Source organism: Ziziphus jujuba, chromosome 1, assembly GCF_031755915.1.
Source record: "Ziziphus jujuba cultivar Dongzao chromosome 1, ASM3175591v1".
NCBI classification, from domain to species: Eukaryota; Viridiplantae; Streptophyta; class Magnoliopsida; order Rosales; family Rhamnaceae; genus Ziziphus; species Ziziphus jujuba.
The window spans coordinates 15,176,808-15,247,106 of NC_083379.1; the positions used below are offsets into that span (position 1 = coordinate 15,176,808).

The 70,299-nt window shown below is 31.4% G+C and overlaps 8 protein-coding genes and 1 long non-coding RNA gene across 13 annotated transcripts in view; 6 read left to right on the forward strand and 3 right to left on the reverse strand.

Moving 5' to 3' along the window:
* Window positions 1-5,973: 5,973 nt before the first annotated feature.
* LOC107420170 (EG45-like domain containing protein) lies at window positions 5,974-7,102 on the reverse strand. The gene is made up of 3 exons (XM_016029070.3): window positions 6,929-7,102; window positions 6,379-6,661; window positions 5,974-6,198 (listed from the first exon to the last, which is right to left on the reverse strand). The coding sequence occupies exons 1-3, from the start codon at window positions 7,095-7,097 to the stop codon at window positions 6,189-6,191; spliced, it is 462 nt and encodes a 153-aa protein (XP_015884556.3). The 5' UTR covers window positions 7,098-7,102; the 3' UTR covers window positions 5,974-6,188.
* Window positions 7,103-12,290: 5,188 nt separating this feature from the next.
* Window positions 12,291-15,921, forward strand: LOC107419923 (chromatin remodeling protein EBS). The gene is made up of 5 exons (XM_016028766.4): window positions 12,291-12,610; window positions 12,803-13,145; window positions 13,284-13,352; window positions 14,570-14,708; window positions 15,526-15,921. Exons 1-5 carry the CDS (start codon window positions 12,538-12,540, stop codon window positions 15,550-15,552), a joined length of 651 nt encoding a protein of 216 aa, XP_015884252.1. The 5' UTR covers window positions 12,291-12,537; the 3' UTR covers window positions 15,553-15,921.
* Window positions 15,922-23,043: 7,122 nt separating this feature from the next.
* Window positions 23,044-27,701, forward strand: LOC107419196 (subtilisin-like protease SBT2.4). The gene is made up of 9 exons (XM_048481407.2): window positions 23,044-23,340; window positions 23,435-24,070; window positions 24,185-24,280; window positions 24,424-24,493; window positions 24,758-25,040; window positions 25,147-25,487; window positions 25,583-25,850; window positions 25,937-26,209; window positions 26,318-27,701. The coding sequence occupies exons 1-9, from the start codon at window positions 23,162-23,164 to the stop codon at window positions 26,728-26,730; spliced, it is 2,559 nt and encodes an 852-aa protein (XP_048337364.2). The 5' UTR covers window positions 23,044-23,161; the 3' UTR covers window positions 26,731-27,701.
* LOC107419026 (O-fucosyltransferase 15) lies at window positions 27,683-33,726 on the reverse strand. Of its 3 annotated transcripts, none has more exons than XM_016027746.4 (10): window positions 32,996-33,724; window positions 32,020-32,109; window positions 31,801-31,900; window positions 31,546-31,607; window positions 31,302-31,390; window positions 30,422-30,542; window positions 30,181-30,324; window positions 29,709-30,043; window positions 29,040-29,280; window positions 27,683-28,131 (listed from the first exon to the last, which is right to left on the reverse strand). In XM_016027746.4, the coding sequence occupies exons 1-10, from the start codon at window positions 33,473-33,475 to the stop codon at window positions 27,823-27,825; spliced, it is 1,971 nt and encodes a 656-aa protein (XP_015883232.3). In that variant the 5' UTR covers window positions 33,476-33,724; the 3' UTR covers window positions 27,683-27,822. The 3 variants fall into 3 exon arrangements, with proteins under 3 accessions (XP_015883232.3, XP_015883240.3, XP_024923370.3); XM_016027754.4 differs by having other exon boundaries at window positions 31,801-31,910; window positions 32,996-33,213; XM_025067602.3 differs by having other exon boundaries at window positions 28,079-28,217; window positions 32,996-33,726.
* Window positions 33,727-34,744: 1,018 nt separating this feature from the next.
* Window positions 34,745-37,628, forward strand: LOC107420069 (pentatricopeptide repeat-containing protein At1g06143). 2 transcript variants are annotated; one of them, XM_016028937.4, is made up of 3 exons: window positions 34,745-36,606; window positions 37,027-37,146; window positions 37,267-37,628. In XM_016028937.4, exon 1 carries the CDS (start codon window positions 34,762-34,764, stop codon window positions 36,412-36,414), a length of 1,653 nt encoding a protein of 550 aa, XP_015884423.3. In that variant the 5' UTR covers window positions 34,745-34,761; the 3' UTR covers window positions 36,415-36,606; window positions 37,027-37,146; window positions 37,267-37,628. The 2 variants fall into 2 exon arrangements, with proteins under 2 accessions (XP_015884423.3, XP_048319232.2); XM_048463275.2 differs by having other exon boundaries at window positions 34,745-36,601.
* A 126-nt stretch (window positions 37,629-37,754) lies between these two features.
* LOC107420943 (protein STRUBBELIG-RECEPTOR FAMILY 8) lies at window positions 37,755-44,272 on the reverse strand. The gene is made up of 16 exons (XM_016030040.4): window positions 43,849-44,272; window positions 43,183-43,315; window positions 43,008-43,079; window positions 42,795-42,860; window positions 42,633-42,704; window positions 42,447-42,518; window positions 41,844-41,915; window positions 41,691-41,756; window positions 41,548-41,613; window positions 41,153-41,460; window positions 40,552-40,808; window positions 40,053-40,324; window positions 39,795-39,930; window positions 39,550-39,689; window positions 39,267-39,423; window positions 37,755-38,177 (listed from the first exon to the last, which is right to left on the reverse strand). The coding sequence occupies exons 1-16, from the start codon at window positions 43,967-43,969 to the stop codon at window positions 38,025-38,027; spliced, it is 2,163 nt and encodes a 720-aa protein (XP_015885526.2). The 5' UTR covers window positions 43,970-44,272; the 3' UTR covers window positions 37,755-38,024.
* Window positions 44,273-48,161: 3,889 nt separating this feature from the next.
* On the forward strand, window positions 48,162-48,744 carry LOC132803591 (uncharacterized). Its single transcript, XR_009638811.1, has 3 exons — window positions 48,162-48,296; window positions 48,373-48,448; window positions 48,544-48,744. It is a non-coding gene; the product is annotated as an uncharacterized LOC132803591 (long non-coding RNA).
* Window positions 48,745-49,714: 970 nt separating this feature from the next.
* Window positions 49,715-51,722, forward strand: LOC132805410 (uncharacterized). The gene is made up of 2 exons (XM_060820345.1): window positions 49,715-50,562; window positions 50,789-51,722. The coding sequence occupies exons 1-2, from the start codon at window positions 49,715-49,717 to the stop codon at window positions 51,720-51,722; spliced, it is 1,782 nt and encodes a 593-aa protein (XP_060676328.1).
* A 12,062-nt stretch (window positions 51,723-63,784) lies between these two features.
* The window catches only part of LOC107420719 (uncharacterized), a 7,086-nt gene continuing 571 nt past the window's right edge, over window positions 63,785-70,299 (forward strand). The window contains exons 1-16 of one of the 2 annotated variants that reach the window (XM_016029756.4): window positions 63,785-64,002; window positions 64,100-64,191; window positions 64,320-64,438; window positions 64,589-64,679; window positions 64,878-65,001; window positions 65,130-65,313; window positions 65,942-66,086; window positions 66,165-66,255; window positions 66,972-67,030; window positions 67,140-67,217; window positions 67,698-67,781; window positions 68,280-68,461; window positions 69,067-69,195; window positions 69,457-69,529; window positions 69,719-69,804; window positions 70,248-70,299. The exon at window positions 70,248-70,299 is cut by the window's right edge and continues 33 nt beyond it. In XM_016029756.4, coding sequence (XP_015885242.3) covers window positions 64,108-64,191; window positions 64,320-64,438; window positions 64,589-64,679; window positions 64,878-65,001; window positions 65,130-65,313; window positions 65,942-66,086; window positions 66,165-66,255; window positions 66,972-67,030; window positions 67,140-67,217; window positions 67,698-67,781; window positions 68,280-68,461; window positions 69,067-69,195; window positions 69,457-69,529; window positions 69,719-69,804; window positions 70,248-70,299 — 1,581 coding nt within the window. In that variant the 5' untranslated portion in view covers window positions 63,785-64,002; window positions 64,100-64,107. Of the gene's footprint in view, window positions 64,192-64,319; window positions 64,439-64,588; window positions 64,680-64,877; window positions 65,002-65,129; window positions 65,314-65,941; window positions 66,087-66,164; window positions 66,256-66,971; window positions 67,031-67,139; window positions 67,218-67,697; window positions 67,782-68,279; window positions 68,462-69,066; window positions 69,196-69,456; window positions 69,530-69,718; window positions 69,805-70,247 lie in introns of both variants that reach the window. The other variant, XM_016029753.4, reaches the window with a different exon arrangement.

The following is a 70,299-nucleotide window of genomic DNA, read 5'->3' on the forward strand; positions in this document are numbered from 1 at the left end:
TGAAGTGGATTAGGTGAGCATTCCAAGGAACTTTTTAAAAATAAAAAACATCTTTCATATAATAAAAAGCAGCTTTAAATATAAAAAATTAAACTTTTAAAACTTCTTCAACAATGCTCTTTGTATCATACTTATTATTTTTAATTTTTCAATAAACATTTATTTATTATTTTTATTTCCTTCTTTTTTTGTTTTTTGATTTTAATAATAAATATTTTAAAAATATATTAATCTTATATAATGATCTTAAAATTTGATAAGCATTAAATAATATTAAAAATAAAAAGTACTTCTAGCTCTTCAAATTTGGAGAGCCAAATTTACTCTATATTTTAAAAAGTTAAAATACAAAATGTATTGAAGTTTATTTTTAAACATTAACTCTTTAAAATAAAAAACATAAAATGGATGAAAAACCCTTTGAAGATACTCTAAGACTTGTATATCCATTGAGAACAAACCCTTTAATAAAAAAGGCTAATTTTAATTAGACCCCTGAAGTTTAATATAATTATAAATTGCATTAGTATAATTTTATTTACGTCATTGTCATTATCAATTTAAATTTAACCAAAAAATTTTATATTTTATTTTTTAAAAAGTTAATTGCATAATATTTAATATATTAATAATTATATGACTTTTAACAATGAAATAGACTAGGTTCAGTGATTGAACAGTCTTATATATGACGATGAGAACTTGACACAAGTTCAAATTATATAATTTGTTAAAAAAAATTTAAATTATATGACATTTAATATATTGAAACACGGGGGTAAATCTCTATTTTTCATTAAAAGAATATGTGGACCCTTCATCTCTTTCTCGCTCTCCCTCTTACTTTCTCTCACACAAATTTATATTTTCAAATTCATTTTACATTTAATATATATCTATTTAAAATTTTCTTTTTCATTTAAATTCATTTTATTTTTAATTAATTTTTATCCCTTATTTATACATATTTGATATTCATTTTTCATTTATATACAAAATTATTTACAGATATAAATTATTTAGTAAAATTAATTGATATGAAAAATAAATGTTATTCTAATTTTTGTTTCAGTAAGAGTGAAAAGTTGAGCTGTATCTTTTTTAAGTTACACTTTATCTTTTTCTAATTTTAATCTGATTTATTTTTAGTTTAACTTATTATAAAATTTTAACCAAATCAAAATTTAAAATTTTCCCTTGGCTTTATAAAAATTCAATTTTTTTACTATACATTTGTAAATAGATTTATTGTGAAATTGTCAAATTATTTTTGCCAAATCATTTTTATCCAAAAAAATTGGAGATAAAAATTTAGCTCTTCTTAATTTAATGAATTTCATAATGAATCGACTCCAAAATTTTTCTATTAGCTCTATTTAAAATGATTATTCTAAATTATTATTAACAAAAAATTGACATATTTTTCCATAATTTATAGGCTACTCATGGGAATAAATGGCCATTTGTGCTAGGCTATTTTGTATAAGTGTCATATTTTCTTTAGTATAAGTATCATATTTTCTTTAGTGTTGCATTTTAATATACTATTTTATTCTTTATAGTTTTAGGTATTGTAATATTATCTTCTTATTATTGTTTATATTAATAGTAATAGATAGTGATATATTAAAATACAAATAAAAATAAAATAATGATTGATAATCATATTATACTTATATTTTTATTTAAATTGTGTTAATATTTAATTATTAATATTTACTATTTCCATTAATGTTTTTTTATTAGTAATAATTATAATAATAGTTTCCTATTAAAACAAAAAAATTAATTATACTATTATTATTTGATTTTTTATTTTATTCAATTATTATGTGCTATCAATAAAATTTCTAATGTTATTGATTATTATTTGCTATTTATATGTTTTATAGATTATTATTATTATTATTATTATTGCAAAGTAGTTTCATAAAATTATTATATAAAAATATAAAAGAATTTTTATTTATAAGAATATATTTTTTGATTCTAGTTATTAATTTTATATTAGTTTATAACTTTTAAAATTTTAATCTAATAATGACTTATTTTGTTTAAAATTGATTTACGAGGGATGTGAATGAAATTAATTTATGTTTAAAAGTTGAAGATGATAATTTTGTCATTTAAGATATTATGTAGGAAAGAGAAAATGGTTTGGTGGATAGGTTTTATCCGTAAGATTGCTGAATATAATATTTAAAATATGAAAGATTACATCGGATTTATGACAAATTTCAGAGGAGATATGTGGAATTTTAACTTTCTTAAAATCTCTTTGTATATTTTTGCAAAATAAATAAAATATAAATATCTTAAAATATAACCCACCCAAAAGAAACCTTTAGAGAGGAAAAACAATATTAATTTCCCTACTTTTTAACTAGAGAAGTGTGTAATCAGTAGTAAAAAGGTGTAGAATATAAAGAAAAAAAACAAAAAAAAAATAATAATAAATGAAAGTTTTGAAAACAGGTAAAAAGTATCAAGTTCGGGACTGGAGATTTCGGGGACCTAAGAGACTGCATTATATATATATATATATATATATATATAGCGACTAAATTATGACATGTAAAAGTAAATTGATGGTTTTTGAAAATTTACACTTTTTTTTTTTTAAATTTCCATATGGTAAAATCTCAAAAGACCTAGAACAACAACTAAGAATTGTACATCCACTGAGAGCAAGCCCTTCTCTTAAAATCTCTTCATATATATTTGCAAAAGAAATAAAACATAAATATTTTTAAATATAACCCACCCCAAAAAAAAAAAAAAAAAAAAAATCTAGAGAAAAAAAACACATTATTAGTTTCCCTACTTTTTAACTAGGGAAGTGTGTAATCAGTAGTAAAACAAGGCTTAGAAATATAAGAAAAAACAAAAGATAAATAATAATAATAATAAATGAAAGTTTTTAAAACAGGGGAAAAAAAAAAATATCAAGTTCAGAACTGAGGATTTTGGGGACCTAAAATGAACGGGCCAGGTGTATATATAACCTCTTTTAGCTTTTTTTCCTCATTGTATATAGAACTTCCCATATAGAAAATGTAATAGCCGCGTAGTTTATTTGAAAGCACATTTAGCATGCCAAATTATTTTGGTCTATCATCTATTAATTTATATTATATTCAACGTACTGTATTATTATCATTATTATTATTATATGGTGTCTTTGATGTACAATCGTGTTGTATTGTATTAATTTTTTTAATTAAAACTAAAAAAATTGATAATATTTTATTCATATGCTCATCCACTATTTTTAATATGTAAACAAGTAAAAATAATAAAATATAAAAAAATTTATAATAAATAAAATTTAAAATTTCGATATCAATAAAAATATCAAAAATTTTAAATATAAAAATTTACATAAAAATATCGAAAATTATCGAATATCGATAAAAATTTACAAAAAATATAAAAATTAACAAAAATTTATTTTAAAAAATAATTTTTTTTCTTGAAATTTTAGGATTAACTTATTTAATTAATCAATTATCAAACTGTATAAAAATTGTGAAAATATTAAATAGATATTATATCTCTTTTAATCAATTTAATTTATCGTAAACTGTAATAATCATAAATAAACTATTCTTAATAAAATATGCAAAAAAAATATATATTTGATAAGATTGTTTATTAATTATGATAAAAAAATCATTACAATTACATTATATTTCATAAATATCATCTTAATAATCATAAAATTCTTATGTAGTTGAAAATTGTTAATCTTTGTTCTCATTTTAAGATATGAAATATGAACAACAATTATTAAAAAATTTATCTTTTTGATAATTTTTCATATAATTATTAATATATCAACTATAAATATCTCATATTAAATGTAGTTATTCTTGATGTTTAGTATAATATATTCTATCATCTTTTTATTTTTATTTCATAAATATTATTAATTTAAATGCTATCAATACCAATTCTATATAATATTGTATTTCCATGTTATTATTTTATTTTATTATTTTATATTCTTATATAATTAACTATTAATTTATAATTATGGGATTCTAATAAATCTATCTTATACAAAATATATAGCAAGTATATATATACCTTATCAATAAATAGAACTTATAAACGTTTTTTAAAAAATTCATAGATATTTTCAAAATTTTCAAGAAATTTTGGACACCTTAAAAAAAGGAAAAATTTGACTAAATTTTGGCAAAAAATTTTATATTAAAATCTTGATAAATAATTTGTTCAAATGAAAATTGACTCCATTAAATACTAATTTCTCTAGGTATTCTAATTTAACAATTAAGTCATTATCCTCTTAATATTGCACGCACATACACATATACATTTCAATATTTTATCAATGAATAATATTAATTAATTTCTTGTAAATTGAAGTTTATATTGCCAATTGGTCAAGTAGGTTCTATGATAGGAAGTAGTAGAAGAACTACTTTTTTAATTTATAAATTTAAATAAAGTTAAAATCTTTGAATTACTTAGGATCCGTTTGGTATAGCTAATAAAAGTAGAGCTTTAGTCTGTAGAGTTTTAATAAATATTTGATTGTAAATAAAAAGGCTGCATTAAATGCTCAACGAATTTCCATATAAGCTAAAAAATTATATTAAATGCTCATTGAATTTTCATATATGCTAAAAAGAATAGTTTTCTAGAGAAATATGGAATTTGGGCTTCTGTAAATTAACTTTAAAAAGCTGTTTTTTTGTCAACAAATGCTTGTTGATTTTTGTCAAACATCTTTAGTTTTTAACAAAAGAGCTTTTGACCTAAAAAAAGCTCTATCAAACAGCTTTTTAACAAAGTTTTTAGGTCAAAAGCTCTGTTTGAACGCCAAAAGTTATTTTGTTAAAAAATAAAGGTGTTTGGCCAAAATCAAGAAGTACTTGTTGATAAAAAAAACAGTTTTTTTTAGCTGTTTTAGATAAGCCTAAATTTTATGCTTTTTTAGAAAAGTTTTTTTTTTTTAACTTATATGGAAACTTAATGAGCATCTAATATAGCTATTTTAGTTTATATGGAAACTCATTAAGTATTTAATATAGTTTTTTAATTTACAGCCAAACACTTATTAACTTTTTAATAATAGCTCAATTTCAAAACGTTCTATTATATAAAGCTCTATTTTCATTAGTTATACTAAACAGACCTTTAATATGGAGCATGCAGCTTTGATTTGAGTAGAGTCGTTAGCAAGGAAAGGTTGGGGTTTGGCTTAATTGATATATGTTTTTTCCATCTATATTTATGAGGTTGTGGATTTGAAATATGTTAAAAAAAAAAATTGTTGTAAACGGCTTAAACGAAGGAAAAAAAAGAAAAAAGAAAAAAAAGAAAGAAAGAAAAAAAGAGGAAGGGTGTGATTAAAGAGTTCGCGTGGGTTTTGGCTATGGCAACTAAAAATTATGTGTCAAATAGCTAAGTTGTTTATTTAAAAAGATTTGAGACGGATTATTAGTGATTTTAGCACCAGAACAAGTCTACAAATACAACATTTTTTACTAATTAATTAAACAAAATTAATTATCATTATTTTATTGCCTAGTATCAAGTTCAGTTATTTCTTTAAAATAAAAAAAAAACCCATTTTGCGGCGTTGATTGGTTGGTAATTAAATATTATTAGCCAAAAAATGGAAAAATAACTATTTTTATGTATATCTTTATTTAATACAATAAATATATATATATATATATATATATATATATATATATAACGAAAATTGCAAAATAAATGATAAATTTGATACCGTCTTCTATCTAATTTGCCAAGTTGTTGCATTTGAAGACAAATTATCAGCTTTATTTCCCTTTTTTTTTTTTTTTTTTTTTTTGGGTTGGCAATGTCTGATTCTAATTACTGAGTTAATAACATCCTATATAAGGGCATATAAAAATAAATAAATAAAAAGGAAAAAAATTTACTTCGAGGAACACTAATTAAGAGGTAAAGCGCTTTTTTATTCATAATACATATTACATAATATCAGCTTATGATCATATCTTGAATATATCACATATGAAACATGCATGTAAATACAAGTTCCAGTGATGTATATCAATTTGCTGCTTATTTTCACACATATAATATATATATATATATATATATATATAATATTTATCGATGTAGTTTGCCCTTTTCTATATTATAGGTATGCTTCTTAACTTCAGCTCTCAACTGACCCTGCATACCACATAATGCATATATACATGTAAGCAGAAGCAGGGAAAAAAAAAAAAAAAAAAAAGTCAACAACAACTCATACGTAGGTACGTAGTGAGGCATATCATAGTGTGTATATTGAAATATTGAAGGTGGAAATTATATATAATATTGTTTAATTAGGTATATATAGAGACTTACAAAGTATACTGGATCTTGATTTTGCCAGCATCAGGATTGGCAATCTTAGAGAAAGCTTCTTTGGAAAGATCAATGGTTCCTTGGCAACCAGGAGGACAATAATCAACAATCTTAACCACAACGCCATTACCGTCACCTCTGCAAGGCTGTGGCACACCCTGATTGGTTGCCCCAATGCATCTCACCCTGTACCTTCTTCCACATGCCGCTCTGTTGTTCCATATCGCATCGCTCGCTGCTGCTATCATTACTCCATTATCTTGATATCCATAGCATGAAGATGCTGCATATGCAATTTTATTTTTACTTCATTTCAATTCAATAAAGTTTTGCATATATAACTAATTAATTATACTTCAACAATCAACATCTTCTTTTAAGTAACATACAATTATGTTTCAATTAATTAATTACCCAAATTAAAGTGTCACTTTTTTTAGAAGCTTAAAACTTTTAATAGAACATATATAGATCGAGAATGATTTATATATATATATATATATATAGATTACATAATTCATATGATTATGTCGACTTGTCGAGTACTTACGGACATAAGGAGCTGTATAGAAAGTGGCGGTTCCCTCGGCGGCGTGTGCAGCAGAGGCAAGGCATATGAGCATGCCAACCACCATTAGAAGCCGCAATGCGATTCCCATTCTTTGTTGTAAAATATTGCCAAATTTTGTTAATAAAAATGAAAAATGTGGTACGTGCATGCAGGGAAATTTGGACATGGAACAAAGTAGATGGACTTTTGTGGGCTTTTATAGAGGGAGTTTCTGATTTTTTTAGGTTTGGTGTATGCTATACTCTTTGCTTTAATTGGTCTCCTATGGAGTTCTATCGATGCTTCCACATCATCTCCGTCTTAATAAATGAATGGTGGACTAAAGGGTTGTGAAATCTTCATTCTCAGCTACGTACCGAAGACTTAATTAATCACCAGTGCTAACTCGTTTGACAACTTTTTTTTAAATTCTTTTGGTTACGTATTCATTTTGTTTTCTTTGCTTGGAAATATTCAAAATTTTTCTGGGAGCTCAAAGGTATAACCAAAACAAGCACTGTGATTGAGGTATGTTTGGGATAATTTTCGGTTCTCTTCCTTTAAAAGAGCTTTTTTAAGAAGCTATATTTTATTTGGTTTTTGCTAAAAGTTTTTTTAGAGGTTGGAAACCAAAAAAACCTATCCAAACACTCTTAAAACAGCTGTATTTTTTTTTAACTCTTTAGAGCCAATTTCAAAAGCCATCCAAATAGGGTCTGAATAAATTTGTTGTTGCAGCAAATTAAAAACTCGGCTAGGGATAATTTGGTTTTATTATTTTGATTCCAATAAGTTCCATGAAATTGAATGCAGCTTATTATAAGCAAGTGAATGAAATGAAGCAGAGCAAGATTCGTTTTGGCCGCAGGCAGAGCTTTACAAATAAAAATTGGGAATGACGTCAATCACCTATCATATAATGTGACATCATCTGGATTACAACTTGGTAATATGAAAAAAGAATAATTGTACTTAGTATCCTTTAAAATCACCTAATTTTATTTTAGAAGTTTTAAAATTAATTATTACATTGATGCCTTATGTTTTCAAAATTATTACAAATTAATCAAATTTGGTTAAAATTGATAGAAAACGTTAGAGAGGGGTAAGTGCTGTGCTTGTAACTCCTAAATAAGATTTGTTAATTTATTTTTAGATTTTCCCATTTAAAAAATTCAAAAAAAATTTCAAGAGCTCCAAAAAAGTAATGGATGTTTAGAAAAAATCTAAGTGCCCAAAAAATTACCATATGGTAAAAAAATAATCCAAATGCGCAATAAAAGATACCAGATGTTGAAATTTTTTTTTTTTGGAAAACTTGAAAAAAATAGATAATTAAAAAAATTAAGAGCTTAAAAAAATACAAGATGTTTACAAAACTTTTGAAAGCTAAAAAACATACTAAATGCTCAATAAAAAAATCAGAAAGTCCAAAAATATCAGATATTTGAAAAAAATTTGAGAGCCCAAATAAATATCAGATAATTAAAAAAATTTCGAATGCTTCAAAAAAATACCAGATGATGAAAAAAGTTCTTAAAGTTCAAAAAAAATACAAAATGTTCACTAAGAGCCAAAAATAATACCAAATAGTTAAAAAAGTTCCAAGCTCACAAAATGTCATATTGGTAAAAAGTAATTTTGAAAGTTAGAAAAGAATACCAAAAATTGAAAGGAAAAAAAAATCGGAGAGCTTTCAAAAATATCATATGGTTAAAAAAAAATTTGAATGCAAGAAAAAATACCAAATAGTAAAAAAAAATAAAATTTGAGAGCTATATATATATTAGATGTTTAAAAATAATTATAAGATTCCAAAAAAATTTGGTATTTTTATCGAGCTCTAGGAATTTTTTCCACTATTTGTTATTTGTTTGGGCATTCAAATTTTTATTAACCGTCTATTATTTTTTTAGACCCTCATAATTTTGTTATAATATGGTATTTTTATTGTGCTCTCAATTTTTTTTACCATCTAATTTTTTTTTTGAATTTTTGATATTTTTTTAATCATATTGTATTTTTGTTTGTATTTTTGGAATTGTTTGAATATATCATACTTTTACCAGACTTTCATAATTCTTTTTGAACATATGATATTTTTAATCATGCTCTTGGAATTTCTTTTTATTGTTTGGAATTTTTTGGACTCTTAATTTGTAATTTTTTTTTTTTGAATATCTGGTTTTTTTTTTGGAGTATCAGAATTTTTTTACGATATGATATTTTATATCGTGCTCTAAAAATTTTTTACTATCTTTTTTTTTCTTTTTTTTTTTTGGCTCTCTGATTTTTATTTTTTTTTTAACAATCTAATATTTTTTTGGATTTTCAAAATTCTTTCGAACATCTGATTTTTTTAAGCATTCAAGATTTTTTTTAACCATCTGGTAGTTTTTATGTAATCTTTGAATTTTTTTAAACATTTGATATTTTTTATCGTGCCCTCAAAAATTTTTTTACCACCTGATATTTTTTTTTGAACATTTTGTATTTTCTGCACTTTCAAAAATATTTTTTAACTTTTTTAAATGAAAAAATCAACAAAAATAAATTTAAAAAAATCAGATTTTGGGTTCACATGCGCAGCATATTACCCATGTTTAACGATTTCCTCAATTTTGACCAAATTAGATCAATTTGTAAGAATTTTTTGAAACCAAGGATATTAATGTGACAAAATTAATTTTAGAACTCCCAAAACAAAATTAGATGGTACCAAAATGTAATTATTCTTTAAAGAAAATGCCATGCTCTCTATTTCTCAAGGCAATTGATGATATTGATTACAAAAAATTAAAAATAAAATAAGATCACCTATATATTTACTATTGGGTTGATTATGAACAGTTTTAATTAGAGACTTTCTTTTATAGAGTTGTGATGCAAAAGAGGCCCTTGCCTATGCTTAGCTATTCATTCTACTTAAGACTTTTTGGCTTCTTTTTTTGTGTACCATCTCCTTCCTCTACGAACTATTATCTCAAGCTCAATAATTGCACCATTCCAGCATAAATATTGAAAACTATATTTTGCTTAAAAAACAAGATTCATCATTTGTTTCTTATTTACAACTTCATTTTAACAAAATATTCTGCTTTTAAGAACAGCATAGATTGCAATGACACAGGGTGATAATTTCAATCCTGTATTCTATCAAGCTTGTTGCTGAAATCCAAATACATATATATATATATATATATATATAGATATTTCCTTTTCCTTTTCCTAAAAGATCATTCTTAAACTTTAATTGGGATAGTTATAAATTAGAAAATGACTATAAGAACTAGTATAAAATTGAGGGTCTACTAAAAGTAATGTACACCACCCTCGATCCTTTGAAGCTATAGCTAGCTAGTGTATACTCAATATTAGATCAAAAGGGTGTGAATAAAAAATTCATAAGATCTACGAATTTAACAGGTCGGTCCCTTGACTATGGTTAAAAACGTATGCTAGTTCAAAGCACATTTTTTAGCATTAATCTTAACCGCCGCCACCCCAACTCCAACCCCACCTCCAAAAAAATTGAATAATATATAGGAAGCAAATTAACCAACTCAAAAGCTTATTACTTTGGTCAAAAGTGATCATTGGATCGGATACTCTTACGGTTATCAAAGCTCTAAATACAAGACACCCAAAGGGGTGAATTAGGAAGCCTGTTCAACCTCTCACACCTACTTAGAATTGCGGATTTGAGTCTTGGCAAACTCCACTTGAGCTTTGGTGTAGATTCCACGTGTTGCACACTGTGGAACAGGGTGGTAAGGACAGCCGTGTGGAAGAGGGTGGCAAGGACAGCCGTGTCGTGATGGGCTGGGTGGTGTGGGGACTCTTTCTTGAATTATCTATCTTGGGCAAGGACAAATCACCAGGAAACCCTTTTTTTATTCACAAAAAAAAAAAAGCTCTAAATACAAAAGGGAAGAGTCTTCTTCATTGGCGTCTGATGCTCTTTTTGATGATATAGTTCGCTGTATTTCTAGTTTTACTTTTATTAGTTTTGTTTGGGTCTCTAGATTAGCTAATAAATTGGCTCATAACGTTTGTCAATGGGCAGCAACCCAAAATGTACGTGGACTTGTGCTTCAAAGCTGGTGGTCTGCCTCTTGTTTATCTTGTATGACTCACAATAGTGTATCTGTAGAAGCCTTCTGAATTTAGATATTTTTTTGTGCTAACCTTTTTTTAGTTTTCAATGAATTCCCAGTTTTAAGCAAAAAAAAAAAAAAAAAAAGCTTATTACTTTGCTAATTCATATAAATTTTGACCAATGTGTTTCTATGATACGTGAGGCTTATATATATATATATATATATATATATATTAATTGTTCTACATTGTGCATAAATTTCAATATGTAGACACATTAGAGATGAAACCCGTCAAAGACTTTGGATGCGTCATAGAAACACTATTATATATACTTTCAACTATTTCGTTTAGTCATAAAAATTAATGTTTTGTTATGACTAGGGAAGAAACCTTGAACTTGATCAAATCCAAAATTTAGAAATTATTATCAAGAAAGTTGCTATTATATATTATTTTGCAATTTAAATAACTGTTTAAAGACATTTATTTTTTTTCAATTAAGATTTTAGCTTTTAATTAATAATTATTTTAATTTTGATGTATTGATAATTGTCATATCAATAAAGATTTTAATAATGACATTATTTGTTGATAAATAATAAAATTTTAAAATCAATACTTATTTTGATGGGGACTATATTCTTAAGGGAAAGAGTAACTTTTAAAATACAACATAATATAAAATTTAATAACAAAAAAACCCATATGTACAAGATTTTTTCGAAAAAATAAATTTAATAGTCTGCTCAATTTGATTTAATTATTTATCTTGTAAGTTTACAATTGATCAAATCAATCGGTATGCTGTTTATCGACGACTTTTTAATCATCCAAATAAATTCTCACTTAAGTTGGTGGGGGCCGGACCATCAGATGAATCTGTTTGGGGAGGGATAAGGTGGGGCCCACAAGCCGCGGCCGACCGTTGAGTAGGATTTTCTAATTTTCTATTAATTTTTTTCACTTTCATTTTACTGCTGAATTACATCATTAACCATTGACATTTTTAAAATACCATAACAGTCCCATAATTAAAGATGATTAAACTGCTAACAGCATTTGAAAATAAGCATGAAAAACATTACCCATTTTCAAATCATTTCTCAAAAACAGCAAATTCAGAAACAAAATTGGGAACTTGACAAATAAACAGATTGTAACATTAAATTAACAAGTAATTACAAATTAATGCATCTATGTGTATATATATATATATACGTGTGTGTGTGTGTGTGTGTGTATTATTATAAAAAGAAAATATTTGTATGTGTGAGGATAAGAAAAAGTCACAGTAATTCAGGGCCAGTGTCACGGTCACCTTTTGATGCCTCTGTCTCTGTCCCTCCCTCCACAGAGGCTTTAGGGTTTCTGTTTTTTCCCCCCAACCCAAATTAGGTTTTGAAATATTGACATTTTCCCACCATTAAAGCACCCTTACACCTTGCTGCAATTTTTTTTCCTCTCTGTGAAAGAAAAAAAAAAAAAAAAAGAACAAAAAGAAAAACTCCATGGCCAAAACTAGACCAGGAAAAAAGGACATAGACTCCTACACTATCAGAGGCACCAACAAGGTCGTCAGAGGTATGACATTTTTCAATCTCTCTTTCTCAAAAAAAAAAAAAAAAAAAATTAAAACTTTGAAGTAAATGTTTAGAAAGTAGCTTTTTTTTTTTTTTTTTTTTTTTGATGGGCAAATTTCAAAAATGCAAAATGAGAGAAAAATGTTGAAAAACAAAATGTGGGTTATTTATTTATTTATTTTTTTTGTTGCAGCTGGAGATTGTGTGCTTATGCGACCATCGGACACTGGTAAGCCTCCTTACGTGGCTCGGATCGAGAAGATCGAAGCTGACAACCGGAACAACGTTAAAGTTCGGGTGAGGTGGTATTATCGGCCGGAGGAGTCCATAGGAGGTCGGAGGCAATTCCATGGAGCCAAAGAGCTCTTCTTGTCCGACCATTACGACGTTCAGAGTGCTCACACCATTGAAGGCAAGTGTACGGTTCACTCTTTCAAGAACTACACCAAGCTCGAGAATGTAGCTGCTGAGGATTACTATTGCAGGTTCGAGTATAAGGCTGCTACTGGAGGGTTCACGCCGGACCGAGTCGCTGTGTGAGTTTTTCTGGTTTTGCGCTTTTTTTTTTCTTTTTTTTTCCTTCCTTTTTTGGATGATTCGGAAAAAAAAGATTTTTTATTTTATTTTTTCATTAATGGGTTTTTGAATTTTTGAATATTTTTGGGTTTTGGAAGGTACTGCAAATGCGAGATGCCATATAACCCAGATGACCTCATGGTGCAGTGTGAAGGATGCAAGGACTGGTAAAGTCATTCTCTTCCCTTTCTTTTTCAAAGTTTTTGTCATCTTTGAAGATTGCTGATTATGATTTTGTTATTTTAATTTATTCACACACGCGATGAAAAGTTTATTACATTGAAAAAATAAATAACAATAAATAAAAAATGTTCTATCAAATTTGAAGTGTAAGGAAGGTCAAATATTTGAACCCAAAAAATTGAGGGGAAGAGGTAAAGTGAAGTAAAAGGTAGTTTATTTATTGATGTAAACAGCGACTTTTTTGAAAGTGAGCTTGCTTAAGTGCCAAGTGTTTGAGGGTCTGTGAAATTCAAATTTTAATTCGTAAAGCAGAAACTCTTGTCTGTCTTCGTCTTAATAAACAGCTGGTGGAGTGGAATGAAGCATCAACTCTCTGTTCTGTTTTTTAACAGAGAGAATACCACTTTGGAAGTTTGCCATTGTTATTGACGTTTGAATATTTACTTCTTTTGCCTTTCATGCTTTTCTAGACTCATTATTATGATTCCGAAGGGTATGTTTTGTATGATGAATACATGTAGGAATAGAATAGCCATTCCACAGCTTTAACCTTCCTTTGTTTGGTACATTTTTCGATTCTAGGAAAATCTATTCCATGAGAATACATACTCTCCCATGTCAAGGAATAGTCATTCCTTTTAAAAAGCTCAAAATTGGTTTTCATTCATTTCAAAGATAATATACTTACTATATTTAAAATATATTTCTAGATTGATTATTCTATACTAAAAATACATAAATAAATATAAAATTTGACTTCTAATTAATTTTTAACCAACTTTTATATTTTTTATGAGGAAAAAATATTTATAAATGCTAAATATTGAATCTAATTCAATAAAATAACCAAACATACAAATAGGAAAAACCATTCTTTTTTCCAAACATATAAATGATAAAACCATTTTTTTTTTTTTTTTAATTCTTATGAATAGATATTCCTATTTATGCGGAATAATAATTCTATATATGAGCTATTTTAGCCCATTACCTTAACAGATTTTAATTGGCATCATATGTAGACATGATTTCCATATCTTTGTTACTTCAGCATTCACTGGTAAGTACTTTTTTGAATATTGGTTGATAATGGCTTAACTTATCTCAGTATTTTTAATGTACTTGTGTGGTGTGGAATGTCGACTAATTTGCATATAAATCCTATGAAACATACATGAAGTTAATTACCATCGTGTTGCAGGTATCATCCTGCTTGTGTGGGAATGACTATTGAAGAAGCAAAAAAGCTGGAGCGTTTTGTGTGTTCTGAATGTTCTTCTGATGATGATGTGAGAAAATCAAATAATACATTTTCAGTATCACCAGTAGCTGATTCCAAGGTTTGGCTACTAGCTTAGCTAGATACAAGATGTTTACCTGATTGTTTTTATTACTAATAGTTGCATCCGTTGTATGTCATCGTTTCTTATTTAAGTTTCATTTTGGTGGTTCAATCATGTCATATTTGATTGTTCTTTGCAAGATAACTTTGATATGTCTGCAGCTGGTTGAAATTTATTATTCGGTAAAGGTGAGATATAAGATTTATCTTTTATATACACAAATATAAATGAACCTACTATATTCCTGAGTTATGAACTTTAGGATGATGAGTTTTTAGATTTGTTATTAGTTTAATAAACTTGTAATATGTGCTCGCTTGGTCATGAATGTTATCTGAAAGAGGGTTTAAACTTCTTCACAGATACTTTTGTTTTTGATATCAATCCTGGGTCTGTTGTATTTTTTTTTTATTTGCATATTGCTTTTCCAACATGCATAATTCTTATTTTTACCTATTTCGTTATAATCTCTTCTCTTGGAAGAATGCTTTAGATGACATTTGACCGTTATCAATGCATTCACAATTTACTGAGTAGGATATTCGTTTAGGATGTGTTTGTGGGTCTTGAGAATGGGTGTACCTACTCTGGCTCTTGCTCTTCCCTAGAAGTGGATGGATTTTCATTTTTTAGATTTTGGTGGAGGAAGTAATACCTTAAAGACTTTGATGAGGTTAATGGAGTTTTACTAGAGTCTGGCTTCTTCATAAGAAATATAACTGTTAGATCAGAAGAGATATAGAATGAGCAACTTATTGTCTTTCCCGTTTTGAATTCATATTTAGTAGTTAACAAAAGCACACATCTTTGGCAGGTGGAGCCCAAACGCCGGAAGAGATGATCACCTTTGCCGGCAGTGATTTACAGGGGCAAAACAACTCTTCTGTCATTCTTAGTTCTTTGGTCACAATTTTAAGGGTTGTATAGCTCAGCTAGAGGTTATTAGTAACTCTGTTTTGACTCAAAGCTATGTATCTATGTTAGAATTAGTGGGATTAGTCTGTATGAAAAAAGATAATCAAATTAAGCCAGAAAATATGTAGCATGAACACTTGTGGGCTCTGAACTTTTTTTCCCTACTAATCTGCTATCCATTAGTCTGTATGAAAAAAGATAATCAAATTAAACCAGAAAATATGTAGCATGAAACACTTGTGGGCTGTGACTTTTTTTTTTCGCTACTAATCTGCTATCCATTATCAATGTTTGATATGTGTAATTTGTTAGCTTGATATGCGTAATTGGATCAAATTAGCAGTCAAATTTTCTTGGTTCATCTGCCAATTCGTGTTCGACGCATGGATATCCATTTTCATAGCATGTAGTATTTGACCTACAACGTTGAAAGTATTGAGGTTGGAGGGTTGTGGAGGCTTTTTGTCAAACTTTGGGAAAGATTGTTGTGGACCTTATTCACTCACTCGTCGTTTCTGACAAAAGAGAATCCGACCAAGTGAGATTGTGTTATGGTGCATACGCTTTTTGTTTGTTGAAATACCACTGCAAAATACGACAAATTAAGTCCATATCAATAATTTTTTGTCTTTGTCGGTGGAGATTCTGGACAATATCATTTGTCTGAAGACTGCTCCCAAATCCTTTGAAGATGTTTCCGAAAACCATGAAAAAGCTGCAGAGCTTCGTTTGGGCACTGTTTGTCATATATACTCCGCTAAAGGTGGTTGTAAAAGACTCTTGTATTTTCATTTCAAATCTGTCGGTTAACGCAAAATCTCGCCTTGATCAAGCTCTGGTTTAAGGGCTTGGTTTTGACGTAGATTGTGAAAGAATTAGTAAAAGTTGATGTAGATTGCGGAAAGAATCAGTAAAAGTTTGTATCGGAGCAACAGTCAGCTTTTCTGTTAATTGGAATAGTGTATTGCGCTTTATCATCATTTGGGGTTCACTTTCACAAAAATATAACCAGTAAGAGGTAATTTTATTTATTTTTTCCTTATACAAAAGGTGGTAGACAAAGCATCAAAGCTGAGAATCTTAGGCCAATTAGGTGATAGAACATTGTAACCAACATTAGTTAAGCTAACTACTGTCTGATTTAACCTATACCGTGTATATAGGATATATTGTTCTAGTAATGTTTATCTTCTGTAACAGCAACTATATGCATATGGTATTTATACTGGTTTTACTCACAATAATAATATAAGCTCTTCTTCAATTATTCGCTTTCATTATATGGTATCAGAGCTCCAAGTGCTTTAATGAGCTTTTCTCTTTAATAACCATTTATCTTGTTATTCATCATGACTTCTCCTTCTTCTCATTCGACTCTGCTGACAATAATCCGTCTCTGTTACCCAATGAACCTATATTTGCCAACAAAACTTTGGTGGTCATCAATGTGGCCATACAAGTGTGAAGTTCAGCCGCACCAACCACAGCCGCACTAACCACAGCCACCATTTTTGACACCATTGCTGCACCGAATGAATTGTTCAACAATTGTGGGCTAAGCTGTTGAAGATTGTGGCCATGCAACCAACCTTGTAAGCCTATAAATAGGCTCCTTCCCGTTGCATGAAAACCAAGCCAAGAGAGCATCAATATTATCCCAAGTGAGGAATATTGAGAGAAAACTCCGAGAGAGAGAGAGTGTTTAAGTTCCAAAGAGAGCTTGAGAGAAGAGTGAGCAATTCCAGAGAGAATTGGAGAGTGCAGAGAGAGGTTTCACGTGAGAATCCTCCATGAGAGAAGTTTTTATTTTTGTATTCTATTTTTAAGAGATTAATAGAATTCTTTTTATTTTTCTTCTCATATTTCTTCTCTATAGTGGTCAGAGAACCACAACAAGTGGTATCAGAGCTCCAGGTCGAGAGCTTGGGTCCAAAATTTGAAGAAACAAAGCTACTGTTCTTCAAGTTGGTGTTTCGAAAAGTTGCTCAAATAATTAATTTGACAATACCAGGTGAAAGTGCCCGACGAGAGGAGAACAACGAAGTTCGCCGGAGAGCAAGAGAACGTCGCACGCGCCGCCTGAAGATTTCTGCAACAATTCACGCGCCACACGCGCCGCACGCCCCGTCTGGAGGTTGAAGACGACCACGTCAGCAGCCACGTCATCAGCCACGTCAGCGCACCCCTGCCACGTCATCTGCCACGCCAGCCGACACGTCGACAGCCACGTCATCTGCCACGTGTTGACACGTCAGCACCATCTACCACGTCATCAATATTTTTTGAAATTACGGAACAGCCCCTGAATTATTGGAAATTACAGATTGACCCCTGTATTTTTTTGAAATTACGGTACAGCCCCTGAACGATTGGAAATTACAGATTGACCCCTGTAGTTTCTGTATTTGCAAGTTGACCCAGAAATTTTATGAAATTACTTTTTTGCCCCAAAATTTCTGGTAATTATAATTTGACCCCAGAAGAGTCAAGTCCACCATTTTCGGCCGTTCCGGACGCAACGGTTAACTCCGTTTTGCCAAATTCAGCTCCATTTTTGGTCAAGCCATAATGTCAATGGAAGAATCATCTTCGGGAGCTATGGTTAAGCTCACTGCCACAAATTATACACTTTGGAGACCTCGGATGGAAGATCTCCTCAATTGTAAGGATCTGTTTGATCCTATAGAAGCTAAAGGAGAAAACCCCGATCCCAGCAAAGTAGCAGAATTGAAGAAATTAAACAAGAAAACGATCGGTCAGATCAGGCAATGGATCGACCACAGTGTCTTCCATCATGTAGCGAAGGAAACGGATGCATATGCCCTCTGGACAAAATTGGAGGACATGTACCAGGCCAAGACTACTCGGAACAAAGCCCTGTTGCTTAAGCGATTGGTACATCTCACATTACAGAGTGGAACTTCTGTAGCCGAGCATACCAGTGAGTTCCAGAGCTTGGTAAATCAACTATCTGCTGTGGATTACCAACTAGGGGATGAGGATCAGGCCCTCCTACTTCTAAGCTCTCTTCCAGACAGTTGGGAGACATTGGTAGTCTCTCTCAGCAATTCGGCCCCGAATGGCAAACTTACTATGGCTATGGTTAAGGATGCCCTATTTAATGAAGAGGCCGGGAGAAAGGACATTGGCATGGATCAGTCACATGCCCTCGTCACAGAGAGAGGAAGACAGCAAAGAGGTGGTCGAGAAAGGGGGAGAGGCAGGAGCAAGAGCAGAGGCAGATCTACAGACGGCAGAAAATCATCATATAAGTGCTATCATTGTGGCCTGGAGGGTCACATGAAGAAGAACTGCAGAAAGTTGTTGAGAGAGCAGAGACTCCAAGGTAATCAGCCGAAGAAGGATGGAGAGACACTAGTCACTGTTACAGGCGAAGTGGCGCTCTGCTCCACCGAAGAAGAGACATACCTTCATACATCAACCCAAGATGTTGAGTGGGTAGTCGATACTGCAGCATCCTACCATGTCACTCCACACAGAGATTTCTTTAAAACGTACAAAGCAGGAGACTTTGGTACGGTAAAAATGGGAAATTCCAGTTTCGCAAAGATTATGGGAACTGGTGATATTCAGATAAAAACGAATGTTGGTTGTACAATCACTTTGAAGGATGTCCGTCATGTTCCAAATCTTCGGCTTAATCTACTTTCGGGAGCAGCCTTAGACAAGCAAGGCTATGACATCTACAGCCGCACCAACCACAGCCGCACCAACCACAGCCACCATTTTTGACAGCCACCATTTTTGACACCATTGCTGCACCGAATGGATTGTTCAACAATTGTGGGCTAAGCTGTTGAAGATTGTGGCCATGCAACCAACCTTGTAAGCCTATAAATAGGCTCCTTCCCGTTGCATGAAAACCAAGCCAAGAGAGCATCAATATTATCCCAAGTGAGGAATATTGAGAGAAAACTCCGAGAGAGAGAGTGTTTAAGTTCCAGAGAGAGCTTGAGAGAAGAATGAGCAATTCCAGAGAGAATTGGAGAGTGCAGAGAGAGGTTCCACGTGAGAATCCTCCATGAGAGAAGTTTTTATTTTTGTATTCTATTTTTAAGAGATTAATAGAATTCTTTATATTTTTTTACTCATATTTCTTCTCTAAAGTGGTCAGAGAACCACAACAACAAGCACCATTAAAACTTACTGAAACTACTTATTTCCAATGGAAAAAACAGTTTGATGTTCTTCTTATTGGATATGACCTATATGATTTCATCGATGGTACTCTTCCCTGATCTTCTCCAATTCTATCTAACAAAAACAGCTCTCTAAATCCAAATTATACTTTCTGGATTCGGCAAGACTCTCTGTTGCTTAGTGCCATCCTTGCATCTATTTCTAGAGATGTTCATTGATTTGTGAACAAGGCAGAAACCTCTAAAGAAGCATGGGAAACACTAGCAATCACGTTTGCTAAACCTTCAAGGCCACAGCTCCTACGTCTACGCGAATGACTTCATCACCCTTAAGGGTCTCGTTCCATCCTTGACTACCTCAATGATGTCAAAGGTGCTACTGACGAACTCGTTCTTATAAGCAATAACATTGATGATGATGATCTCGCTTTCTTTATCATCAATGACCTCTCAAAGAACTTTGAAAATATCTCTGTTGCATCAGACTAGGGAAACACCTATCTCCTTCAATGAATTATATGATAAGCTTGTTGAATATGGAAACTAAAAAAAGAGAGTTGCTTAAAGACTGGCAGAAGCTGACGTATCCACTTTCGGCTCAAATAAATCCACATCTGGTTCTTATGCCTCAAGATCTTATTCTCAAAAAGGCTTAAATCAGTCTTGACCATATGGTTCTAATTCTAATCATCAACCAATGAATGCATAGTCCAACATCGGTGGAAACTCTCAACCTCACCTCTTCAATTCATTTGGTAACTACAAGGGTCGTTGTCAACTCTGCTCTGCCCAAGATCATTCCGCCGGATTCTACTCTTTTATGCACCAACAATGGACATATACACCATAGCAGCAACAATCCTTTCACATGCTTCACCACCACAAGCTTTTCACTCTTCGAGCCCCTCCATAGACCGTTAAACAATCTCCATGGCTTATGGACTCGGGAGCTTCTTACCATGTTACAACTGATTTGAACAATTTTTCCCCAAGTATGATGGTACATATGAGATAGCTGTTGGTAATGGTAACAGACTATCGATAACTCACATTAGCCTAACAACTCTTCCCCCTCCTTCTAAATCCTTTTTATGACAAGATGTAATTTGTTTTCCTTAGATGAAACATAATCTTTTGTCTGTTTCGAAGTTCTGTCAGTCTAATAATTCCTCCATTGAATTCTTATCCCACTATTTTTTTGTGAAGGACTTGCGGATGGGGACAGTCCTGCTCAAGGGACCGCTTAATGGTGCCATTTATGAATGGCCAAGTCATGCGTTGTCAACTTCTTCTCCTCTTGCTCTCACTAATGTCAAAACAAGACTTCAAGAATGGCATCAAAGACTCGGCCATCCCTCTACCAAATTCTGCATCATATTCTTAGTCGTTTTTCTCTTCCAATCTCCTCTACAACTAGGTTTGATTGTGATCCTTGTAGGTGCAATAAGTCTCACAAGCTTCCTTTTGGCAACTCCTCTATGAATATTTCCCAACCTCTTCAGCTTATGTACTCAGATGTTTGGGGTCCTACGTCAATAACATCTCATGATAGATTTAATTTTTATGTCATTTTTGTAGCTCACTTTTCTAAATATGTTTGGTTCTATCTGATTAGACATAAATGTGATGTCGCTTCCATATTTATTCATTTCGAGCATATAGTTGAAATTTTTTTTCAGCTTTCTATTATATCTTTCTAGTTTGATAATGGTGAAGAATTTGTTAAACTTAGACAATTTTTTCAAAATAATGGTAGCAATCATTTTTTAACAACACCACACATGCCTCAGCAAAACAGTTATGTTAAAAGGCGATATAAGCATATACGTGAAACCAGATTAGCCTTATTGTCTCAAGCAAAATTGTCTCATAAATTTTGGACTTATGCTTTCTTTATCGCCACTTATCTTATTAATACCTTACCTACTTTAACCTTAAATAATTATTCTCTTTTTGAAAAATTGTTTCAAAAACCACCAAATAATACATTCTTAAGAGTGTTTAGTTGCTTGTGTTGTCCCTACTTAAAACCATGCACTAAACATAAATTAGAATCCCATTCCAAACCATGTATTTATCTTTGTCCACTCGGGTCTCAAAGTGGATTTAACTCTTTTGATCCTATAGAGGGTAAACTTTATCAGTCTAGACATGTGGAATTTGTTGAATACGTTGTTATCCTAAATATGGGTTTCTCCCAATGATTCACATGAGTAGGAATCGAATTTTGGCTTGTATTTGTCATTTGTCTGTTAACGAAAGTTACAGATCAAGTTACTTTAAAAAATATACTTCAAGAATTTTACACAAAATAAATATCCAAAATATATTAAGCAAAGTAAAGCTCCAATAATCAAAGTGTATATATATATATATATAGAACAAATTATGGAACTTTGTATATATATAAACTAATAGAATGAATATAACTATATAATAATTCTATTGCAACGTATATGTATAAATGAATAGAAGAACTTTTGCACAGATTAAAACCAAAGTCAACAAATCCTAAACATAATCAATTGAAAGTCATAACAATTGAAAATAAAAGCAATTTATGTAATCACAAGGGGACATATATCAAACATCAATATGTATTAACAAAATAAGATTTGCAGAGGATTCAAATAAATTGAACGAAATTGTAATTTACAGATCAATGAATATTATTGCAACAGTGAAGAACACACGACAGATAGAATCCAAATATATATACATATCGAAGTATTAAACAAAGTATATATATAATCAGATTCACTGCACTAACTGTTACCAAACAATATTAATAAATTTTATATAAATATAAAACCGAAATCAAAGCAAGTAAAGAAGATATATATATATATATATATATATATGTAACCAACATTAGTTAGGCTAACTACTATCTGTTTTTCCTATACCGTGTATATAGGATATAATGTTCTAGTAATGTTTTCTTCTGTAACAGCAACTATATGTGTATGGTATTTATACTAGTTTTACTCATATAATAATATAAGATCTTCAATAATTCACTTTCACTATATTAGGCTCTTTCTGGGTTGCCTTTTAATTTTTAATTTTTAAGTTTGTGGTTCTTGCACAAGAATGGTGCATCACTAAAAAGGTTGTTTGGTTGATATGGCAAGGACAGCGTGAACACAGTCTGTATATAAGTTTCTCATCTCTCTTCACTGAACATAATTAAGCAAAACTTGTATATGGTAACGGTTATAGTCTAAAGCAACTTTATTTCTCTCTTCCAAAATTAAAGCTCTAAAAAACGCCTCTGCTCACATTGACATCGTGATTTATCATTTACCCTTTTGCATGAATTAGAAACTCACAATATATATAATATATTATAGCTTCCTTCAACAAGCTCGACGTATGTTAAGCATGGAAGAAATGGCCTGGTTTCAAGCTTTTCTCATTATTTTTGTGTTATTTTCTGCTTGTTTTGCAGAAGAGAGAGCTCTGTATCTAGTTATGATGGAAGGAGACTCTGTTGCATTCCCTTCAAATACTTCTCCATCTCATGAAGATGGAAGAACTCTGGACCCACATAAGTAAGAACCAGAACTAGTTTCCAAAATTTATACTACATGTTTGTTTTTTCAGATTGTATGTAATCATTTTAGTATGTCTTGCATGGATGGTCAGTGTTTCCAAGTCTCATGCAAAGCGCTTGGTTGAGTCTCATAACCAACTATTACAAAGCACCCTCGAGACTGGAAGCTATAGCAAGCTTTACAGCTTCAAGCACATCGTTAATGGCTTTGCTGTCCATACGACCCCTTCCCAGGTCCTCTCAGTTTCCCTTCATGCTTATATTATATGCGAAAAAATGGAGCAGAAAATCAATACTAACCATGGAAATTGTAACATGGTACTACAGGCCGAAAAGCTGAAATGTGCTCCGGGGGTGAATTTGGTGGAGAGAGATAGAGGAGCCAGATTGATGACTACATACACCCCGAAGTTCTTAGGATTGCGTAAAGGAGTATGGACGCAAGAAGGAGGAGATAGAAATGCAGGTGAAGGGATTGTCATTGGTTTTGTGGACACAGGCATTAACCCAACACACCCAAGTTTTGCTTACCATCCACATCTCAATCCTTTTACCTCCAAACTTTCTCGTTTTTCCGGAGCTTGCGAGACCGGTCCTCGATTCCCTTTGAGTTCTTGCAATGGGAAAATAATTTCTGCTAGGTTCTTCTCTGCTGGGGCTCAAGCCATTGCTACTCTCAACTCTTCAGTGGATTTTCTATCACCCTTTGATGCCGTTGGACATGGCAGGTACAGTAATTAGTTAACCCTTTTGTCTTGTTTTGTTTGTTTCTTTTTTCTGTTTGTAAAATTGAAGTAGAAAGTTTTGATTGATAAGATACAAAAATATGCGTTATAATCCAGTCATGTAGCATCCACTGCAGCTGGAAATGCTGGAGTTCCGGTGGTTGTGAATGGCTTCTTTTATGGACTAGCAAGTGGGATGGCACCGCGGGCACAGTATGTCTTCTTTCTTCCTGATCTTCAAGATTTGATAATGCTAACTCATTTTTATATGGATCTTGGATGCATAGGCTTAAATAATATCATAATATATATATTCCAAGGATATTATTTGTAAAATTTTCTTTTCCTCCTGGCAGAATTGCTATCTACAAGGCTATTTATCCTACAGTGGGAACCTTAACAGATGTGGTTTCAGCAATTGATCAAGTACACAAATAAAAAACTGGTTCTCACATCTATTTTTAATCTAATCAGATTCTTTCTTTATTTCCTAATCCAGTCAATAATATTCTGTTGGATTAGTTAATCAGCAGTACTCAATCTCCAAGTATATCTTAATACTAACATTTTGCTACAAGTTTCCTGCTAGCTGTTCTCTTATTTTTTTTTTTTTTTTATATTTTCATAATGGGTTTAGTGGAATATTCAATGGAAACAAATGTAGTTCTTTTTGGTGGACTGTTACCGTAGGCAATTGCAGATGGAGTAGACATCTTAACACTCTCAATAGGGCCAGATGAACCGCCAGAAGATTCACCAACCTTCTTAAACATATTTGATATTGCCATGCTATTTGCAAGACGAGCCGGGGTATTCGTGGTTCAAGCAGCAGGTAATCAAGGGCCAGGTCCTTCAAGTGTAGTTTCATACAGCCCCTGGGCTGTAGGAGCAGCTGCTTCCAGCACAGACAGAAATTTCCCCGGTTCCCTAATTCTTGGGAATGGCCAAAAAGTTGGAGGTGTTGGATTATCAGGTTAATTAGTTAATTACCCATTCAAGACCATCTTGTTCAGATCCAGTTCGCAAGTCAACGACCACCAATATTAATGTTTCATAAACTGATTGTTTATATCTTTTAGGACCAAGTTTTGGAGGTGGTTTGTTCTTATATAAACTGGTATTGGCTACGGATGCAGTGAAGAGAAATGGGACTTTCCCTAGGACACCACCGTACATTGAAGAATGCCAATATCCAGAAGCATTGGATCCCAATGTAGTGAAACATAGCATTGTTATATGCATCTTCTCAGCTGGCTTCTTGAATGGGAGCTCCACGCTTACAGCCATAATCGACACAGCTGAAACTCTAGGATTCATGGGTTTTGTTCTGGTGGCTAATCCAAACTACGGCGACTTCATTGCTGAACCTCTACCTTTTGATATCTCTGGCATTTTGATCCCAACCGTTGCTAGTGCTCAGGTATAAATAACATATATATCACCATTGTATTAATGATTATTCATCTCTATCTTTAACAAAAATGGCGAAGGTCTTATTAGAAATGAAAAATGTAGGTTATATCAAATTACTATGAACAGAAAACTTACAGAGATGGAAAAGGACTTGTGACTAGGTTCACAGCAAGAGCAGCCATAGAAGAAGGTAGAATTGCTTGTTTCAAGGACCAAGTGCCCACCGTAAGCAGATTCTCTTCGAGGGGACCAGATTTCATTGATGTTAAAAGAAATCCAGCAGATGTACTTAAACCTGATATTCTTGCTCCAGGCCACCAAGTTTGGGCAGCCTGGAGCCCCATAAGCGCCTTGGAACCCATACTGATGGGTCAGTAGAAAATTTTGGTCTTTTCTTGGGGTAATTTAACTTAATATTACATACAGAAATTTCTTAGAACTTCTATGGTTATGTAGGATACAATTTTGGTCTATTGTCTGGTACAAGCATGGCAACACCTCATGTGGCTGGAATTGCAGCACTTCTCAAGCAATACAATCCTTCATGGACACCATCTATGATTGCATCAGCAATGGCCACCACAGCCAGCAAGTATGATAACGATGGAGACCTTATCAAGGCAGAAGGATCATCTATTGGCAGTTTGTATCCCTCAACTCCATTTGATTTTGGCTCTGGCCTCCTCAGTCCTAAGCGTGCCTTGCATCCTGGCCTGGTCTTTTCTTCAGGTGATAATAGGAAAACAGTTGTTGATTCATGCGTTTGCCTGTCCTATTTGGTACAATATTTTGCTTGAACAATTGGAAAAGTAATGTTATGTTGATTCAATGAAGCAGAATATGAAGACTACGTTGGTTTCTTGTGCTCATTGCCGGATATTGATCCAGCAATGATTAGAAATGCCACTGGAGAATGGTGCAATTACTCGCTTGGCCACCCAGCCAATCTGAATGTTCCTTCAATAACAATATCATCATTGATTGGATCTCAACTGGTGCAACGAACCGTAAAGAATGTTGAGAGCAAGGCAGAGACGTACCTTTGTTCAGTGCTGCCTCCAAATGGAACAGTAGTTAACTTGTATCCGCCTTGGTTTACCATAGCTCCACAAGAAACACAAGATTTATACATACAGTTTAATGTGACTGAAGCAATTGGGGAGTTCAGCTTTGGTGAAATCATTCTGACAGGAAGCTTAAATCATGTTGTCAGGATTCCTTTATCCATTTTGCCTGTTTCTGTGTTCTAAAGATGAGAAGCAAAAGTAGCTTCTTCTCCCAAATGAAACGAACAATTAAGGAAAATGATACTGAAAGGGCTGAGGCAGGAAGAAGAAGAAAAGGACACATTAATATGCACAGATTTCTCTATCTAATAGGAAATTCAGAACCTAGTCATTCATCATGATATGAGCACAAGTTGACAAGCTGCTAATAACAGCATGGCACAACCCTGCATTTGCCTTATGTGCCTGTAACAAGATGATATACAAATTCTTACCAAAAGAAAAGATGTTATACAAACTCATACAGTCAAGCGTAGGCAGATAATATATGTATAATAAGACGTCATTTTTATCAAAAGAAGAAACCTTAAAATGCTCCTCACTTTTCTTGCATCGTACGTTATTGCCTTGAAACATCTTTACACATAAAGTAAAAGAGCAATTGGAAAACAGTTTCCATCAGTTCTCAATGCTGAAAAGGTCATGCCCAATACATGTAAGAGTCGTCACCTTCCAATTCAGTTGACAACAAGCGTTAATATCCTACTCCTCTAGAAAATATTAGGTCAGCTAGTTGAATTCACAATATTCATGAATCATTAGGCAACACGTTGATTTTTTGTTTTTGGTTTGTTCTACTTAATTGTGAGCATTTCGCTTACTTCAAATGTTTATTTAGTTAGCGACAATTAGAATTTATTGCTCATCTCAAATAACTACAAACTTCAAGGGGGCAAAAAAAGGTTCAAATTGAAACCAGTTCAAACTGTTTTATCTTGTGTTCATGGTTTCAAACTGTTTTATTTGGTGTTCATGCTTTTTTTTTTCTCCCTCCCTCCCTCCTTCTCCCTCTCCCTCTCCCTCTGTGTCTCTTAAGTACAGAATTTACCAAGATGCCTTATTAACTCCAACTAATACAAGCTAACATTTGAAATAAGCAAACTACATACAATCAAGAAGAAAAAAGCATATCCAAAAAAAAAAAAAAAAAAGAAGTCTAAAATTATCAAATGAAAGGGATTGAAATATTTATAAATACAATGGTAGAATAAAAAATAAAAAATAAAACGGTACATATTGAATAGACATCGGAAAAAATTAATTAAAGTGTACACATTAATCTGTTCTGCACATACACTCTTTACACCGTGGATACCTGTAAACGCTCCTCGCCTTAGGCCTTGTCTGGACGTGTTTAGTTTGTCTAACTGCTTTCCTAATTCTTTGCTCAAACACACGCCATTCAATAGTGTGATTCTTTGTAAAGATGCTTGCAAGCCTGCGTTTATTTGGCCGTATTGTTGGCATTTTTCCTCCACCATAATATATTCGATAACCAGACACCAAGGATGATAATTGACTCCCTGAATCTGTAATTGCAAATGCATCAGCAGCAGTGCAGCCTATGAAGTCCAGTGCCGCTAACTGCACAAAATATTGTCATCAATCAGCAAAGAGCACTGAGAAGAATGGTTCAACACTGTTTCCTTGAGTAATTCAGTTTATATTAACTGCATACGTTAAACAGAACTTGTCAGCTAATTTATAATAGCTTAAGATGAAAGGGGAAGCATTTTTATGTTGAATTTCTCAGGACAAATAAATTTTTTTTAAGACCTAGGAAAACAAAAAATTATTTAAAGCTTAGGTGGCATAAATGCAAAAGATAAAATTTATTTAAAAAAAAAAAAAAAAAAAAAAAAAAAAAAAAAAAGCTGATCCAACTGCTATGACTATTCTCAGAAAGAGCAACATTTACAGTTAAACAGTCGTGAGATCAGAATAACGGTAGACTTTTATTGCACACAGATCAAGAAGAAACCTACTGCCATCTGTGCAACAATGTTTCCTTAGAATCAGATCTACAATTTAACACAGATCACTATATCTGCACTCTAGTATAGATCCATAAAACTTTAATATCCCATTGAAACTGCAAGCTCATGACAAAAAGAGAAATAATTTTTATTTTTTTTTCAATATCAAGTCTGTAAAACAAGATCCATGTCCTACAGATTGCGCATAATTTTTTAAACTTAAGCCTAAAAATGTCATTTGCACCTGCACTGCAGTCAATACAATTCTAAAATCTGTCAGTTACAGACTTCATTAAGAAAGAATCAGCAAAAGAATTGCAGAAGCAAGCATTTATGAAATTCCAATGTGAGAGAACTAGTATGAACTCACGATAAAATGTCTGTGACTATAAGAAACCCCACTAAACAATGGATTTATTACAGCATTTGCATTTATGAAATAATTTTTTCTTTTATGTTTATGCACGCAACATCTGCAGTTAAATGAAAAGTTGCGACTATACATCAATTTATTACCTGAGATGAAAAGTTCATGAATGGTTCAAGTTCGGTTGATGTAAGCAAATTTTCTTTGGTAACCAACTTAGGATACAAGCTTGTCAGAGCAATCAATCTTGACCTCCCTCCGTAAATCTGTGAACCTGCCACAAATATACTTGTCTTACGATTGAAGCCAAGAGCGGCAAGCATAAGAACTGCTTCTTCAGGTGTCAAAGGACATAGGCCTTCCAACCTGAGGGCTTGGGGAGACGGTAATCTGGAACAAAAAAAAAAATTTCTCTCCAATCATAAACCAAACTAGCAGAAAATTTAATGATTTGACTTTCAATTGAACCTCTTTTTGTTTCTAAAAACAAAGTCGTATTTCTTGACTAATATATTAAAAGTTTCACAACTGATGAAGCAATTGCCACATGGAACAACAAAATAAACTGGTCCAAATATTTGATAATTGGAGAAACATAGTTCAACATTATTTTGCAATGAAAATGATGGGACAACTAGCAATTATGACTGCTTACAGGTAGGGATGTGTAGTTACTACAAAGGTGTGTTTAAACAAAATACTGGTGAGAGCGTGTTCAAAATAAAATATTTTAACAAATTGGAACCTGGACCAATTCACTATCAATAAAATAATACAACCCCATTAACAATAAGAGAAGAACAAGACACACTGCATACTTTGTGGTCTTCAAAAGAAGCGTCAATGCAGGGAAATGAATTTCACGGTAAGCTTGCAATTCTCGTCTCTCTTCATCACCTCCACCAAATTCACATAAAGAATGAGCTACCATGTCAATTTCGAATCTCAGGTGCAAAGCTAGATATCTGGAAGCTTTCTTTCTACGACTTTGATTTTCTTTTGTAATTGCTTTTGCATATGAACCAACAAGATAGTGATCCAACAGTCCAGGGTAACTTTCATTTTGACGCAATCTTTGAAGAAGAAGAGCACCAGTCTCTTGTATTTTTGGAACAAATTGCAAAGCATAAAAATTACATCTGCATCGAAGTCTCTAGATGAAGTTCCCGAATTAGGAAGACCAAAATAAACAAGTGGTAGGCCAGGCAACTAATTATAGGAAGTAAGGAATCTTGTACACCTTTATTAACAAAGATATAAAGACGAGGATTTTGGAGGCTAGTGATTTACCTGTAAATGAAATGGAATTGGATCAAATGCCAAGCGATTCCCAAATCCAAGAAAATGGACAACTCCATTTTTAAGTAGGATAGGAAGAATATATTTCAAGTAAAAACTTGGCTTGGCCTCTTTTGGTATGTCTTCATCTGTCACCTGGAACAGCAGTCAAACAATTACTAGAACCCAAACTTATTACAGGAAGCAAATTCTGGATTACTTATGAACTATTATATTTGGCTAGAGAACATACAAGGCTACCAATTGCCTTCAAATCTAATGACCGTAGCTCCACAGGTAGTTCTTTTACTATTCGAATATCAGGAGTCAAGTAGTTAATAAAATAATCCTCCTGATAGATATCGCTGAATTGACTGTAGCATCATACAATTAGCTAGTCACTTTCGCAAAAAAATAAATAAAGAAATAAAGAAATTCATATCATGAAAAGGGGAAGGGTAAAGATTGGGATGTACAATGAATGCTATTTAATGAGCATTAAAATCTACTTATAAGACGTAAAAGATCAAAGGAACATCAACTAGACCAACCCCAATTAAAAAAATAAATAAATATATAATAAAGAAAGAAAGAAAGAAAGAAAGAAATTCATATCATTGAAAAAGGGAGGGGCAAAGAGTGGGATGTACAAAGAATGCTATTTAATGAGCATTAAAATCTACTTATCAGATGTAAAAGATCAAAGGAACATCAATCAGACCAACCCCAATCACTAATCTCATCCTCCTCAATCTTAAACAAAGATTTTACTTCTCCACACCACTCTAAGAAAGGGAAAAAAGAAGACTAAAGAAACAATAAAAAAATTAAAAAATTAAAAAAAAAAAAAAAAAGATAAGATTAGGAGCAACCTTGAATGCATTGCTTAACAGGTCAAAATAATGCTATAAACTATTTGAGGAAGTCAAATTTTGCAAATACTACCATTCATACAATTATGGTCAATAGAGAAATTCGAGATACTGAAACAGTTATGATATCATCCACTAAAACATATTCCAAGATTCCCAACTATCTTTCTGAAATCCAAAGCTTAAATGTTGATTAGGGCATTCATCATATCCCACGAAGAACCAAAAAAAGTATTTCCTAATGGAAAAAGAAGGGATCACCTTACATCTCTCCATACGCTACTGTATAAAAATTTAGGAACAACCAGAGTTGAATTCAGCAAATGAGCAACAACAACAGCATTGCAAACCTGTTCCAAACAGAATAGTCTTTAGGCAGATTGTCCTCAAAACCAACATATGATTTGGAAGCATATCCCATTCTAAAAATGAGACGCAAAACCATGAATTGGCTCAAAAAGCTAGTAAGCATAATAGTAGGAGTTAGAGGTGTGGTATTACTTACAGCTACACGCTGCTGGTTCATCCCACCATTTGCAGTGACCAAAACGTATCCATTTTTTCCCTCTATTAAGGTGTAAAAGAATACGTGTAAGAACCAGCTTAATTAATCAATTTACATCTTGTTTTTTAACCAATATTTAAGATACCTAGATGCTCACTGCCAAATAAATGAGTATGTGACCTTCAAACACACACACACACACACTGAAATGAGAGAGACAGAGAGAGGGAGATAGAGAGCTAGAGAGAGTACAACCATTGGGTTCCCAGCTATGTTGGTCAGCACAAGGCTTCCAAGAAGAAGCAGGAACGAATGGCTCCTGCCACAAATCTTTTGGCTCAGCTTTATTTTGTCCCTGTTCAACACTGAACCAATTAAAGCAGGCAAATGAAAGGCATCAATTCATTGAAAGTGAGATGGTAAGAGCTATCCTTTAGCCAACCAGATGAGAAAAGAAATATGATCTTCAAATACCTCTGCCAAGGCATGGGCAGCCATAGCCAACATCCTTCCATAATTACCTTTCTGTGGCTTCCTGCCTTTATTAAATTTTCTCCATTCTTTCTGCAAAACACCAAAAAAAAAAAAAAAAAAAAAAAAAAAAAGAAAGTTGATAATCTCAATAATCTCATCTGGGAACCAACTGATGTTGATGATATCTATATATGTGACGTTTAATGAAACATTAGAGGTTACACTAAAGATAAAAGTGCTTGTTTTTCCATGAATATTAAAAACATGATATATAGACCACCTAAAGGACTCCATTGGGCCAAAACAATTTAAAAAAAAAAAAAAAAAAAAAAAAAAAAAAAAAAAAGAAGCTTTAAATGTCAAGCAAATGCTATAAATGTTTTCCTGGTCAGCTTACCCCAGTGTTTGCAAATCATTCCCAAAATATATATTTATTTTTTGGGTAAATCATTCCCAAAATAGTGAATGGTGATAATAAGATAATATGCTTTGTTAAAAATGCATCCGCTTTGCTTGTAATTTTACTTTTAATTTCTCTAGCTTAACCTCAGGACCTTCTGACAAGTCCTAAATCACAGTGTACTCAGATTTAATCATTTCAAGAATCACTTCTTTTTTTTTTTCTTTTTTTTCAAAATACCCCTTGGCACTGTTACATTGAGGTAATTAAGTGCACTCGCGAAATATATGCATTCAATTTATACGGACAATCCCAGTTCAAATATATATATATATATATACATATAACCACAACATTAAGCTCCTATCCAATTACCCATTCATTATGCTTATGCAAATGTAATAATTTCGCAATAAATGCAGCTAATTTTCATTGCCACCCACTGATAACAACCAAAACCTACAAATTATATACAAGAAGAAATCTTTACCAACAAATGATTCGGATCTCCAAGCAAACTACTCAATTATCAATAAATTCCTAATACTGAAAATTAAAATGGGATCCGCAACATACCCGAATAGAAATCGATACTGATGCCGAAGATGAAGTCGAATTCCCAGCAGACTTGGCTCTGGAATCGACTCCATGATCTTGTAGCCGAGAAAGCATAATCCAGTTGAACAACAAAAACAAGCTTAGCAATACAATCACAGCCACAAGCCCTTTCAATCTTTTTTTACCAAACTTCCTATTTGCCCTCTGCTTTGCCTTCAAATGCTGCTTTCGACCCCATAGACTCCCCAATCCGGAAAACGACGTCTCGTATTGGGAGTCGGAAAATCGATCGGAGCTCGAGAACCGACTCGGTCCGATTCGGGGAGAGTGACCCGGCGAGGATTGACGGCTCCTCGGAGTGTTTGAGCCGAGCCGAGTATTGATGAAGCTGGACCACGGGGAGGTGTTGGGCTCCGACTGATCTGATACTCCATCTTCGTCGTCTCGTCGACCTTGTTCATCTTGAACGGCGTTTGATGGGTCACCGGAAAAGGCCATGGTTCGGGTTCGGGTCAGATCCGATAAATAGGAGAGATACGCTAGCCAGCTTTTTCAGCTAGCTTGGGAGTTTTTAACGGGAGGAGAGAAAATGAGAGAAGGAAGCTCGACGTGGTCTCGTTGCTAATTTTGAGGCTTTTGAAGGGTCCGAACTGCCAAAAATGGAACGTTTTCGACTTTGGAGTTTGGACCTTCAGAAAATTCTTAGGCTGCCTAATTCCGGCAATAACGCACTTTTGTCTTAAATTTTTGTGCTATTTCAATTTCTCAAGCTAACTAATTTTTTATTCATCAAAAAATTAGAAAATAAATATAAAAAAAGAGCTTACTAATTTTATTTTATTTTTCTTTTAAAAATTAAAAAAAATTAAAATATTATTGTCTTTTATATTTTAAATTTATTTTCAAAAAAACCAGAAGTTAGTTTTTAGTTTTTTTTTTTTTTCCTTGACAAATTAGTTATTGAGAAAAGACTGATGGAAGAGCAATTTCATCATATTTACTTGTTATGAACCAAAAGAGAATTCAATATTTTTGGTATAATAAGAAAAAGGAAATAATCATATAATTATTAAAGAGAATTCAATATTTTTGGGCATAAAAAAGAAAAAGGAAATAATCATATAACTATTACTATAAATTATAATAACTTATGGGTTTAAAGTGCAACATTTGCCACATCCAATCCTTTTAACAGCGTCATCAATCACTCTATTTATTAGTAGATTTTTTTATCACATAAAAGAAATAGATAGTTATTCAAATAAAACTTCTTTAATAAATTTGTGTAAATATATTATAAAGATAATGTGGTAAGAAAAAAAAAATACTGTTGAAATATCTTTTTACTTCTGGATGATTTTTTAGACATTATAAAATTCTTTAAAAGCAAAATTTTATTTAAAAATCAATTTTATTAAAAATAAAAATTTAATAAATATATGAAATTAATTAACAATTATAAATAAAATTTTGCACATATTTATTGTATAATAATTTTAAAATTAATTATTTATTATATTATTTAAATTTAAACAATTCTATTTCTATGTAACATAAATATCAATCAAATTTTATTTTTAAAGATGGTCTGATGATTCAGAATTGAAATCCTTTCTTCCAATATATAAATAAATAATTAATATAAATACATATATATATGATTGATTTTTTATTTTATTTTATTTTTTTTGGTGAATTAAATAGTGAGCATATGTGGCACTGAACACTATAAATACCGAGGCTATTCAAAAAGTGAGGGGCATGTGGATAATGCTGAGAAAAAAATGCTTCGACACAGCAAGTTTCTGAAATGCTCAAGTGTGACAGAGTTGGAACGTTTATGTGCCTCCCTGATCAAGACCAACGCAAACCAAGACTCTTTCTTGATGAACCAATTTATCTCGGCTTGTTCCACCTTTTCCCGTATCGATTATGCAGTTTTAGCCTTTACCCAAATGGAAAATCCTAATGTTTTTGTCTATAATGCAAGGATTAGATGCTTTGTTCATTGTGGTTACCCGATTGAAGCTTTGGAAACGTATGTAGATATGTTGAAGGTTAAGGTTTTCCCTACGAGTTATACTTTTTCTTCGGTAATTAAGGCTTGCACGTCGCTATCTTCATTGGGGTTTGGAGAAGCTGTTCATGGCCACATTTGGAAATATGGGCTCGATTCGCATGTGTTTGTGCAGACTGCTCTGATTAATTTCTATTCGAACTTGTGCAGAATCGGTGAGTCCAGAAGGGTGTTCGATGAAATGCCTGAAAGAGATGCATTTGCTATGACTACGATGATTTCTGCTCACGTCCGGGTGGGTGATATGAGTTGTGCAAGGATATTATTTGAAGAGATGCCTGAAAGGAACATAGCCACTTGGAACACAATGCTTGACGGGTATTCAAGACTAGGGAATGTGGAGTCTGCAGAACTGTTGTTCACTCAGATGCCTACTAGGGATATAATTTCATGGACAACCATGATCACTTGCTACTCACAGAACAAGAAATTTAGAGAGGCGCTGGCAGTGTTTCAGGAGATGACGATGAATGGGATCAATCCTGATGAAGTGACAATGACAACTGTAATTTCGGCTTGTGCCCATCTTGGAGCTCTTGACTTGGGAAAAGAGATACATATTTTTGTCATGCAGAATGGGTTTGATCTTGATGTTTATATTGGGTCTGCATTGGTTGATATGTATGCAAAGTGTGGGTCATTAGATACATCTCTTTTGGTATTCTTCAAATTGCAGAATAAAAACCTGTTCTGTTGGAATTCTATAATTGAAGGACTTGCAGTTCATGGGTATGCTGACGAAGCGCTAATGATGTTTAGCAAGATGGATGAGGAGAAAATCAAGCCAAATGGGGTTACCTTTATAAGTGTTTTAAGTGCCTGCACTCATGCAGGACTTGTGGAAGAAGGTCGTAGAAGGTTTACAAGCATGACCAGTAAATATTCCATTAGTCCCGAAGTTGAACACTATGGATGCATGGTTGATCTACTGAGCAAAGCTGGTTTGCTTGAAGATGCACTAGAGTTGATAAGAAACATGAAACTCAAACCCAACTCTGTAATTTGGGGGGCCTTGTTAGGTGGATGCAAGATTTATAGGAACGTGGAGATTGCCCGAGTTGCTGTTAATGAATTGATTGAATTGGAGCCAAACAACAGTGGGTATTACAACCTTTTTGTTAACATGTATGCCGAGGTGAATCGATGGGGAGAGGTTGCAAAGATACGGGCTACTATGAAAGAACTTGGAGTAGAGAAGAAATGTCCTGGGTCCAGTTGGATTGAAATGGGACGGACAGTTCATCAGTTTGCAGCTTCTGACAAGGCTCACCGAGCTTCCGGTGAAATTTACTTGTTGCTGGCTGAATTAGATGGGCAGCTGAAGCTTGCTGGGTACATACCAGAAATTCGATCTTTTTAAAGCAGCCTGCTCTTCACATTAGAAAATGAATTGGAGAATTATAAGGTAGTGCAGTTAAAACATTTAATGGCACTGAAAGACAGTTAAAGGCAGCTGAATGGCGTTGGGGAAGAAGACCATGTAGAGCAGCAGAGCCAGACTAGACATAAGCGCAGCTCTCATTGAACCAACTGGCTCAAGGAATCTAGTAAGGTTTGATTCTACAAGCGGTTGCTCCGCTCTGAGTCTCTCATTGTTATGGTGGAAGTAGAAGATGAACTTGATACTGGATATAGCTAGTGAAGTTGAAATTGTTCTTACCTATATATTATCATTAATATAAAAAACTGTACTAATTTAAATCTGAAATAGACAGGTAAACGTACTATTTTCATATCATTTGAACTAGGAGTCTGTAGATGTGAGAATTTCTTTTTATTTTTCATATGTATAGGTATGATGGCCATGAGCTAGTTTTCCATTTCAGAAGCCCCTGCAGCATTCTTTTTAATAATCAAGTTGAAGCCAAAATTGATGAGGATTATGAGCAGAAAAGCAAAAATAGTTGAAGATGTTCATTTTCGATTTTCAGTAATCTAATTCCACTGTTTGTCTTGGTTTATTGAATGACAGGCAAGGACATATTCTTCACATCAAAGACATTATCATCATTATTGCCTCAGAAGCTGAAAACACGGAGTTTGAGTACCTGAAAATTTGGAATGCTATCTGCCAATCTTTTATGGAATGGAGGTATTCAGCATGTAAATCAATTTGAAACCTTAAATTTCCGTTTCAGCTAAAAAAGTTAATTTTGCTTGGTCAAAGCTTCATACACACTTATGAATCATATTATGATTGTTCTTATGGCAGGATCCTTACATGGGTCAACCTCATGATTTTTCTTTCATGTACCTTTTTAGCGGGGTAAAAGGAAGTTCTTGCTTGAGTTGATGCAACTGGAGGATAATTATGTTATTTTCAACTGCTAGCGACCAACTTGTCGAATTTTACACTTGTTGAGAGTAGTGACTTTTTTATGGGTCTGGAGAGTGCTGGACCTCTATTCTTTTCTTCTTCTTTTTTTTTTTCTTTTTCTTTTCTTTTATTTTTCAAAACCTCTCGATGAAAACGTGCAGGGCATTTTATTTGGTTCTTGTAGAAAGTTATCATCATTAAGTCAATCCCTTGATTTTTCAAGCTTGATATTATTATGTGTATAGTTTTGGCTATTTTTAGATACATCTCTAATTTATTCAAGCTAACGGATGAACCACAAATATTATATTATATAAAACATTTATAGTAATTATCATCGAACTACAGAAGCACTGTACACCCTGCGAAGTTGCATGAATACATGAATGAAAAAGAATGCTTTATTACATAATGCAAAAGCATCTTAATTGTTCGTCAAAACTCAAAATGAAGGTTGATACAACAAATAATAGAGATCCAACTATACCTCAATTGCATTTGAGTATCAATATGTGAAAGACAACAGTATGGATTGCAATTAAATATAATTTCTATCTAACTGTCATACACCATTGACTTCTCTTTATCTGTATGTGCTTCAGCCATCCCTGACCTCTGCATTATCATATACAAAGCTTGAACTGCTGGGAAACTTAAAACGACATGTCAATTGCCTCATGATCTGGGGTCTTGTATGAGAAACCAGATTCATCACTGGAACGTCTTTTGACCACACTTGCCCTTTGCATTAATCGAACCAATGCTTGCACAACTTCCGACATGGGAGGCCGAAATTCAGGTTCCGGCTGTATGGATAACCAGAGATCATTTAGTTGAAGATTGCAAAAATTAAGATAGGATAATAAGTGGATGTGATAGGAAAACAATAAACCAAGGCTCATAAACAAGTACGTAAAAGCCTGCATACAAGCAGTAGGCCAAAACGAAAACTAAGGGCATATTAAATAAGACTGCATGATAACCAATAAGGAAGAGTCACTATTATAAGAATGGAATCTTTACAAGACACGAAGAAAATTGTTCACCATCTTGTCCCAGCTATCCAATTTTTAGCAGTTAAAAAAAATGTCAACTTGACTATTTTGTCAAAAGGTGGACAGAGGAGAAGAATACCACTACATGGCTGTGATTTTTCCATCATATACCTTTTGGTTTTCATCACTGATAGGTATATGATACATACTTTTCTTCTTTAAAGTGTAATCTACCTTTTATAACGAAAGGCAAATGAGTATCACTACGGACAGGTATATGATATAGGACCAGGCTCAAGTCAAGCCCTTAAGTTCAAGACTTCGTCCAGACCAACGTCCCGCAAAATGTTGAGTGATAAAATTTCTCCCGCAATATGTTGCAGGATGTTGGTCCGGATAAAGTCCTGAACTTAAAGACCTGACCTTAGCCGGACTGATATGACACTTTTCTTCTTTAAAGTGTAATCTACTTTTTATAAAAAGGGGCAAATTATTTTATAAGTTGTCATAATACTTTTTTATAAATTTAACAGCAGTTTAATGAAATTAGAAACATAAACTTGCTTACCAAGTGCAATTATTCATAAGTTGAAAGTTCATGATAATAGAATGATACTATGAACAGTAGAATTTGATGGATGTATTTTCACTAAATTCTGAATTATTAAATGAAAGATGATTCTCTATAGACCACCCAGATAGACAAAAAGTGGATAAACTACTCCACAAACTTCAATAAAGAGGATTTAAAAAATAATAATAATAAAACATTTTATTTAACAATAAATCATTCATATTACACGTTAAATTGCATTCAGACGCCATAAGTGGGTATTTGCTCACCATATATCAAAAGCACGCTACACAAAGCTTGGTCTTAGCGTTAAGAAAGAAATTTACCTGAACACAAAGGGCAATAATATCGGCGAAGCGTGAGAGAGACTTTGCAGGATACATTCCATTTAGGGAAGGATCAACCATTTTCGCTAATGCATCTATATCATGGAGCTGGGGAGTAGCCCACCTGACAAGTGATTGCTCGGATCTGACCCTTGAACTGGACAACAGAAAATTAGGAAACAGGAAACCAGACAAATAAATCAGGACAGGAAAAAAGTTGTACAGATAACAGTTTTACGGATATCATAAACATTAACAGTTTGGTAATTTGTTATAGGTTTACCTGTCTAGTGGCTTCCGACCAGTCAACAGCTCCAGCATCACCACCCCAAAGCTGTACACATCACTCTTTACAGTGTATACTCCTGACAAGGCAAATTCAGGAGCACTATATCCAAATGAACCAACCATTTGAGTTGAAACCTGTGAAGCATGAAGTAAATTTAATTACTCAAGGGAGCATTCAAGAAAGGCACTAAAAAGATGAAAACTTGCTACAGCAGCATAAATGTAACTTCATTTATCAACCTGTCGTTCTGTGTTCGGATTTAGAGCTGCTAAACCACAATCTGACAAATGGGGATTGAGCTCTTCATCAAGTAAAATGTTTGCTGACTTGAAGTTTCTATGTACAACAGAAGGTAAGCATACTTCGTGCAAGTACCTGATGGAAACAGAATAATTTAGATATGGAACTTGGCAGTCACACTTGCACCCCCCCACCCAAAGACATGGCGAGAGAGAGAGAGAGAGAGAGACTTGAAATTTCATACACATGTAACATACTCTAAAGCTCGAGCAGTGCCAAGTGCTACTCTAACACGTGCATTCCAAGTGAGAGTCTTACTTCCTTCTTCAGCAAAATGGAGCATGTCATGCAGGCTTCCATTTCCTACATACTCATACACCAGAAGACGCTGTCCATGCTCTGCACAATATCCAACAAGTGTGACAATGTTTGGGTGCCTCAAGCGAGACATATTAGAAACAGCTTCTAGAAAGTCATCTTCCTCCTGTAATGATAATGCTGCATTATCGATTTTCTTAATGGCCATTATCTACATACACACACACACCCCCAAAAAAAAAAAAAAACAAAAAAAGAAATCCAAATTAGTTGTGATGTAAAACATTTAAAAGCAAGAATGGACAAAATAATGAAAATTGAAAGGCAACCCTCACCCTTCAACAAAGATCCAAATAGTCTTAACCTTACCTGACCTACTCAGCTATTAGCTGCAAGAATCTTAAAATATTTTTCCAAGTTACAATGTAAATCAGGTACCTTTCCATTGGGAAACTCTGCTCTGTATACACGGCCAAGTGAACCTTCACCAATAAGATATTCCTGATTAAAGCTATTAGTTGCAGTTTGGAGAGAAGCAACAGTGTATGAAGTTGCAGTAATCGGCGATTTTATTCTCTTTACAGATCCATTTTTCCCCTGTAATCTCTCGCCCATCACTTTTTCAGCAGGTGGGGGCTTGAGATCCGTTATTGAAGCCATGGGTTTTACTCTCTGCTCTTGCATCTGAGTATCTACTGCAAAATCAAAGAAGAATGCGACATGCAAATGGTCGGTATAATTTGCACAAGAGAAGCAGCTCCAAATTGCTAAAGAATAACTTTGAGTTCAGATATGAAATAGAAGTTCCACATTTAAAGAACATTGTAGCCAGAAAAATCATTTAAATTGTAGTTCATTTAATTTATTAGGTTTTAACCTTTTATATCCATCAAAAAAATGAACTGGTTTCATCAAAAACCTCTAAGAAGATTTGCCTCGTGGCGTAAAATAGATTCACAGAAATCACATATATTGAACCAAATAGGCAGAGTACAATTGGAAGAGCAGGAGAACAAAGATAAAGAGAAAGGGAATCTACCATTATTTGAACCAACAGAGAAACTTTCCCTGGGGGTTCTTGCACCTTTGGCTTTCTTTTTATTCTTCCGAATGCAGAAGGCAAGAGCAAGTAACACAGCGAGACCAACAAACACAGAACCCAGAATTATCCCTGCTAAAGCCCCGACTGTCAACCCCCCATCTGAATGAGATGCTTCATGATCAGAATCAGGTGCATGTGAGCCAGATTTAGAATGATTACGACTACCACGAGATCTGCCTGAAGGTGGTGGGATATACGGTGGTGGTGGAGGAGCAGGACCATTGTCAAAAGAATTCCCATCATATCTATTTCAATTGTGAGAGCTAAGTTACAAAAAGTTGAAGATCATAAAATAGATTGGAATAGAAGATAGAAGACAGAGAATTGCTTACACAAAAGTACGGATTGAGGTAAGTTCTCGAGGTATCCATCCGGTGAAGTGGTTGTTAGCAACGTTTCTGTTGAATGAAAGAAGATACAATCAGAACAAAGGTAGATAATAAAATCTCTGGTCCTTTATTGGAAAGATACTCACAGTGTAGCCAAAGGCAAGCCTGTAAGAACATTGAGAGTACCAGTCAACTGATTGTTCTGCACATAGCTGCCAAAAATTTAGCTATCGTGAGAACCGAAACAAAACTGCATAAAAAAATTGAAATCACAATTTTAAAAGAAATAGAAAACTCACAGTGAAGAAAGATTGGAAATTGAACTGAAGGAATTAGGAAGATCACCCGAAAAGTTGTTGAAGGATAGATCCCTGCGAAGACAAGCAAGATGGTACAAGGCATGAGAAGAAGGAAAACAGCCTGAACATCCAAACTAACTTGAAACTAATCCTTCATCCATCACACTAAAGGAGCAATGGATTGGCATTAGGTATATTACTGGATCAATCTTATTCTTATTGCGAGATTTTCTCCCTGTGGTAAGTTGAGCTTTCCCCAATGTTACGTTTTGTTCGATTTCTTTTTTTTTTTTTTTTTTGGAGTGTGGGCTGCTAATACATAATTAGGTTAATTTAATATGAGCTTAGTTTTGGATTAAATTGTTCACAGAAACCCTAGCTTTCTCTCTTACTCGTCTTCTATCTTTCTCTGTCCTCCTCCTTTTCTTTCTTTTTCTTCTCTTTTTCCTACAGGTATTGTAACAGTTATCTTAAACAATTATAAGGCTAGTAGTACAAGAGAACAATAAAGTCAATTGCTTCATGATTTACATTCCATGATATTAAATAAGTCAAAGAAACAGGACAATGGTGAGAAACATGTAACGAAGTAAGATAACTGACAGGGTTCCAAGGCCAGCAAGATTAGCCAAAATGTCCCCAATTGACTGAGAGAGTGAATTACCGCTAAAATTCCTGAAACCAATGATTTGTTATTTCAGGCAAAAAAGAGATGTCCATTTTGCAAAATAGCACAAAAGGGAAAACACAAAAGGGAATAAAATAAAGGAATACAAGGCAACAACTCACAAATAATTGAGATAAACCATGCTAGAGATGGAATAAGGAAGATTCCCAGTTAAGTTGTTGTTGGCAAGATTTCTGCACATACAATGATAAACAACTCATTGATAATAACACTGATAATTTCAGAGGAAAAGAAATAAAAATAAATAAACAAGTTGAACATACAGGCTCGTAAGGTTTGGCGGCAATTGATATGGGATTGTCTCTTGAATTTTGTTGTTACTCAAATCACTAACAATGAAAACCCCAAATTAACAACTAGATTATCATTGAAAATAATAGAATTTGATTTATTCGGTAAAGAAAAAAGTTAACAAAAACAAAGAACTCACAATTTTCTCAAAGACAATAAGTTGGAAACAAAAACAAAGAACTCACAATTTTCTCAAAGACAATAAGTTGGAAAGCAAGTATCCCAACGTTCCGTTGAGTCCTAACCCCGAAATATCTCTGTCAAAACAGCAACAAGAACCATAAAATAATAATTTTATCAAACAAAACTCCAACTATAATCAAAAAGCAGAATTTGCAATATTATACATGATATTCATACATGGAAACAACAGCTGAACCCTCACACGTTATCCCTTTCCATGACTCTCCACACGGATCACCGCCACTGCTTTTCCAACCAGTTAGCTGACTGGGATTGTTTAACGAGGTGTACATAACCTGAAGAGCTTGAACTGCAATAGAAAAGTACAACACTCATACCCCACACAAGCAATTGCTACAAAATCGAAATTGGTATAATTCCACCATTAATTTGTTGAAGAAATGGATAGAAACATAATAATTTTTTCCCTTTTTTTTTTTTTTTTTTTTGGGTTACATTTAATGATCTCAGAACCCATTCAACTTGCTCTACAAAAAGTATTATTGTGGTTGAACACCTATTCGATTTATTCTTATCGGAAAACGAAGAGCTTTAAACATAAAAAAGATTAAACTTTAATCACCCTTTAGTTTCTTGCATTTTCTCACAAACCAAACAGAGCATAAACTCCCAAGAAATATAAAAAAAATATATATATATATATATATATATACATAAAATATTCAAAAAATAAAAACCGAGAAAGTCAAAAGCCACCCATTCTCACTGACTCTCTCTAACCCCATTCCCATTCCAAAAATCAACAACTACCAACCCGATCAATCACCAACCAAAAGCAAACATAAATCCGATCAACATTCAGGAAAGAAAATGCAAAAATACCATCGGAAGCATCAGTGGTTGCCCTGACAAGAGGCAGAGCAACAAAGATCAGAGTGATTAAAACGAATTCAGTGAGCGATCGAGCAGCAGACAGCGAGTGAGCTAAGCAGTTGCGAGCCATTGTTTGGCAAGAGTATGCTAAAAAAGTGAGGTTTCAGAAACGACGAGGAACATGCAAGAGCACCATGGAGGAAGAAGAGGAAGAGGTAGAGAATGCTAAATCGCAGTAGAAGAAGTAGTAGTAGTTGAGGTTGAGATCGCGACCGGTGGGCAGAGACATTGCCATTAAAGAAAGGGACAGAGGAGAGAGAGACAGAGAGACAGAGAGAGAGATTCGAACCTTAGAAGAAGTAATGAAGAGAGAGAAAATAAAGAAAAAAGTTTGTGTATTTTGTGTGTATAGCGTTGTGCAAGTTTGTATGTGTGTGTGTCGGCCAAAAAAAACAAAAGAAAAAATATTTGCAGAGGAAGAAAAAAAAAAAAAAAAAAAAGCAAAAGAAGAAAATGAAAAAAAGTTTGTGTATTTGGGTTGTGTATAATGTTGTGCAAGTTTTGGATGTGTATGCATGTGTCGGCGAAAAATGAAAAAAATATTTTCAGATTAAAAAAAGAAAGAAAATGTAAACAAAACAAGAAAGATTTGCTTGAAGACTGCAATAGGTGAGTAATGCACGAGACAGACTTTCCATTGATGGACTATTTTTCACTCTCTCTTACCCACACAGTGATTTCTTTCCCGTTGCTTTTTGATCTTATGCTTTTGAGCTCACTTTTGTGTTTTTTGCACTTGCCTTGGAATTTTGCCACGTTTGCTGTTGATACCGGGGAACTGTTTTTTTATTTTTTATTTTTTTTCATTCTTTTGGGTTTTTTGGAAATTGGGTGTCTTGTTAAGTTAATGTTTTTGGTAAGGCTTTTATATAATAGGTTTTGTAATTAACTCCTAAAATAAATATATTCTCCTAAAGTTTTAAAAATATTCCAAATCAGTTTACTTCTTCAAAGTTCTTTGGTCTATATAAGATAGTTTTTTTAAAGTTGAAAGAAATAAAACCATTTGCTTTATTACACAAAATTTAATGTGGCAATACATACATATAATATTAAAACAGTATTACTAAATATCAAATAATTTTACATTTTTACCCCATATATAACTATTTTACCTTAATTTTTTTAAACAATATCGGTAATACCTTACCAACAAAAGAAAAGCATATTCACACCTTTATTTATAAAATCATGAGTTCAAATTAAAAATTTCTTATAAGTTTTATTTTTTATTAATATTATTATGAGAATTTTTTTTGACAAAATTATTGTTATGAGATTAAATGCTATCATGGTGAATAAATAAAGTAATTTACTTATAAAAAATGGCAAATGTAATATACAACCCATTAGATTCACAAAAACAAAAACAACAAAAAAAAAACCATAACCATTTTTTTATTTTTTTTACTGTTTAACCTATTTCTTTAACTAGATACTTACAAAGCAAAATCCAAAACAATGTGCAATTCAGTGTCATTTCACTGTCTTAAAGGGAGAAACAAAATGGCAAAGAGTAAAGCAACCTACTGAACATGAGTAGTTTATGCTATAGAGCCTTTTTATAGGATGTGACTATTTTTATATTTTAATTTTGATTGGTGTGATCCACGAGATTATTGGATGTAGAAATGAACTTTCACTTTCGAGGGCTATATGCATGTTTATGTATTACGGGAATATTTATACACGTTGATGCATTTGATTTGTTAAAATGATAAAAAAAAAATTTAATTAATTAAAAAAAAATTTGTCAGATGTGTGAACCGATGGGGACCCCTGCCTTTTTTGACTTTCAAAGTGTCTAAATACCTTTTCACTTCTTTTTGTGTGATCATGGAAAATATTTTGGTGCATGGGATGCTTCTATAAATTTTGTTTTAGTGGATATCCACGTCAATCAATCATTTTTCCTTTTTTTCTTTCTTGTTTAATAAAAAAAATGTATTGAGAAAAAGTTGTTTAAGAGTGTAAGATTTTTTTAAATTATTTTTTATAGATGTTATATCAATATTATTTTATTGATTAAAATTTTAATATAAATTAAATAAAAATAAATGAATAGTTAAAAAGATACATAAAATTCCATAGGTATGAATAAAAGTACAAATAAAATAATAATATATTATTTGTTAATATATCATTATTTTTTTTTAGATCGTAATTCTATTATAATTCTGTCAAATAATATTATAAAATAATAAAAATTGAATATTTTTTACTGTTAAGCTACATCTTTGATAATGTTAATATATCAATATCTTAGCACTTGGCAATATTATTTCGTATGAAAAAAAAGATTTTCTTCTTACTTTATGTTAAATTTATATAAGTTTTGTTTTTAATAAATTGAATTAAAATGAGTGGAAAAGCATAACATAAGAGACAAACAGTGAAGGGGAAGAATACAGTGTGTGATAGCTAGTTTTTGTGGTTATGACCTTCCCATTCCCATACGCTTGGGAGGAAGTGATAAAAAAGAATTGAAAGGGGTTGTGATGCAATGATGGAATTCAATTTTTATTTTACGGATAAAATAATTTCAAAAGGCGTATGATCGTAAACTTTATAGATTTTGGGTTTTGATTAGACATATGAGCTAAATGTAAATATTTTTACATCATATTTTGTTAAAGCAAGCCGCGACAAAAATAACAATTAATGTTCCAGGAGCCCATTATATACTCTGCATTATTATTCTTCAATTTCCTTTTAAACATCCCGACACATAAAAAGAGAAAACAAAAACAGAGAGCTACTGAATAGTGTAATTCAATTTTATTTTATTTTTTATTTTCTTGGTTTTTCTTTTTCAATGGGAATAATTTGTAGCCTATGTTAAGCAAATGGAAGAAGTTAACTTGAGAAGTAGGAAAGTAATAAAAATTTTATGTTTTAAACAGGGGAAAAGGGGGGGAAAAAAAAAAAAAAAGTAGGAAGCGTTACTCATATTCAAAATTAAAAGGAAAGATAGGCAGGTAGTAAACTAGTAATAGCATAAATAAAGGCTTAGAGTCACGTTCAAAAAAAGTGTGTTTTAAGCATTCAAATTAACAACCTAAAAGATGACTTGTATTTGTCTAAAAATTTTATTCCTTCCCATGCATGAAAAAGGCAATATGCTGCCCGTGATCTGTCTTAGATTCCAGGACTCAAATAATATACAAATTAAACAAGTACCCAAAAAAGTTGACCCTGCCTGCCCCCATTTCTTCATCATCAGTTTCCCACACAAGTCTTGTACACCGACTATTACCCAAAAAAAATAAATTAAAAAAAAAAAGTCTTGTACACCGACAATAATTTGTAAGTAAAGACAATAATATATTCATATAGCTATAGCATACATATTAAAGGGTTTCCTTCTTTTTTTCTTTTTTTTTCTTTTTTTTTTTTTCTTATTTCAGAAATGAGGTAAAGGATTTATATTCAGAAATTGTTGTCCGGAAGACCAATAATTTTATCACTAAGCACTTGGTTATTATCTAGTTTCATCCAATTTTAAGTGATGCCCTCTAATTTTTTTTATTTTTTATTTTCCTTTCAGTTAAGACCCTCATAGTGTTCAAATATGTTATTTAATGAAAGAAAAATTTTTGATGAAATTAATGTAAGACAGATTTTTAAATTGATAAGAAAATATTATCTCAAAAAAAAAATTAATGATGACAAAATATAATGAAATTCTAATGTACCATTACCACCACTATCCCTCTCGACATATTTGTCTTAAGAAAGGATTCAATCAGATGTTATCCCATAAGGAATTATCTATTCGGTTTGAACAGGAATTTAATTTAAAGTTTCAACATATTTGTCACATACCACTACCATTATTAATTTTGTAAGGGCTTGACTAGGGTGGATAAAATCCAATCCAATCCGTTCAACCTATCCAATACAATCTATTTTTAATGGTTTGGATTGGATTTTTACATCAATTGAATTGGATTGGGTTTAAAATATTATAAATTATATGGATTGGATTGGTTATGGATTGGAAATATAAATCCAATCCAATCCAGTCCAAATAATATATTATATAATTAAAAAATTATATTTTTTTATTTTTTTTTATTTTTTTAAATTTTTATAAGTTAATTTAATATTTTTTTTCATTTTTATATTTTAATTTTTAATTTTTTTTTCCATTTTTATATATTAATTTTTGATTTTTTTTTTTTTTTTTTTGCATCCCCCTAAATCGTGTAACCCTAAACTAAACATTTACCTTACCTCCATTGCCGCCCACCACCAGTCCATCACCATAACCAAGCCAAGCTTCGATTCGACCATCTGCTCCTCTGCTTCAAGACTGACGGCTTCAAGGCTCACAGCACCAGTTGCTACTTCAAAACTCAGGGGTCTCACAACATCTGCTATTGAATTTTGTCCAGGTTTGTCAATTTCTTCTCTTAATAACATGTTGGGATGATGATGATGATGATGGCATCTGCTCATTCTCTTTTTCAGAATCCAGCACCAATTCCTGCTTCAAAACTCACGGGTCTCGCGGGTCTCACCGCATCTACTGTTGATTTTTATCCAGGTTTGTCAATTTCTTCTTTTAATAACATGTTGATGATGATGATGATGATGATGATGATGATGATGATGATGGCATCTGCTCATTCTCTTTTTCAGAATCTAGCACCAGTTTCTGCTTCAAAACTCACGGGTCTCACCGCATCTGCTATTGAATTTTATCCAGGTTTGTCAATTTCTTCTCTTAATAACATGTTAATGATAATTATGAGTGTTGTTGTTGCTTGTGATCCATGGGATTTTTCAATCGGTTTTTGAATGATTCATCAGGTTGAAAGATTTCAATGCTTTTAAACTAAAAACTTAATCACTGCTTGAAAAAACAGAGTTGGTTAAGAATTGCCCTGTAACCTGTTCTCGAAAACCCAGCAGAAGCCAAATAATTAGTAATCTTTAGTTCTAAGGGACAAAAAAGAAAAGCAATGCAGCTGGGATTACGTGTTGTTTCAGCTGCAATTTTGAGATGCCTGTAATTGGGACCATGAATCATTTGTATTTTACATTTATATAGAAAATTATTTGTTTCCTATTTTTGTCTAGAGTTGTTGTTTTGTCGTCTCAGTCTACTGACATGTTCATCGTTATCTTTCTCCATAGGTTGGTTAATAATTTAATAGTGCATGAGGCTGCGAGACAATGAATAATAAATGGTTGGTTCATATTGATTCATTCTAAATATCAATTATTTCACAATGTGTTACTCTCTCATTCGATCGATCTATGTATTTTTAGCAAATAACATTATAATAAAAATAATAAAACAAAACGTATACACATGTAGCTAGGTTAATGTGTGTTCTATAATTGAATTTTTTTTGTTTTTTTTTTTTTGTTTTTTTTTTAAACTTTTTTTGGGCTACTTTTTAACTTTTGTGTTGATTTATCTACTATGAACTCTATTGAGTCATGAATGGAACAGCTCAATATATGGATAGCAATCTGAGCCATTCATATGACCCATGAGTCTTGATAGTATTAAACAAGTGAAATTTAAAAGAAAAAAAAGAAAAACTAAGAAACCAGTGGGAGTACAAATGAAATTTATTATCCGTGAGTCTTATTTTTGTTTCCTTCTCCATGTATCTAATTGAATATACATGTGCTGGTGAAATTGTAATACGTGCAAACTGCAAAGTATTGTATATTTATATATGTAGGAAAGTATTTAAGATTGTATTTGATTGGAAATTTATACTGAAAATATTTGATATTGTAGTATTTGTGTTGAGATTTAGTAATTCTTGGTTGGATTTTGTTTTGTGTGGTAGATATGGATAGTGGTAATGACACTGAAACTCATAATACTCCATCAGAATCAGCAGCTTCTGCATCATTTCTTCCACTTCCACCATCTAGTTTAGGGAAAAGAAAACCATCTAGGAAATCATCCATAATGTGGGATCATTATGAGAAAATAGAAAATTCAGATCCTGATAATCCTAGATGTAAATGCAAATATTGTGGCGGGGACTGTGCTTGTAATAGTAAATCTAGGACAAGTACTCTGTTGAATCATTTAAATCATTATTGTAAGAAGTACCCTTATAGAGTGCAAGATAAAAAGCAAAAAATCTTAACTTTTGGGGCCCAAAATGAAAGTGATGAAAGCAATCTTTTTGCTGTTGGTTTTAATAAGGAAGCATGTGGGCTTGCATGTGCTAAAATGATAATCTTAGATGAACTCCCATTTAGTTTTGTTGAAAGTCGTGATTTTAGAATGTTTTGCAAAGTAGCATGTCCTAAATTTGATCCTCTGTCTCAAAGAACGATTGTTAGAGATATTTATGCATTGTATTTGGATGAGAAGTTGCAATTGAAAAATACATTTTCTTTGAATTGCCAAAGAATTAGTCTTACCACCAACATTTGGACTTCCATTCAAAATATCAATTACATGTCTCTCACCGTACACTATATTGATTCTAATTGGATGCTTCACAAATGGATTTTAAATTTTTGTGTGATTCCTAATCATAAAGGAGAGACAATAGGAAAGCTAATTGGGAATTGTTTGTATGAATGGGATATTGAGAGGGTGTTTATAATCATAGTTGATAATGCTTCTGCAAACAATGTGGCAATAGAATATATTAAAAGGAAATTGAATAATTGGAAAGGGTATGTATTGGATGGTGATCGATCACTTACACATGAGATGTTGTGCACATATTGTTAATTTGATTGTGTCTGAAGGGATAAGGGAAGCACATGACTCTATTGCTAGTATTCGTAATGCAGTGAGATATGTTAGATCTTCTCCTGCTAAATTATAAAAGTTTAAGGAATATGCTGCTCAAGAGAAAACTAAGAGCAATTCTCTTGTATTTTTGGATGTTCCAACTAGGTGGAATTCCACCTACTTAATGTTAGAAGCAGCTTTGAAATTCCAAAAAGCTTTTGAAAGGTTGGAAGAGAATGATGGTCATTATCTATCCTATTTTAGAGAGGACGATGGTCGTAGAAAAAGACTTGGACCACCTAATTTTGTTGATTGGAACAATGCTCTTGTTTTTGTGAAGTTCCTTAAAAGCTTTTATGATGTAACTTTAAAGTTTAGTTCTTCACTGCATATTAGTTCCAATGCTTATTTTCATGAAATTTGTTCAATTCAATCTCAATTAGATGCATGGAGTTTAAGTGGTGAATATCTTTTAAATGATATGGCAACTAAAATGAAGAGAAAGTTTGATAAATATTGGGGTAAAATGGATGATATTAATCCATTGTTGTTGATTGCTATTGTGCTTGATCCTAGATATAAATTGGACTATGTGGAGTATTGTTTTGGTGATGTTTATGCTGAAGATGTTGCTAGTTTGATGACTAAGAATTTGAAAGAAATTCTAATGTCTTTGTATGATTGGTATAAGGCAAGTAAGGTGATTCTTGATTGCAATCAAAGTTCAAAGGATAAAGAACTTGAAAGTTGTATGACTAATGAAAAATATTCAGAAGTTGACATTAATCTCTTGAGAATTTCCAAATTTAAAAGGAAAAAGGCAACAAAGGAATCTATTGAGATTAAAAATGATGTGGATAGGTACCTATTGGATCCTTGTGAAGATATATCAAAGAAGGATTTTGATGTTCTTAATTGGTGGAGGGTTAATGCTACTAAGTATCCTATCTTGTCCAAAATTGCAAAGGATGTATTTGCAATCCAAGTCTCTACCGTGGCTTCTGAAAGTGCATTTAGCACCGGTGGAAAGATTCTTGATCCCTTTCAAAGTTCTTTAACCCCTAAGATGGTGGAAGTTTTAATGTGCACCCAAAATTAGCTTAAAGCTTCTTCGGTTATTGATAGATTCTATATAGAATATATGGAATATTATGACAAATTGGATGCAGGTAATATATATATATATATATCTACATATATTGTACCAAATTGTTACTTATATCTATATATATAAATGTTTAAATATAGTTTATTGCTAATTTTATTATTTTGATCTTTGTAGAGCTTACAGAATCAATTAAAATTAGTGAGTCTGTCAACATTGATTAATTTATGATTTACCAAAGATTTAAGATAAAAAAAAAGGAATTATGCATTAATTCTTGAATTATTCATTGATTCTTGAGTGAATGAATTTTAATAAATGTATTATTTTACATTATTTGTTCTAACAATTTTAATTTGATTTTGTAAGAGTGAAATGAATACATTAATACTTGCTATTTGATAAGTGCATGAGATACACATTTGCTACATTTTTTTTATTTTCTATTGTAGATTATGTTGTATTATTATAATTGTATTTTATGTTTGAATAATGATAACTTATTATTTATATTTTATATTTGAAATTTTTTTTATTTGTATTATATATTTATAAATTATTAAATTTCAATCCGATCAACCAATCCAAACCAATTCGATCATAAATGATTTTGTTTAGTTTGAATTTAACATTTTAATGGTTTGGTTTGGATTCCATATTAAAAAAACCAACGACTATGGATTGAATTGTATTTCAGTTCAAAATCAAACCAATCCAATCCATACCCAACCCTAGGCTTGACAATGACGAGAGTTGTGGGAGCAATGGGTTTTGCATGTCGGTCTATATTGGTGTGTAATGGTAATGATAAATTTTAGGTTTCCATTAACAATTTGGAATATTGTCCTACATTGAAATCAAATTGAAAACTAGAAGATTTAAATTGATCAAATTTTTAAAAAATAATAATAAAAATAAAGTATTCAATAATCGGACAAAACTAGAGAATAACAAAAAAGTTTAATTTATTCAGCGTCAATCCAATTCTAGTAACCTCTTGTATAATTAATGAGACAATGCGATATTTTCACATAAACAAGAAAATTAATCAGATAACATCCCAAAAATGATTACTGTTCTGTAGTTGTCTTGTTTAAAAAAAAAATCAACATTAATGTCAGTAATTAAAAAGTTAATGCAAGTGTGATCGCCAACAATATAAAATAACCACTTAAAAGAGAAATTCGAAGAATTTCTTGGACAGAGAGATTATATATATATATATATATAAATAACATATGCAATTTGCTGTAAGTAGCAACAAAAATTGTTGATAATGTACCCATCTAATCTAAGTTACGTTGAAATTAACAAGCTCAACTGCATCTGCATGTGCCTATATACCATACGAACTCTGTGTTGTCTCCGAAATTAGGAATGAGAAGGAAGGAGTAAGGGCTAGGCCACAGACAATTGGCCAATAAGGAGGATACAGATTTCATTTCATATCCATAAAATATTTTCCTTTTTAATAATCCACCTAATTTATAAGTAATTGAAAATTTTCGTTCTCATAATTTAAACTTTTATATACACACAAGAGGATGGATAAGTGGTAAGAAGCCGGCTCAATCCATCATATCTACTTGCATAAAATTGTAGGTTCTCAATCTTGATAAATTCTATTTGAATTTTAGTATAGATTCCATATGATATGCCTTGTAGAAAAAAACAGTAAAAACAATGGTAGACTGGATGATGTGGAGACTCCTATTTGAATTATCTAATTCTACAATTTTCTTCCATGTGGACCAAAACTAATCACCAAAAAATCCATTTTTTTCTATAAAAAAATGATTTAAACTTTTATAAATACAAATAAAAATACTTAATTCCGTTTCAGCAAAACCATCACAGTTTTGTTCATAAAAATAAACCATGTCAGTTTTTATAAATAAAAGTGGGCCATCTCTCTTCATGCTTATTTGCAGGTATTCCGTCTCATCATCATTCATTTCTTTCTTTTTTTTATTTACATCATCATATTTATTTTTAATCACCTGTCTTTCCTGCATCGGTGGGTCCCTTCCATTCCATCCACTGTTTTTTTTTTTCTTTTTTTTTTTTTTTAAAGTTTTTAACGTTTTCATCCATGTACATGTCTTTCAGCAGGTTTAATCTCTGTTTCTGTGGCTTAACCTCTATCACAGCAAAAGGAGTTCGTATACGATGATGGACAGCAACTTTCTGCATATTTTCGTAACAGCTTCCATTTACAGTTCAATTCAATTTTACGTTGTTCAGTTTAGATTTTTGTTGGACTCTTAGCTTTTTATATTTATTTAAATAAATTTATTTATCAAATTTTATTAATTAATTTTAACAATTAAAAGTTATAAAAAAATTTAATAATTTATATTTTATTAATAAATATTAATAGTAAAAACTTATAAAAATGGGTAAACTAATTTTTTTAATAGTTTTTAAAAATTAAAAAGATATAAATAATAATTTTCCAAAAATATGAATTTAAATGAAAAATTATAAAACTAAAAAGGTATAAATAAAATTTCTCATATTCTATATAATATGACAAAAAAAACTAAAATTTAAAAAAGAAAAAGGAAGAAATTAATAATTTCTTTACCAATCAACGATTAATTTTATAAAATTATTAATGGTTTATTTAGTAAGGTTGTATTTGTCGGAGGATGGAGAGGACTATTGAATGTGACAACTAATAAACGTATATATCTATTTATTTATATTATGATTAATTAAGCTTTCCTTGTTGCCATGTAATAGCTTTTCTTTTTCTTCTTATAAATGAAGAAAAACCCAATTTTTGTATATTCCTAAACGAATAATTAGTTACAGTGTTTGGGAAGAGAGAAAGAAAGGGAAGGAAGGAGAGGGATATGAAAAAGTGAGACACAGTGGTAATGTGGGGAGAGAATCAGAGAAAAGGCCAAGGAGAAAGGAGTTGGATTAAACTAGGTGAGTACAAACAGTACAAAGAGAAGGAACAAAAACAATGAGAAAATGCAAAAACTTTATTTAACATAATTGAGGTAAGCAAAGAATCACACCAGTTGTCACCCGTATCCATTCTCTGTTTGTCATTTTCCTTTTTTTTGCTGAAACTGTTTGTCATTTTCTTGAAACATAAGTAAGATGTGGCATTCATACAATATCCCAGATGTCCACTAGTGTACTGAGCCATAAACAAATGCTGTTACCTGGCCCATGAAACAACTTATATCTTTTAAGCCAAAATAAAAAAAGTAGAAACGACTTATATCTTACAGCCATACACATGTATAAATAACCACCTCAAATTAATAAATTTATCACACTTAGCCATTTGTAACACAAGAGTCAATTTTTTTGTCTGTTTTGACTGATGTTAGGTGTGAAATTATGAACTCCGTTAGCTTACAAAAGTGTTTACACTTTACATACCGGAGTCTGGATTTACCCACTTTTTTTTTTTTTGAAAAAGAAAATTTTAGCTTTCAATCCATTTAAAAACATTAATCAATAAATAGACTAAGCCAAAAAATTTTTAAAAAAAAACATTTTACTAAAATAAAGTGAATTCCACTAAAAAATAAAATAAATTTCTATTATTAACCGCATAGAAAAAAAAAAAAATCCCCATCCAAATACCTGTTTGGCAGTGCTATTTACATACCAATTTTGCAAGGTAATTTCATTTGTACACTTAGTTAAAAATAAAAAAAATAAAAAATACATTTTTTTTTGAAAAAATACAATTAGATGTTTAATTAAAATACAAGAGCGGTTCCTGTTGTGGAGGAGCGCCTTTTAGAAACGCTTCAAATGCTTTTTCAAGCTCCAAAAAAGTGCATCGATTTTTTCTCTCAAACACATTATCAAGAGTTTTTCCTATTAAAAACGTTTTTTCATCCATACCGAAAGTATCTAAACGTGACATTAGAGGTTGTATTCATGAATGATTGTGGATTTGGTGATCCATTCTCTTTTGTTGTTGATTTTTCGATGTAATATACATATATAACTTTGCTATAATCGAATCAATTATGCACTGCAAGGAATATAAAAACGTGTTTACAATCTATTATTAATACTAAACTATATGTTTCCAAAAAAAAAAAAAAAAAACTGAACTATATGTTCCAATCTATTAGAAGCAATAAATTGGTGGAGTGTATCCTGTATTTGGTGAAACTAATGTACTTTTTAATAAAATATATAATATAGAATATAGGTATATAAATATTGTCATGGATCCAAATTAACAAGTAATGTAACAACAAAATAATATGTCATTATTTCATTAGCCTATATTAAATTTTATTTATTATTTTAAAAATTTATTCTTTCATATTTTATATTAATTTTTTACTAAGTGAAGTTGATTTAGTTGGTAAGTTTTCACATCCATACTTATAAGATTATCAATTTTAGACACTAAGAAGGAGAGAACTTGCTGTAAATCATAAAAAAATAAAATAATTTGATGTTGCTTTATATATATATATACACTAAACATGTTAATAAATGTAACATTCATTTTTCAATCAATAAAATTTATGCGAAAGTAATTGGTAAACAAAAGATTGTTAAACAACTTGATTCTTATAGTATTGCTATATATATGTATTACCGATTCTCACATTAAGACCATCTTGAATTCTTAATAAAAAACATTTGAAGTTTCTTTATCATATTTTCAATTGCTTTAAAGATAAAAATTTAAAAATATATTTAAAATTTACAATAATTATATTTTTCTAAACTTACAAAAACTTTAAATATATTTTTAATTTTTAATTTTTAAAACAATTCAAAACTTAATTAAATTTTTTTTATAAAAAGCATCAAGACTATTATAATGGAAGAATAACTCAACATCGGAATATATAATTAAACTTACATTCAGTTAATCTAATGGTTATACTATTCGAACTTTCTTTTCTAACCATTAGATCATTCAAATACAAGTTAAATTTAATTAGCTGGCGTAGATTATTATTACTTCATTTCTGTACAATTTTTTCTCAAATGAAAAAATATGATCACACAGGGGTAACTAGTAATGAGAGAATAATTCATATTTTCTTTTGAAGCTAATTTAAGTTTTCCCTTTTATTCATGCATAATATATAAAAGCACATATACCGACAAATAACCTCGATTTAAATGGCAATAACCCCGACCAGGGCATTCACCGAAAAACAATACCCCAAATAAGGGCGTAAATGAATGCAAAGGTCCCATGGGACTAAAGAAATCCAAAGATTTGTAAACCCACCATCCATTTTTTTTTCTTTTTTAATGTGTATAACGTCAAACAGAATTTTTATTGCCCTTTACACAAATTCATAATGCAGCCTACCACATTGATTTTTGCACCTAGTGGACAATAAGCTGGCACATCTACTGAAGTAGGGAAAGCTCTCTTCATAATTTTTATTATTTTTTAATGGTTCTGTGCTTCAAATTAATATCAAGACCCCAAATGTCTCAAAGCCAAGATTTTTGTGGGTCTTACTTCACTTTTCGATGTGTATCAAATTCACATTAGACTGGGTTGATAATTTTAATGTCAAATTTTTTTTTATTATTCATTAAATTATTTTAAAAGTTAAAATTTATAAATTAATTAATGATTTAATTTATAAATTTAATAATATATTAAAATTTTATTTTATTTTAAAAAATTAAATTTATAATAACTCATTAGTAAATTATAAATTTATTTTTAAATTTCAACTTCTAAAATAATTAATTAATTAAAGATATTTTGATGGTATAATTATCAAGTCGATCTAATTTAAATCTGATTGTGTTTATAACTTTAAGAAAAATCTTCAAAGTATATTCAGCCTCAATAATACCTTAAGTGAAATTTATATATATTTTCACTTATATAATATATAAAAAGTTAATTTCTTATCAAATCAATTGTCTTACAGTAATGATTTATCAAATCAACATTTTAAATTTAGTTTTAAATAAAGACAGCCTGATTAAACAAATGCAAGCAAATTAAACAATTATAATTACTTCAACGTGATATTATTAAGTCTATCATTTAGGTTGTCTTTATCAAATTTTGGTTCACTCTAAAAAAATTGAAATTTAAAAATACATCTTTGATTTTTTGTGTCTATAGAGTTTATTTTGCCAAAATAAAATTTTAATATATTAATAAATTTACAATTATCCACTAATTAATTGATTTTTAAATTTTAATTTTTAATGCGATTTAAAAACTATTAAAAAATAATATAATACTGAAACAATAAGATCAAATTAATATAAGACTAGTTATATTTATATATATTTATATCTTCTTCAGCTTAACAATTTAAATTCCATGGAAATTAAGAAAAAAATAATAATAACAAGTTATATTGCTTATATAAATGGATGACAAAGATTGCAGCAAAAACTAATATATTTGATTTGAATAGAGATACTAATTTGAGAATATTGTAAGAATATACATTTCGTAATATATTATGAGATAAATTTATTTCTACAACATATTGTATCTTTACAATGTTTTCAATTTAGCATCGTCACTAAAATTTTGCTATATATATATATATATATATATATTTTTTTTTAATTTTGATGTTGTTTGGCTTACCATCACCATCTTCTTTCAACACCACCATTTGATATGAATTTGTGTGTACCTCAAACTAAATGCTAATTTGTTGGTGGAGTTATGAAAAAGACTAGCAGAATATTGAAACATCTATATTAATATATACAAAGAAACCCATTGCAGGGAAAAAATTTTAGTACTCCTGAAGTTACTGCAAGAGGCTCAGAATTCCTTCCATGCTTTAAATGCCATGTGGTTATCTTAATCCATGTCATATGTAATTACATGGTACGGGAAAAAAAAAATGTAAGAAATAGTTATTTTAACTGTTAACAAGTTCCAGATTTTGCCATTAAAGACCAGGTTTGTAAAACTTTGAGAGCTTGAAAAAAATTTTACAGAGGAGTCAAGAAAGAAGCAGGAGAGAAGAGGTAGAATGGCAGAAGAGAAAGAAACGGAGGACTCGAGAAGGACATAAGTTTGGAGACGGAGAGCTGGCATTGCATTGTAAAGCACATGACTAAAATCATTTTACCATAATGACATTCAATGTATGAAAAGAGCTCTGAGCACTCAATTCTCCGTGAGTATTATAATATTTTCCATACTGTGACAATTCATTTAAAGAAAATAAATAAATAAAAAAACTCCATGTGTGTAGCCTAAGGTTTGGCATCTGTCAACTATGTGTCTGTCTAACCCATATGGTACTTGTATTAAGAAAAAAAGAAAAAAAAAGTGATGGTACTAAACAACAAGCGCAATAATAACTTGGGTTTTAGCAAATTAATTGATTAATTATAAGGAGGCTGCTTTTGTATTTTTAGTCAAAACTAAGGTGAGTGATCATTTTTTTTATTATTTTGAAAGAATAAGGAGAGTGATGTTAATGTGCTGATTTTCAAAGTGTTGTTTTGTTCAAGGAGAAGCGTATTGGAATTTTATTTTTATTCTTTTATTATTATTTAATTTTTTTGGGAGAAAACTGAACTTCTATTAAACCAAAGAAAAAGATACATCATTATCCAGCAGACAGTTTTCTCAAGCCAAAGAGAGACAGAACCAGTGAAGTGTATCGATTACTCATACAAGTAGATCACAATTTATATGGGCTAAAAAATATCATCCATAGTTTAGATTTATATAACTATATTAATTCATAATTTTATATATGTTTACGTTGCATTATGTTGAGGAGTTTAGGGTGCATATGATTGTCGAAAGATAATTAGTTATGAAATATAATCAATAATATAAAAAGGAATATATTAACATTAAATTGATTAAAATATTTTATTAATATTTATTGGTGCATAAAATATTTATTAATTAAATCAACTATGCATGGATAAAGGGGGCCCCCAAAAAAAAAAAAAAAGAAAGTGAATTGTTCCAAATAGAAATAAGGGGGAAGAAAAGGAAGTAATCAGAAAGGAAAAAAAGACGAAACTGAGATTGTGTTAATTAAAGAGAGAATTAAAATCAGAAAATTGACCAACTAAAACAAAAGAATATAGAAAAGAAAATAAAAATAAAAGCAAATGAAAGAAATTAAACTAAACAAGCTATAAAATATTCAAAAAAAAAAAAAACAAAAACAAAAACAAAAAGAAAGGCTACGAAGATAGAATACAGTCAGCAAACTAGACTCAAGGAGTCAACAAAATCAGAGTATATTGGTAAAAGAAAAATGTTTGAGCGTCCCAGTGGCTATAATAATAGACGAGAAGCCCAGAGAATAAAATAACGGGTTACAACGAAATTGCAATGGGTCAGACTGGACGAGCGGCCCAAGTCTAAAACGACAATGAGGTTTTTCAAAATCGCCATGTTATTTATTTATTTATTTGTGAAAAATCGATGCTAAATTCCCCCATAAATAACAACCTAAATAGTTAGTATAACATCCCAAAATTATTTTATAAAACTGTTACAGTGTAATGGAAAAACTGTTGCATTTTTTTTTTTTTCAACAAAGCCAGTTTTTGCTGATGAACTATCTTTATAGGAAATATTTTACTCATCAACTAATTTGACAATTATTGTATCATTATTTATTGATTTTATCTCGAATGTCAACTTACCCATATATTTTATTAAATATTAATTGCAATACTCAACTGCTATTAGCACATATTTTAACATATATATCATATTTTATTAAATATTAATTGCAATACTCAAATGCAATTAGTACATATTTTAACGTATATATCATGTAAGTATATTAGCTTGTATATTTTATAATTTTTTTTTCAATATTAGAGTTATTAAAATATTTATTAAATTTATTTATAAAATAATATAGTAGATAATTTGATAATATTTAACTGATTTATTTTTTTAATTCATTTATTCATGTAAAGATTTACTTTTATATATTTAACTTATATAAATATGTCAATTAATAATATTTTAATATCGTTAAAATTTATTTAAAATTATATTATTTATATATATATTTCTTATACGTTAGGTAGATTTTGACTAGGAGTTATAGTTGTAATCCAACTTTTTTTCTATTAGTTAGGTAATAATTACTTGTTTGGTTAGATTGCATTTTTTAAGCAATGTAGACTAATATAAATCTAAATATTAAAGTTGGTTTCAATTAATAATTTTATTTTAGTCATATATATTTTTGCAACTTCTTTCTAAATATATTTTATATAGAAGGATTGAGTTTTAATTTAGAAGACAAGTCCTACTCAATAGTATGTATACTTTTAAAGTTGTTAGATAGCAACTAGAGTTTTAGTTAAGTTGATTTTCCTATGTTTTAGCACTTACTTTTTTGTTTTATAACATTAACTTGGTTGCAAATTCTGTGTAACTTATGATCTAAAATGTTGTGAAGTAAATCAAGTGCTATATTTTACAACTCTATAAATAGGAGCTCTTTTCCATATTAGAAAACACAACACAAACTTTAATATTCAGAAATATTTTTCTTTCAAATTATTATTAGTTTATATATGTTAAATATTTATTTATATTGTTTTTACAATATACTTTTTGACCATTACAGGGATGCTAAAATGGTTTATGAGAATATCTATTACTGCATTTTAGAATTCCTGAAGGATTGTTATATCTATATCTATAGAGAATAACGCATTAATATTACCAGATCCCACTTGAGTTGTTTCTATACAGATGATCCCACCTTTAATCCCTTCCATCATCACATGGGATATTATGTAATAGGCTAACTACACATGTTTCTTCTACTCTATTCAACGATCAATAAAATATTCTTTTTTTTTTTTTTAGTTGGGAGAGTGGGGAAAGGGAGGATGGTTTAAGTTGATATCATGGTAACAATTTTCATTAACAATTTTCAATCAATTTTGAAATCAAATAAATAATCAACAAGATACCCAATATATATATATATATATATATATCATATGAAGAAGAAAAAAATATCATCATTATATAAAAAAAATTAAAACATAAAGAATGATTAATTTACCTTAAAGCGATGTTGAGTGTGAATTGATAATGAAACCTATTTGCAGCGATGAAAAGAAAGAAAGAAAGAAAGAACAACGACAAGTTTAATAGAAGAAGATATAACCTATAAGTAATTAAATAAGTTTGTACATTAAAATTAAAAGATAAAATTTTTAAAAATTAGGTAAAATCAATTTTTCAAAAAATTTTAAAATGATACAGTTTTAAAAGGATCCACTTTCAATCTTAGTTTCCTACATTGTGAGATTTATTTTCTATTGTATGGATGGAGAGATTCACATTGGATATTATTGTAACAGACTAACTACACATATTTCTTCTACCCTATTCAATGATCAATAAAATATATATATATATATATATATATTTTTTTTTTGGTCGGGAGAGTGGTGGGTGGAGGATGGTTCACATTGGATACCATTATAACAGGCTAACAATTTTCAATTAGTACCAAAACCAAATAAGAAAAAAATATCATCATATGTAAAAAAGAAAAAAAAAGAAAAAAAAAATAACGAACGAACAGTTTAACTCAAAGTGATGTTAAATATGAATTGATAATGAAACCTATTTGCAGCGATAAAAACAGACAAAGAAAGAAAAAAGAACGATAAATTTAATAGAAAAATATAAAACTTATAAGTAATTAAATATGTTTGTTCATTAAAATTAAATGGTAAAATTGTATATAAAAAATATGTAAAATTAATTTTTTAGAAAATTTTAAAATGAAAACTTTGGATCCACTTTCTTTCTTAGTTTTTCATATTACAAGATTTATTTTTTACTGGACTCATAAATTTATCTTTTTAAAAATCACCAAAGTAAAAAAAAAAATTTCTTTTTCAAAAAATTTCAAATTTCTACTAACATTTCAATTATCCAAAACACTATAAATCTAAAATTGAAGAAGCAGAGAGATTATAAAAAACATTTTAATAAATTAAAGTGAATTAAAATTATAAAAAAGAAAAGCTATAAAAATAGAATGCAAGTTGCTTAGGTGCATTTTCTTATTTCAGTGTCCCAATAGGATGAAGATCACTCTTCCTTTTTTCCACTCCACAATTCACATGTAAGGGACCACGTTTTTCATAACCAATAAAAATATAAAATAAAAAAATAAAAAACTATGAACAAGTCAGCAAATTAGACTTAAGCAGACACAAACAGAAAAAAAGAGTCAACAAAATCAGACTACATTGCCACTTTAAAAAAGAACGAATCCGTTTGAGCCTCCCAGTGGCTATAACAGACGAGAAGCCCAGCGAGTAAAATAACGGGCGTCAGCGAAATTCCAATGGGTCAGACTGGACGGGTGGCCCAAGTCTGAAACGACATTGAGTTTTTTCAAAATCGCATGTCATTTATTTATTTGTGAAAAATCCCAAAATTATTTTATAAAACTGTTACAGTGTAATGGAAAAGTAATCTGTTGCAGAGTAGCAGTATTTATTTATTTATTTTTTTGCTATGCCCCCTGGCATCCCCTTACCCCTAAGACTCGAACCCAACGTTCATTGGCCGGGCTGTGCTGTGCTAACCACTGAGCTACCACGCGAGTTTTTTATATTTTATTTTTTTAGGAAACATTTGATTCATCAACTAATTTGACAATAATTGTATCATTATTTTGTTAATTTTATCTTGAACGTCAATTTACCCATATATTTTATTAAATATGAATTGCAATACTCAACTGCAATTAGTGCATAATTTATCATCCAAATCTAAATTATATTAATAAAAAAATTAATTTTAATAGTTAAATATTTTTATTTGTATTCATGCGAATATGAATTTAAAATAAAAATTTTTAAATAGATTATAATTTAGATAAATTATTAAAAAAATAAATAAATTACATGGGAGGCCACGTATGTGATTTAGGTCGTATAATCTAGACTTTTTTTTGGCGTATATTTTGGCCATTTTGGTTTTGGACAGAGAAGGAAAGTGGTAAAAACACGCCTCAGAATGAACGACTAAAATACTTTCTCCTGGGGAAAAAAACAAGACCGGGTTCATTTTTTTTTTTTTTTTTTTTTTTTTTTTTTCATTTTTTGGGGTAAATTTTAAAATCCATAACTCCAAGAGGTTCGGAGAGGGAAGGAAAGAGGAGGAGTGAGTCAAACTGAGTGGGTCGCCTGGAAAACGTAGCAGCCGGGTTTGATTTTGAAAAGGTGATGTGTAATTTTAACAAATAAAGTAGCGGTGCGTATGTGTGTGTATGAGAGCTCAACAATCTGTCTGGTGTGGTGGCACTCCTCCTGATATCTTTTCTCTTTGTACTTTGAGAATAAATAATAATAATAATAATAATAATAATCATTTTTGTTTGAATAATAAGAATAAATCATGAACAAGAAAGGCTTGGCCATCTTAATGCGTACCAGAATGAGGCCCAACGACTCCTCCAGGCTTCCTCAATCTCCTCTCAATGTAATTCTTTTTTTTTTTTTTTTTTTTTTGGCATTTTCAAGATCAAAAAGCCTTTGTTTGGATTCAATTTCATTTCGATCAGATTTTGAATTTTTTTTTTTCTTTTTGGGGTTTGGTTTGGGAAACAGAACCTGGTTAATCAAACGCTGCCGAATTCTCAAGGAAACCAATCAATCGGAGGTGGTTTGCAGCAGCAGCATGGTTCAGAAGATGGAAACGAAAAGCTCAACTCCAGAAACCCCGACAGGTTTTTTTTTTTGAATTTTCCATTGGCTTGGATTTTCATTTTTGATTTCTTGTATCAGCTTCAATTTTTTTTTAATTTTTTTTATTATTATTTTTTTGTTCAGTTTCATGCAATTTTCTCCTCAGTAATTGAAAATTTTTTGGGTGGTAGGGATTTTGAGCGCGTTCGTGAATCCATGCACTCTGCAATATCCATGAACAAAACAGAAGTTTTAGATACAGTGCTTGATGATTTCTCGCAGGTACGCTTGGCTAAACTCCTCGATTATTGCGCATATATATATATATATGTATGTATGTCTGTATGTGTGTGTGTACATATATATATATATATATAGTTTCTATTTTATTTTTTCAACTAACGGTCACTGATACTTGAATTTAGTATTTTTTATTTATTATTAATTACTTCTGCTTTTGTATTTTTAATAATAATGTAGGGTTATTTTAGGCTTTCTCCTGAGAATCGCCAGAAATTACTTATTTTACTAGCCAAAGAGTACGATCTTAATAGGACGCAAGTTCGTGAATTGATAAAACAGTATCTTGGACTTGAGCTTCCTGGTAATTTCTCAATTCTGTATTTGATTATTGATTATTGGTTTATTTTTTATTTTTTGTTATTATTATTTTTTAAAAAATTTATTTGTTGGTTGGAGATTTATATTTTGATTGGGCAATTTGTATAACAGGGGAAGATGGAAAATCAGGTGGGCTTGAAGATGAAGGTTTATTCTCAGCTTTCTTTCGTATCGAGAGGAATTTGAGACATGCTCTCAAGCCCATGTATGAAGTTCTTTTTGAGCGACTTAATACGCATCCTGGGGGTTTGAAGTTCTTGTCCATTCTTCGAGCTGATATTTTATCTATTCTCGCGTAAGTTTATGGTTCATGTGATATCATTTAAATTTGGCTTCATTCTCTATATCATCTTCTTAGTAATTAAATCAAATAACCAACTGCATAGTGTTTGTATATTTATGGATGAGACTTGTAAGTCAATTTTATAAGACAAATAGAACTAATGGAGGTATAACATTGGAGAAGCAACTTTGTCATAGTATGGACTGGTTCAGTGCATATACTTATGTAAGCACTTTATAAAAATGTACAAGCAACTGTAGAAATATATATGTGCATCAATTTTCTATTTTATGAACATGGCATTGGAAGGTTTTTGAACTAGTTCTTAATCTTATTGGAAGGTTTCTATTCTTCTTACCATCTGAAGACTGTGCAAATAAAGGAGAGGGAGCATCATGTTCTTGTCCTTATTGATTTTATACGTTTTAGTATGAAGGGTTTTCAATTCAAAATTTAGATAGCTGTATGTTTGTTGTTTTCTTTCTTAGCATGCTTATTATCCTTTGACTGGGGTCTGTCTTATTATAAACAAGTCTGTACAGTTTACCAGTCTAGCTGTGATAATTTTATTCCCTTTTAACTAATAAAGAAAGGAAAAGAAGACTCTTAACTCATTTTAAGTCAATATTTTGAATGACAGAGAGGAAAATGTTGCCTCTTTGCGAGCATTGGATTCCTATTTAAAAGAGAAACTTAGTACATGGCTTAGTCCCGCTGCCTTAGAGCTTCACCAGATCACATGGGATTATCCTGCCTCCTTGCTGGAAAAGATTGTGGCATATGAGGTATGTGCTATCTTCCTTGTCAGGCTTTTGGACATAATTGTTGCCATGGTTATATTTTAACTAGTATACTTTGTATAGGCTGTGCATCCAATCAGCAATCTTATAGATCTTAAGAGAAGGCTGGGAGTTGGTCGCCGTTGTTTTGGATATCTACATCCAGCAATACCTGGTTAGCAATTCATTTCGCTGTTGCACAGATAATGGTAGTGTGTTGTGTATGTGTATTTGATATTTTGCTTCTGCACTTATTGATCTGTTTTACCTGTCTGTCTTCTCTGTCGCTCAGAGTAAATTTACAACACTAATATAATCAGAATATCTCTGAGAAAAAGAAGAGGTCAGAACATCCGACATTACCCACTGACTTAATTATAAACCATTGTTTTAACCAAATACACTAGTAAATTAATAATTAATAGTGTAAATACTTGAAAAAGCTCTTGAAATATCTATTACTTGATTACTTGACTAATGGACTACATTTAGAATTTTCAGTGTGGTTTTTGAGCTTATTCCATTTAGTGGAAGTTCAGAAACATTTTATGAATGTTTTTTGTTCATTAAATCAATTTATGAATAGATGGAGTCTGAATTTGTGAGGTAAGATAATAAATATTTATGGCATAAACACAAGTAATTCAAAGGAATCAGTTGCTGGCTATGCAGTTTCATATAGAGACCGATACTTTGACTATGGGCTGAATCTGGCAGTAACTGGTGACTCTGATACTTCTAATATTGGTCCCAATGCTTTGTAGTGGATAATTTGTGGGATCATGTTACTAGATTAATCAAAAATAGGATCATACTAAGTTTAACTACTTTTTTTCTTCATTAACAAACTCTTAACTCGTTTGTGTTCTTTGGTTCTAATTTTTTCTGTAGATGAACCCCTTATTTTCATTGAAGTTGCACTTTTAAAGAATGTGGCTCAAACAATACAGGTAATAAATACTCTTCACCTTATCATACTCTTTCATTAACTGGTATGGTCAATTGTATTTATTCTCATTTTCTGTTTTTTGGTCATCTATAATATCTACTGTCTGGCAGGAAGTTTTGTGGGATGACCCTCCTATACCAGAATCTGAGGCAACATGTGCATTGTTCTACTCTATATCATCAACTCAGGTTTGCATGTTTATATTATTTATTTCCGTATATTCTGTAGAATAATTGCAAGGATCAGGGATGTCACAGATGCTGTTGATATGTTATTTATTTCATGTTGCACGTTTACTAGGGAAACACAAGGAACAAAGTATTTGACTTTCAGACTGCTTAAAGTGTGCATATTGTTCCTACCTCAAACTGAATTTTGTTCACGGGAACTGGGAGAGAGAATTGTGTTTGATATTACTCAATTAGAAAGAATGCCAGTGAAATTTGTTTATTTGGTCTACTTATTCTTGTCTGTTCTCTTTCTTTGAACCGCCTGTACCTTTCCATTTGAAGGAAAGGAAAATAATTTATGAATATGAAGAATTGTCAAACTAGAATGGCATGGTTGTGCATTCCTTATATGTGCTCATCTACCTATACTATTTGTTTACTTCTAGTATCAAACTTTTTTGCATTATCATGAATCCGCACACTTTTGAAATTTTACAGCCCGGCTTATCAGGCATCAACCTTGGAAAGTTTCTTATTAAACGTGTGGTAACACTGGTCAAAAGAGATATGCCACATATTTCTGTAAGTATTTCTCTCTGTAATTTAGTCCTACAAAATTTAAAGAGTAAAGACTTCTTTTGAAAGAAATCTTTCTACAATTGAGATAATGAGATGTATTATCAAAATATCTTTTCATTTTTCATAAGATCATGTTTATTTAATTTTATTTAATGTTAGTTGTTTAATTTAAATGGCTTTGTCTGAAATAGGAGTTGTGATCATTAGTATGGTAGAGACCCGGGATGCATTGTTCATATGTAACTCAATGGCATGTTCTTTCAAACAATGTCCTTGAACTTTTAAACAATCTACCTGTGTCAAAAAATTCATAATTAGGTTTTTGAGCTTTTCTACAAGAATAAGCCTGACAAATAGACAATTAAAATAAATTGAAGTTGATGAACCAAAAAATAGATAAATAAATAAATCAAAGGCAATGGGGTATTGAACTTAAATTAAGAAAAAGTGTTTCTCATGGTTTTACCCACAGACTGATCTTTTTAAATTTCCTTTTATTAGACCTTTGCAACCCTGAGCCCAATCCCAGGGTTCATGCAGTGGCTCCTGTCTAAGTTGGCATCTCAATCAAAGCTTTCTGAAGGAGAAGGCGTGTTGAATTCGTCAGCAGATAGATATGCTTCTACATTTTGGGAGAACATTCTTGAACCTGAAGAAGAAAGAGCTCTTATGGATGCTTCCAAGTAAGCTTCATAATTATACAACCATAAACCATTTACTTTGTTTTTTCCTGGCAGACGTTTGTGTTGGGCTGAGAATTGTACCTTGAATGGAAGGTGTTCCATCTTATTCTATGCTATATTTTCCGACCGAAGATGATGTCTTTTCTTGTGTTCGGTGGCCTCTCTAATTGTGTGATTGGTAAAATGTGTCAATCTGTGTCAGCAGAAAAGATGATATTTAAAAAAAAAAAAAAAAAAAAAAAAAGTGATTAAATTTTACTTCTTCCAAGCGTTTGGAAAAATTATGATCAGTTATGTAATACAAAATTCACAGATAAAAATGCAAATAAATTTATAAAGTTATGTATTTTTCATATTATGTACTTACAACTCTCATGAAGCTTACAATGAGCTAACTATTAATGAATATATGGGAGGTAGGTCAAAATCCAGAGAACAAGCATTTTCTAATACCCACCTATCATCTCTTATACTCTGTTATTCTGAATGTATATTGCTTTTCAAATATTCTTAGGACCCAGTAATATGATAGGTATTGCAAGTTTAAGTGGCACATTAAAGTGAGATGATTTTAGCATGCTTCTTAACATCATTGTCACTTGCAGGGAATTCACTGATGGAAAAAATGGTATGGAAGTGATGTTTAACTTGCTGAAATCAACAGATTATGAGTGGACTGTTTCAGCTCAATTGCTTTCGGTACTAAAACCCGCTTTGATGCGACTTTGTGCCAGGTATTTATATATTCACACAAAACTAATTTCTGTGTTCTACCAGACCTAGTTAAGCATGTCAATTTATTAGAAATGCTTTGATGACTGAATTGGAGATGATGAGTATATTCTATTAGCTGAGACTGACAATGGTATGGATTAGTGATAGCAATTTACAAGGCATGAATGTGGCATTTATGCTATTTTTATATCACGCATGAACATGGCACTTATGCACCTGGGTGATATTACTGGTAACAGATGTTGATTCTATAACTGTAGGTACCTTCTACAAGAGAAAAAGAGAGGAAAAGCTCTAGATTCTGTTGCAAACTTTCACTTGCAGAATGGAGCAGTATGTTATTCAACTCAAATTTGTAGAACCGTGAACTAACTTTTTCTTATATTGATTATGGTGATGTAGTTTATTCTGGGATAAATGGATGAAATTTTACGATGTATTTTTAAAAGATTACTTTATATAGAGAGTCTTGATAGTGCTTAGAAGATAAACTAATCTTGATTCTTCCGTCGCGTATTACAGATGGTTGAAAGGATTAATTGGATGGCGGATCGATCAGAAAAAGGCCTCCGTCAAAGTGGAGGTATTATGGTGAATTATGTTTATAGGTATTTTCCCCATCAAAGCCAATCTTTTTTCCTTTGTTCTGTTGGATTTCTTTTTAATTTTGTATTTATCTTCTATTACTATATGTATATTTTTTGGGATAGGTTGAACCAAACCTTTCTATTTAATTGCTGTCATTTTTTTATCTTGACCTCACTAGTGAGGAACACTGAGGTTCCTATATGTCTCATGAATTGGACAGGATCCATTTTATGAATCTCGTACATGGAAAACCTGTTCCTATATTAAAACTGGTGACTTTGAAACATCAGATCAACTTTTCTCGGAATCTCTCACTAACTTCTGATTGTTAACATCCATTCAGATTAACAAAGCCAGATGCACAATTGCTAAAAAATAAACAATTAAAACAAAACAAAACAAAACTCCTATAGCAATTTCCATGTTGTCATGAATTTAACATACACTGGACAATGATTTGCAGACTAGACAATATTGAAGAGTATGCTCAGTCATATTTTAGCACAGGGCATATC

Bases quoted from the DNA above. Each gene is read 5' to 3' on its own strand.
- LOC132805410 (XM_060820345.1), top strand. From the start codon at position 49,715: ATGGATAGTGGTAATGACACTGAAACTCATAATACTCCATCAGAATCA. The intron at 50,563-50,788 runs GTATGTATTGGA...TGTTCCAACTAG, and splicing joins AAATTGAATAATTGGAAAGG to GTGGAATTCCACCTACTTAA.
- LOC107420170 (XM_016029070.3), bottom strand. From the start codon at position 7,097: ATGCACGTACCACATTTTTCATTTTTATTAACAAAATTTGGCAATATT. The intron at 6,662-6,928 runs GTAAGTACTCGA...TTGCATATGCAG, and splicing joins CTATACAGCTCCTTATGTCC to CATCTTCATGCTATGGATAT.
- LOC107419923 (XM_016028766.4), top strand. From the start codon at position 12,538: ATGGCCAAAACTAGACCAGGAAAAAAGGACATAGACTCCTACACTATC. The intron at 12,611-12,802 runs GTATGACATTTT...TTTTTGTTGCAG, and splicing joins CACCAACAAGGTCGTCAGAG to CTGGAGATTGTGTGCTTATG. The intron at 13,353-14,569 runs GTAAAGTCATTC...ATCGTGTTGCAG, and splicing joins TGTGAAGGATGCAAGGACTG to GTATCATCCTGCTTGTGTGG.
- LOC107420943 (XM_016030040.4), bottom strand. From the start codon at position 43,969: ATGGCTCGCAACTGCTTAGCTCACTCGCTGTCTGCTGCTCGATCGCTC. The intron at 41,614-41,690 runs GTGAGTATCTTT...TTCATTCAACAG, and splicing joins GGCTTGCCTTTGGCTACACT to AAACGTTGCTAACAACCACT. The intron at 39,690-39,794 runs GTTGATAAATGA...CATGCTTCACAG, and splicing joins ATCCGAACACAGAACGACAG to GTTTCAACTCAAATGGTTGG.
- LOC107420069 (XM_016028937.4), top strand. From the start codon at position 34,762: ATGCTTCGACACAGCAAGTTTCTGAAATGCTCAAGTGTGACAGAGTTG.
- LOC107419196 (XM_048481407.2), top strand. From the start codon at position 23,162: ATGTTAAGCATGGAAGAAATGGCCTGGTTTCAAGCTTTTCTCATTATT. The intron at 25,851-25,936 runs GTCAGTAGAAAA...ATGGTTATGTAG, and splicing joins CTTGGAACCCATACTGATGG to GATACAATTTTGGTCTATTG. The intron at 26,210-26,317 runs GTGATAATAGGA...TCAATGAAGCAG, and splicing joins TGGCCTGGTCTTTTCTTCAG to AATATGAAGACTACGTTGGT.
- LOC107419026 (XM_016027746.4), bottom strand. From the start codon at position 33,475: ATGGCCTTTTCCGGTGACCCATCAAACGCCGTTCAAGATGAACAAGGT. The intron at 31,608-31,800 runs GTTGTACTCTCT...ACACCTTAATAG, and splicing joins ACATAGCTGGGAACCCAATG to AGGGAAAAAATGGATACGTT. The intron at 31,391-31,545 runs GTAAGTAATACC...TGTTTGGAACAG, and splicing joins TGAACCAGCAGCGTGTAGCT to GTTTGCAATGCTGTTGTTGT.